The sequence below is a fragment of the Lissotriton helveticus genome, chromosome 1_1 (genome assembly GCF_964261635.1).
Source record: "Lissotriton helveticus chromosome 1_1, aLisHel1.1, whole genome shotgun sequence".
In the NCBI taxonomy this organism is placed as follows: Eukaryota; Metazoa; Chordata; class Amphibia; order Caudata; family Salamandridae; genus Lissotriton; species Lissotriton helveticus.
The window spans coordinates 100807240-100878780 of NC_136057.1; the positions used below are offsets into that span (position 1 = coordinate 100807240).

At 48.5% G+C, this 71541-nt stretch overlaps 2 protein-coding genes across 2 annotated transcripts in view; one reads left to right on the forward strand and one right to left on the reverse strand.

Annotated features, from left to right (window-relative positions):
- The window catches only part of LOC144759052 (uncharacterized), a 4556-nt gene extending 4160 nt beyond the window's left edge, over nucleotides 1-396 (reverse strand). Inside the window, exon 1 of the mRNA XM_078646466.1 lies at nucleotides 1-396. This exon is cut by the window's left edge and continues 970 nt beyond it. Coding sequence (XP_078502592.1) covers nucleotides 1-396 — 396 coding nt within the window.
- A 1456-nt stretch (nucleotides 397-1852) lies between these two features.
- On the forward strand, nucleotides 1853-60039 carry LOC144758377 (uncharacterized). The gene is made up of 2 exons (XM_078646426.1): nucleotides 1853-1944; nucleotides 55230-60039. The coding sequence occupies exon 2, from the start codon at nucleotides 55657-55659 to the stop codon at nucleotides 58258-58260; it is 2604 nt and encodes an 867-aa protein (XP_078502552.1). The 5' UTR covers nucleotides 1853-1944; nucleotides 55230-55656; the 3' UTR covers nucleotides 58261-60039.
- Nucleotides 60040-71541: the final 11502 nt, after the last annotated feature.

Consider the following 71541-nt stretch of genomic DNA (forward strand, 5'->3'; position numbering starts at 1 on the left):
GGTGGAAGTACCACCAGTGTTCCCGGGTGAGTCGTCCCCCCGGAAGGGTGCGCTTCTTAGCGTGCGCGCACTCTTATGGAAGACTCCAGTAAGTCTACTGAAGCCTTCCAGGTGCCCCGCGTCACGCTTTTTGGCCGTGCGTGAAGGTACAGAAGACACTCCACTGGGCCCAGCCCCACTGTCCCCAAACACACCTGAGCCAGATTTAAAAACATGGGCAGACAGTTTATTGACACTGTCCTGTAGAGGTGCCAGAGCCTGGGCGATAGCCGAAGACAGGAGTCTGTCCACATCTACAGGAGGGCGCAACAAAGGCTGAGGAGGCTGCTCAGAATCCACAGGCATGCCATCAATATCTTGACGAGTCTGCATTTGTGCAGATGAATGGGCACCCATACAACGAAATACGCCCCAAACTATATAAAAAGGGGGGGTTCCCCACACAGGTACCCACAAACAATACCAAAATAAATGGCACGATCAAAATGCCAAAGAAGTGACTGAAACAAAAAATGACAATTTTTTAATAAATATTCAGGAATAATCAGTCACTTTGAAATCCTGCCGCTACACGCAGCGTCAGTGTGGGGAACGAGGCAATCTGACAGAAAATGAAGCGCTTTGCCTCAGCGCGTGTATTCTACAAGCGCAGGGAAGCGCTGAAGAAAAAAAGCCGGTCAGCGTCTGAGGAGACGACGCTAGGACCGCGCACGCGCACCACAAAGACGCTCGGGCCAAAATGCCTACCGCGTCTGACAGGCTAGAACAATAGTCTACAATAAGGCAAATATCAGAAATCGGCAGATACGCTGTCACAATAACAAATATCACTGCCACGCCACAAGAATAAGGTGAAGAGAAATAACGACTTATCTTTGACGCGGCAGCAATGAAGAAAGAGGAAGGACTTCCGGCGTGGGATTCCTTTATTATGGTGTTATGGACTCTGATTGGTTAATATATCTCCATGACTACCGCTGCCATGTTGGTTAGGGTAGTTCATGGTTAATGTTTTTTCTGTTTTAACTTCTAACTTGCTGTCCAATAAAATGAAGAAGGGACTAGCAATATCTTCGCCTCCGCTTCCTGACATAGAATTGTGTGTTTTTAGGTTTCAGGGAAATGGCGAGTATGGATTAGAAATGATTTCTGGAGCCGCGCTGGAGCAGAATAGCGTGCGTAAACAAGTGAGTGATAAATAAATACAAACTTTTGTCCTCCTCTATCCTTCTGCTATCATTCCAAATCCAAATAACTGACTAACTGATCCACCACTTGAAATGTAATTGCATGTTTCACTATACTAATTCAACACTAATCCTCTATGGGTCCCGGAGTAGCGTGCTACCTGCCAAATAAGCCCTTACTACCCGTCAGGGGTAGTAAGCGCTATATAAATGCAATTACAATACAATACAATACTTCTATGCAGACACTTGATGCCCACGCACATGTCGCCTGAGCCCCTCCCCACTCCATCCCCCTCCCCCTTATACTGACGTCATCAACCACCTCCAGGCGCTCCCCTCTCGCTCTCAGCACCCAAAGTGCCTGCAGGCCATCCACTAATAACTGCTTTATTTGATACAACTCTTAATATCCACCTGTGCGTGTGTCCTCGGCAGCTCTGCAGCGCCTGCCCGCGTTTGAACAGCCTTCGAAGCGCTCTGCAGCCGGGGAGTGGCACCCATTCCTCTGCGCATGCGCAGCTCGGAAGCCAGAAGGAATTATGACTGAGCATGCGCAGCTCAGAGTTCACGAAGAACTCAATGACTGCCCTTGAATCAGACCGGAAGTTAGAAGCCGCGCATGAGCAGTTCTTAGTGTGCTCGAGACGTTAGCTCAGGGCTATGCGCATGCGCAGTGGGTGATCCTGCTTTCTGGTCAGCTTCCGCCTGACCTTAGGGTGTTGCTGCTGCAGTGAAGAGCAGGATCCCTGCAGGGGTGAGTGAGGCGTCATCACTGGTTGTTTTATATGAAGATTATTGTCATAATATTCCTCTCTCCCAGTCGTTTGGCTGCCGCTTTCATCTCCTCTCACACAGAGTCTCCTCCTCGGGTCTGGTGGTTGTTGTCGGTCTGTCCGGCGCTGCTGGACTCAGGGTCATTATAGGTTGGATCAAGTCTGCCGAAGGAGAGACCCCGGGGCGCAGGGTTTGGGTTCAAGTCACAGACTGTCAGGGATGCCTGGGGGGGGGAGGTGTTCCTCCTGAGGGGGGGCCATGGTGAAGGAGGCTGCAGGGTGTTTACAGCCGCCTATAGCACCGTGAGGAGAGCCTCCTGGAGGAGTGACCTCCACCCACCCCTCTCCATTGAAGGGTCACTCGGGGAGCCTCCTGGAGGAGTGACCTCCACCCACCCCTCTCCACTGAGGGGCCACTTGGGGAGCCTCCTGGAGGAGTGACCTTCACCCACCCCTCTCCACTGAGGGGCCACTTGGGGAGCCTCCTGGAGGAGTGACATCCACCCACCCCTCTCCACTGAGGGGCCACTTGGGGAGCCTCCTGGAGGAGTGACCTTCACCCACCCCTCTCCACTGAGGGGCCACTTGGGGAGCCTCCTGGAGGAGTGACCTTCACCCACCCCTCTCCACTGAGGGGCCACTTGGGGAGCCTCCTGGAGGAGTGACATCCACCCACCCCTCTCCACTGAGGGGCCACTTGGGGAGTCTAACAGAGTCTAGGAGCGGAGTTATCATGAACTTTGCATTTCATGCAGAGGGGGTCAATTGCAGTTCTCTGTGTATTGCATTGTAATCTATAGCGCTTCCTACCCCTCTGCTTGGCGCTGAAGCACTTGCCTCCATGCTAACAGGCTCCCCCGTGCAGGGTGTGTTGGTTGAAGGATGTTGTCCTTGTTCTGATCATCTGTGGTAAGTGTTTCCAGTCCATGTTCAGCTTGGCAGGCAGCAGTCGGCTTCCTTCGGGGTCGGGTGCTGTCCTCGCCTCTCCTTCACCTCACCTGATGCGGCCGGGGTGGGCTCCCGATGCCGCTGCAGGCGCTATCACGTGGACTAGGGTGGGCTCCTCCATCCGCTCTCCTCGTGATTTGGGGGGCTCCTGATTTCATGTCTTCTTTTGGGGGGCACGGACCAGGGTGGACTCCTGGCTCCGCTTTCTTCGCGATTGGGGGGGCTCCTGATATCACGTCTTCTTATTTTGGGGGTGCACGGACCGGGGTAGGCTCCTGGCTCCGCTTTCCTCGCGATTGGGGGGGCTCCTGGTTTCACGTCTTCTTTTGGGGGTGCACGGCCCGGGGTAGGCTCCTGGTTTCGTCTTCTTGGAGCCAGATGAGCTCCCAACGGCGCAGTTTTCGTTTCGATGGTTGGTGAACCAGGGTGGGCTCCTGGTTCCGTTTGGATGTCGTCGAGGGGCCGCACGCTTCTGATATCGATTCCTGATCCCACCTGATCGTCGCCAGTTGTCATATCTTTGGAATGACCCACGCAGAGACAGGTAGGTCAAGTCAAGTCAAGTCAGAATTTATATAGCGCACTACATACCCATAGGGTCTCAAGGCGCTTGAGCAGGGGGGGGAGGTTTACTTATCGAATATCCATGTTTTAAGTTGTTTTCTGAAGGCTAGGTGGTTTTGAGTAAGGCGGAGGTGGATGGGAAGGGAATTCCAGGTCTTGGCCGCTAAGTAGGAGAAGGATCTTCCTCCCATGGTGGCTTTGTGGATGCGCGGAACAGCGGCGAGGGCTTGGTTGAACGAGCGCAGCTGGCGGGTGGGGGTGTAAAAGGAAAGGCGCGTGTTGAGACAATCAGGTCCAAGTTTGTATAGGGCTTTGTGTGCGTGGGTGAGGAGACGGAATGTTATTCTCTTGTTGACGGGGAGCCAGTGAAGGTCTTTCAGGTGAGCGGAGATGTGTTCTGTGCGGGGGATGTCTAGTATGAGTCTGGCTGAAGCATTTTGGATGCGTTGGAGTTTTTTCTGTAGTTTCGCGGTGGAACCGGCGTAAAGGGTGTTTCCATAGTCCAGACGGCTTGTAACCAGTGCGTGGGTGACCGTTTTTCTTGTTTCGGTGGGGATCCAGTGAAATGTTTTTTTGAGCATGCGTAGGATGTTGAAGCATGAAGACGAGACGGCGTTGACTTGTCTGGTCATCGAGAGTGAGGAGTCCAGGATGATGCCCAGGTTCCGTGCATGGTCCGTCGGTATGGGGGCTTTTCCTAGGGCCGTTGGCCACCAAGAGTCGTCCCAGGCGGAATGGGATGAGCCTAAGATGAGGACTTCCGTTTTGTCCGAGTTCAGTTTCAGACGGCTGTGCTTCATCCACTCGGCTACTTCTTTCATCCCTTCGTGTAGGTTGGTTTTGGCGGTGGTTGGGTCTTTGGTGAGTGAGAGGATCAGCTGAGTGTCATCAGCGTAGGAGATGATGTTGAGGTTGTGTTGACGTGCAATGGTTGCGAGGGGGCTCATGTAGACGTTGAAGAGGGTGGGGCTGAGAGATGATCCTTGCGGGACGCCGCAGATGACTTCGGTGGCCTCTGACTTAAAAGGGGGGAGGCGGACTCTCTGAGTTCTTCCAGCGAGGAACGAAATGATCCAGTCCAATGCTTTTCCTTGAATTCCGATTTTTTCTGAGGCGTTGTATCAGGGTGCTATGGCAGACTGTGTCGAAGGCTGCGGAGAGGTCAAGGAGGATAAGGGCGACTGTGTCTCCGTTGTCCAGTAGTGTTCGAATGTCGTCTGTTGCTGCGATGAGGGCGGTGTCGGTGCTGTGTTTGGCTCGGAAGCCAGACTGTGAGGAGTCGAGTGATTTGTTGGTTTCGAGGAAGGTGGCGAGCTGATTGTTAATGGCTTTCTCAATGACTTTGGCAGGGAATGGGAGGAGCGAGATGGGACGGTAGTTTTTGAGTTCGGTGGGGTCAGCTGTGGGTTTCTTCAGAAGGGCGCCTAGTTCGGCGTGTTTCCAGCTTTCTGGGAATGTGGTGGAGTTAAGGGAGTGGTTGATGACATCTTGGAGATAGGGTGCGATAATGGAGTCTGCTTTGTTAAAGATGTGATGGGGACATGGGTCTGTAGGGGCTCCTGAGTGGATGGAGTTCATCAGGCGAATGGTCTCTTCTGTGGTGATTGGGTTCCATTCGAAAAGGATATTCGGAGGAGGTAACGGTTCGGAGGTGAGTGGGGTGGACTGGTTTACAGGTTGGTTGTCAAAGCTGTTATGGATGTCGGCGATTTTGTCATGAAAGAATGAGGCAAGGGAGTCGCAGAGGACTTGAGAGGGGGTGATGTCGTTAGAGCTGGCGATGGGGTTGTGGAATTCTTTGATGTTGAAAAGTTCCTTGCTGTTGTGGGCGTTGTTGTCGAGTCGGTCTTTGAGTGCTGATTTCTTGGCTGTCCGGATTAGTTGGTGGTGTTTGCGGGTGGCGTTTTTGAAGGCGGCTTGGGTGATAGTGTTTGGGTCTGTTTTCCAAGTTTTCTCAAGGGAACGACAGAGCTTCTTGGATTTCTTAAGGTCATCGTTGAACCAGGGGGCGTTCTTGCTTCCTTGCTTGATTTGATGTTTTTTCAAGGGTGCTAATTTGTCGGCGGTTTGGGTTAACCATTGTGTGTGGTTGATGGTGGCTTGGTTAGGGTTCGTTGAATAGGCAGGGGGTTTTTGAAGAAGCGATGTTGAGATCTGGTCGATGGTGATTTTGTTCCAATTTCTTCGCAGAGTTGGTTGAGGGTGGTTATGGATCGAGGTCTTATTGTAAATGAAGTGGATGCAACTGTGGTCCGTCCAGTGGAGGGGTGTGGTATGAGTGAAGGAGATATGCTTGCTGGAAGTGAAGATCGGGTCAAGTGTGTGTCCTGCATAGTGTGTGGGGGTGTTAACAAGTTGTTTGAGTCCGAGATTGGCGAGGTTGTCCAGAAGGGTGGTGGTGTTACTGTCGTTGCTCTTTTCTAGATGGAAATTGAGGTCTCCAAGTAGAATGTATTCTTCCGAAGGGAGGGCGTGTGGGGTGATAAAGTCAGTGATGTCTTCGCTGAATTTTGTACGGGGTCCTGGTGGCCTGTAGAGGAGGGTGCCCCTAAGTGTTGTCTTGGGGTCGGTGTGGATCTGGAAGTGAAGGTGTTCGGCGATAGCGAGGTTTTCATCTGAGCTGGTTGAGACGCGGATGGTGTTCTTGTGGACGATGGCGATGCCTCCTCCTGTTTGGATGGGGCGGTCCTTACGGATGATCTTGTAGCCGTCCGGGATGGCTATGGTGATGTCTGGAGCTGAAGAGGCATTCATCCAGGTTTCTGTTAGGAAGGCGATGTCAGGAGAAATGGTGTCGAGTAGATTCCAAAGGTCGATGGCGTGTTTGTGAACCGAGCGGGTGTTGATAAGGATGCATTTGAGGTTGTTGGTGTTGGCTCTCTGTTTGGTGTTTGTGGATTTGGTTTGGGACTTGACGCAGGTGAATTTGCAGGAGTGGCAGGTGAAGGGTCCATGGGTGTGTCCTGGTGCTGCTTGGGCGCAGTTAGGGATTTGGCCGGGGTTGAGTGCAAGGAGGGAGGAGGCGTCGTATGTAATGCGGGGAGGATGGGTGAAGCGGGGACCAGGGGGTCTGGCGCTGGGCGCGGTCCAGGCGGGGACGGGCGTAGACGGGTTTACCTTTGGCGCACCTTCGGCGCGGCCGCAGCGCGTGGACGTGCGCGTGCAGCCATCTGATCTATATGGAGAGGGGGGGCGGAGTGTAGGAGGGGCAGCTGGGAGGCGGGAGCGAGGTGGAGGGAGGGCTCGGCTCAACAAACAAGATGGCAGTAACAACAACAAACGCTGCAGGCAGGGCGAGATTGGGGCACAGCCAGTTAAATACAGTCAGAGCGCTATTACAAGTTATACTCGGAAATGCCCAGATAAATACAGTCAGAGCGCTTTTAAAATAAATACAGTCAGAGCGCTTTTAAAATAAATACAGTCAGAGCGCTTTTAAAGTTCTACTTCAGTAATGCACAGTAAAATACAGTCAAAGCGCTGTTACAAGTTATATTCAGTAATGCACAGCCAGATATAGTGCCTAGAGGTGCGCGCTAGCGGAACGACTTGCAAATCAGAGATAATTGCTGGGAAACCGGGAGTGTCAGGAGAGGAGGATGCGAGGGGAGCGACCTCTCGAGTGAAAGGCAAGATGGTCACGTCACTCTTTATTGGTTTCTCTGCGGTGCCCACATGTACGTCCTTTCTCCTTGCCCTCGTGTCCAGTAATGATCACTCCCCACTCCCTGACCGGAAGTCGTGTCCGGTTTCTGTCCCCTCCCCATGGTCAGGTGCAAGGTCTCAGTGCCCCTTGACCCTGCTCACTACATTATTTGAGGGCTACCTACCCAAAACTAGTCCTCTATGTCACACAGCCATCTTCCTTATCACGACAGGCCTCCTCTCCTATCAGAAATGGCTCCTAGCTGCCACCAGAGTCTTGCTGCGTTTTTATGCAAGCCATCAACTCGTCAAAATATTGGAATTAGAGGGCAGAGCCCTCATACAACGGTCTTGAGAAACTTCTTTATTTTGTGTCAAGTCGACCTTGTCATATCTCCTCCCTCCCTCCAGCTGTCCCCACCTCCTAGAATCTGCTGAGAACCACACCCCAATAATCCATTACATCATTCACTCCCAGCATTCCAGACATTAGCCTAGACATCCAGGGAACAGTGACACATAGGAACCATCACAAGCTTTATCCACAGTGTTCTGCGACGGGCAAGCTGTACAGCACGGCTAACAACCATCGGCAGAGACAGTAGGTCGTACAGGTGAGACCTTTTGGCTTTGAACCTTGTTGTTTAGGTTTGAAGGTTTCTTTTGACTTTTGTAGGGATTACTCTGAATGTATATGAAACACTAGAAACACCTAAAGCAGGGCTATAGTGCCCCCTACTGGCTAACAAATGCAACATTGCAGATAAGAGGAAAGCAGACAGAAAAAGTAAATTGAAAACCATTTCAAACATGAATGCCAATACAAGGTGAAAAATCTTTAGTGTAAATTTGACATTATTGACATTGCCATAGGTAATAATAAGTGCTCCTGGTTTAATGGTATTTTTTATTGTTTCCATCTATATTTATCCATATTTATTTATTACCATTTTTTTTAGCTATTTACCCATATCTATTTTGTGTTTTGAGAATAGTCATATAATGGCACATTTCAACATTTATTTAACTGATAAACGTGCACTTATACTTTGATGCCTGTTGTGTTTTAGCAAATGGAGCAGCCAAATATAACAACATTCTACACCCACAACTAAATATTAGCATTATACTACAAACATATCTTAACATAGGCCTGTATTTAAGGAAATCCTGTCCTGTTTTTCAACTCCCCATGCAGTCTATCTGTTGGTTTGGAATTCTTGGAAAACAGCACGTAGAGTCCCTCACAGGAAACATAATTTTCAGTATTCTTCCTCCTTTAAAAATAAATACAGACAGATTATATCTGCAACAGTCAGTAAAACTGGAAAACACAGAGCCTTAGTTATAATGAAAATCACAAAATGACCTGCACAGTTTCAACGCAACATTAAAATACGCAATATTTTACCTTTGTCTCTATTACATACATTCCATTTTACACTATTCATTGGCCTAAGCGATTTTAAAGATTGGGGCCACCTTGCCTCTACTATAGGTGAAATCTCCACCTCGAACTAGGTAACATTTTTGCAGAGATTTGTGCTCTTGCAGTTACCGTTTGTTTGTTATCTGCAGCTCCGACGTGACATTCTACTATATTTACCTAGCATCAAAGAGGTTCCCACCTTTAGTCTACTGGTGAGGCGGAATATCTGCAACATATAAGATCCTCATCGTATATATTCCAAACATGGTCAATAAGCCTGGGGGGGGGGGGGCATGTGAGATGATCTGGGGCCCCTGGAAGATGAAGAAAGTACTTTAGTGCTGATGGTGCTTAGAGAAGTGGAGACTTCTACCGAGTATCTTTTAATAATTTTAATTAAAATACTTCTTTTCATAGGGCTTGTTTATCCCCACTACAACTGTGGTGATGCAGCATTGTCCTGGCCCAAACTGCCTCAGATGTCAAATAGAGGAAGGAAGTTTACTCCACACGATCTGGCACTGTAGAATTATCCAGCCTTTCTGGGAGGGAATAGTAATCCTGTGCAGAACAGATTCAGGCAGCCTGATCTATCAAAGTCCTCAAATGGCACTGCTAAGTATCCTAGAAGAGGAAGGGGGCACAGAGGCGAGAAGGTCCTGTAGAGATCGGGGTTGGTCCTGGGTAAGAGGGAGAGTCCGGAGACACACTACTAAATCTGGGACAAAATGAATAGAGCACAAAGAAGGGAATGAATACAAGTTATACAAATATATAGTACTTGAAGGCTGGAGACTGTTCTACGAGAGGTCAAAGTCCACTTTACACCACAAAGAGAGGATGGCAGTCATGGCAGTTTCAATTTGGAGCATTGCAGCCACCAGTGCTCATTGTTTGGTATCTGTGTGTTTTTTCATTAACTGTACACAAGATAACAATAAGAAACTTGCAAAAAGAAAACCATAAGGGCACACACACCCAATACAGCATTTAATGCTTAATGAGGAATTCTCTGGTGAGTAAACACAAAGACATCTTCCTACTGTTTTACCGTTCCTTGCCATTAATTTAATTAACCTAGTATTTTTTATATTTTTAGTTTATTTCTACTAAGTAAAAAGCACTTTTGTAAGTTATAATTTGTCATAAGGATCTCAAAGTTGCATCATTTGACGGTACTGGCCGTAATGAAGAAAACATGTAATATGGCTAGCAGCTCCCTTTAGAGGTTTTTTTTTTAGGTCGCTCCTGAGCCAGCACACAAGCGCTGCTCTGGCGAAATGTTAGTAAAATACGGAGGAGAAGCCCCGCCCATATTTTTCATTGGCTTAGGTCTTTGTCCTTCGCACATGCTGGTGTTTGATTCTTTAACCACTTGGCTGCTAAGGGGTGTGCGAGGGGTTCCATTGACTTTCCATTGAAATCAATGGAAAGTCCATGACGAGTTACCCTTGTCATTAGCGCTGAAGGGGTTAATAGGCTTGTTAGTCCCTTCTAGTACGGCTATGTCGTCATTTGTCTCCTCCAGTGGCTACCGGCCCCTTTACTTGGTTGTTACACTGTAGTTTTTTTTTTTTTTTAGTGTGCATGTTTTAATATTTGCTGTCGTGTAGAAGTGCCGGCGATAGATTTGCCATAAACGCCCAAAGACCGCTCATTTGCAGAAGAAACTGTTCCGGATGGGCAGAAGTGTGCCAGGCATGGCGCAACACAGAAACTATACTTCTGTGTTTGGAAACCAAATTAGCCCTGACAGCAGGCGACCATGGGGGACAGTATTTGAGTTTGTTTTCAAACTCGTTCCTGTTTCAGCAGCTGAATGGGTCCAAATCTATTTATTTCTCCTTTTACTGTTTTTTGTTATTCCTGTCCCCATGCGGAAATAGCCAGATCAGACGTCCCAAGTATGCTCTGTAAATAGACCTTTGCTTTTTTTGTTGTTGTTAGTGATTGCACAATTAAAGGCTTGATTGGTGAGGATAGAGCAGTGGCAGGGTCGAGGGAGGGCAGATCGGTAACAGTTGAAGGTAGGAACACAGTTCCTCAGGGCTGTGAGGTAAGGGGGTGCTTCTGCTCTGGGGTGGAGGAGGAGTACTGAGGTTTGAGAGGTGGGGGAGAGGAGAACAGTGGCTGTCCGCCCTCTCGGCACGTAGCAGTGGTTTGTGTTATGTTAAGTGTGTGATGGTTGTGGTAGTTTGAACTGGTAACAGCCACTCCAAGCAGACCCCTAGAATACAACGGCATGGATTAGCAAATTTAGCGGCACAAAAATGGAAATTTTGCGGCACAAATATGGAAATTTTGCGGCAATTTTGCATCATTTTATTTGACCATTTTTCCTACAACAAACGCATATCTTTGTTTTTTAGTTATTTAACAACATGAAGCTATGTATATTTGGTTTATTTACAATGTAGACACTTTGGCTTCAAGGCTACATATAGGACATAAACATGTTAAAGAATAAATGCCTCAAAAGCAATGCCCCCCGGGGCCCACCACACACTGGGTACGCAGCGAGCCACCAAGAAACATTAATAGACAAAATAGTTTGTCAGCGTGGTATTTACGCGCAGGAACCCGGCATCCTTCACCGAGGAGGCCCACACTTTGTACATGAAAGTCAGCTCCCGTGGGCACTGAGCATGCTCCAGGTCCTTTATGAAAGGAATAATGCACCCGTTGGACACCGGCGCCAGGGCCAGAGCCTGCTGCATCTGATACCCGCACCAGCAATCCTCCAGGAACCATGGGGTGATCAGGAGCACCCAGCAGGGGCAGTTGGACAGCGCATCACAGAGATCTCTCTCCTTCCCTCTCTGTCTCCCTCACTCTGTCGCCCTCCTCACTCTATCGCCCTCCCTCCTCCCTCCCTCTGTCTGTCACCCTCCTCCCTCCCTCCCTCTATCTGTCACCATCCTCCCTCCTCCCTCTCTCTGTCTGTCACCCTCCTCCCTCTGTCTGTCACCCTCCCTCCTCCTTCCCTCCTCCCTCCGTCTGTCACCTTATTCCCTCCGTCTGTCACCCTCCTCCCTCCCTCCGTCTGTCACCCTCCTCCCTCCCTCCGTCTGTCACCCTGAGTCTCTCTCCCTTTCTTTGTCTCCCTCCCTCTTTTTGTCTCCCTCTCCCTCTCTTTGTCTCCCCCTGCCTGTCTCCCTCTGTTTTCCTCCCTCTCCCTCTCTTTGTCTCCCTCTGTCTGTCTCCCTCCCTCTCTGTCTCCCTCTGTCTTCCTCCCTTTCCCTCCCTCGCTCTCCGTCTGTCTGCCTCCCTTTCCCTCCCTCCTTTCCTTCCCCCCTCGCTCTCCCTAAGTCTGCCTCCCTTTCCCTCGCTCGCCCTCCCTTAGCCTCCCTCCCTCGCTCTCCCTCTCTCTGCCTCCCTTTCCCTCCCTCCCTCTGTCTCCCTCCCTTTCCCTCCCTCCCTCTGTCACCCCCTTCATCTCACCCTGCCTGTGTGTGCCCGGGCTGAGACAGCTTCCTGGAGAACACACACACACACAGCCGCACCCGAGCACTTCACAGGTCTTTAAAAGACCATTTGTATTTTAATGAGGCTTTTGTATTTCACCTCTTAGTGCCCCTGCAGCTGCACTCTGACTATCACTGGAATGCCCAGGCCCCCACAGAGCAGCCGAGTCTCTCAGAGTCGCGGTGCGCAGTGTTTGCTGACACTCTTAATTGTTTTTTTTTAAAAACGTGGTAAATTGTCTGCAAGGTCCGCCGGCTGCCAGGGAAGGCTTGCTGGGCCGCTGGCGGTCCGCGGGCCGTACTATGAATACCCCTGCTTTAGATTGATAGAGCAGTGACTGCTGAGGTGTGGGTGCTATAGAGTTGTGATTGCTGGGATGGTAGTGTCAGACTGGAAACCAAAACCGGCCCTGGCAAAGTACTCGCCTGGCCTCCTGGGGGGGTTGGGGGTGTAGCCGAGCTGTTTGCCAGGGCCGGTTTCGGCTAATTTTGTTACAGGGGCCGGTATTGAAGCTATGTTGCAAAAACGGCCCTGTAACAAAAACGGCCCACAGGGGCCCATAACCGGTTCCCACCATGGCAAACCACCGGGGAAATGCCCAGTGCCCGCTACTATATTTGCTTTTCCACAGCTAAAAACAGTTCATAATGCTTTGAATTAACCATTGCACTTTCTTACAGATTGTTACCCTTCATATGGTTTGTTTTGTGTATTGTGAAAACTCTGTTTTTTTAAATCTTCGTCTAAAGCTAAACTCGTAGTAAAGTAGTTATTTCCGGCACAATCCAGTGTACATATTTTCCCTACAATCAGAGTAGAATTTAGGATTATTTTTAAAAACTTGCGAAGTTAAGTGTACCGGTCCCTTAAAGAAAGCACCCAACCCATCATGCAGTTGCCATTAAACCACATGCGAACTCAATTCCCAAAGCAGGCTAAAGAGCTAGATACATTTTGCCAGGAGTGGCATGCACACACTAAGACACATGCTTTCCCCTAGCCAGAGGGGGAACCTTCAACACCAACATAATAAAGCACACGAGAACACGCTTTCAGACCAAAAATGTAGGACAGACGAAGGTTAGGAGAGAAGCACTGTAAGAACTGTGGACCATCTTCAAGGTGGCACCGACCTACAATCCTATCCCAGAACCTGCAAGCAAGGTGCCCGCACCTCCCCCACCATAAACCGGTATGGAGGTGCTCTCTTTGATGCCTGCCATCCCAGCCATTTATGCACTGGGTTACACCAATCCGCTGGTCGAGGGGGCGAATGGCCCCCCACCGGGCAGAAAGCCTCTAGACCAAAGGTCTTCAAACTGTGGGGTGCGCCCCCCTGGGGGGCCGTGGAAGTGTTCCCGGGGGGCGCGAATGGGTCTGCAATTACATGTAAATGAAGACAGCTTGAAAGCACAAAAGGTGCCTTCCTAGGTTGTCTTTATTTACATGCAGAGGTTAAAGGCCATAAAAACGAGACAGAAACATTATTCCGATTGACATGGAGCAGGGTCAGTGGGTATAAATACACAGTCCAAGAGAGGCGTGCAACACCCTCCCCGCCCCCCACCCACCTCACATTCTGTGGCCTGGGCTGTCAGGGCTGAGGCTACTGGCTTGACCTTCAGTTACATCCAAAGTGTTCCCTACATTGATGGTTTAGAGCCCAGACAAGCCACTAGGTGATTGTATTACTTTAAAAATCGCTGCTTCCTTCCTGTCTCATATTATATGCATGATTATCTCAAAACTTTAACAAAAAAACAATGACCTACCATATTTAATGTGGCTTGGTGGAAATCGGCAGGGGTCAAAATGCCATTATCACACCCATCAACAATTAGAAATTCTTTATTTTATTTATTTTATGCATTTTTATATAGCGCAGACTTTACCCGAAGGTGTCAGAGCGCTTCACAATAGGAACAGTAATGATACATGAGGAGAAAATTACAAGTGAGCATGTTACAAAAGCAAACGTTACGTTCCATGAGGCAAAAGTGAAAATTGTGCATGTATCCAGAGCAAACAAAATAGCAGAAGTATCCAGCAACACTTCCACTTCAATATGCGAGATACAATAAATACCCATCACATGGCGGTTAAAAGTTTGTGCTTTGCCAAAAGAAATTTGCTTTCCACAGAAAAGTCCATACATTTAGACCAATGTTTTGAATTATAACGTACATCTTTATGGAGTTTCATTTATTTCTTAGTGCTGTTAAGCCAGTGATATTGTGCGGCACTATTACAAGTAAAATGCACAAAAGAAAGACTATGTTTTGACTTCAAATACAAAAATAAACCTTCCATATATAAACCTGCTTGCTGCTCAATATACACAGCTGGGTGTATGTAGGTAGGTATATATGCCATTTATGTGCCATCTACAGATATCTATAAGCAACCTGAACAGGATTTGGATTCTAGCAGGGCTGTCCAACCTTTCACCTTTCACAGGTGATTAAGTGGATATCACTGAGTTAAGGTTAGAACATGTTAATCACAGTGATGCAAATATTGGAGCATGGCTGGTTCCTGTCAGAGATGGGATGGCGAGCAAAAAAATGATAGATGGGAATGCAGCCTCAAACTGTTACCAGTGGTAGAGAGTAATTCAAGCTTTTCACCCATTCCTTTTGCGCTTTCTTCAGCGCCATGCTGTAAGAGCCTAGACTTGGGCCCTGTGCTCACTCCATCATAGGACTCAATCACCCGACTGACCAGGGAAAATAAGCCAAAACAGGGTTAGAGCTGTTTGTGCTCTTGTTCTGAGGGCCCTGGCTCTCAATTTTAGCAGGACTATTCCTATTGAAGCAGGGCCAAGGCTCATTTGCCCGTTTCTGTCTGGCGTGATCCTCATGGCATAACTGTGCTCCTCTCACCAGCCTTCAGACAATTCTGGTGTCAGCCGGGGCCCTAGGTTCCTCTTTCTGCTGCCCATGCTCTATCTGTACTCTCTTTGAGGTAAACGTCTATTGTTTATGCCAATGATGTCTATGTTTTGTGAGTGAGAAAAACATGCATAAATGGTACTTATACTCTGGCTGTTTAGTGTGTCTTTTGGAAGATGCAATGCTGCGACTGCCATTGAAGTAACATTTCATGTTTGGAAGGTAGAGTGGGGCAATGTACCACATACTATTGTGGCTGTACTACTAACTTTATTATAGACCCAACTGCTGGCAGGGAGGATGGTGGTCATCTGGCAACATGCTTCCACTCAAGTTGGCCTCTCCAAAATTCGACCTTTGTGAGACGTCTGTTCTATTCCATGGAGCTCACCTGGGAGAAACCTTCTCCTAGGGTTTTTTGTCGAAGGCCCACTAGGCCAAAGTGGTGAGGTCTGAGGGAGAATATGATGAGGAGAGCAAAATAATTTTGCAATGGTGAAGTGAGGGGGAGAAAAGTAAGAGGGGAGATGAGTACAAGGGACTGTGGTGGAGGTAGGAAAAGTGAAGAAGTTGCTAAGGATGTTGATAGTGAGGGGATGAGAAGAGTCGGAGGAGGAAAGACTCTTTGGTGGAGCTAAAGAAAGAAGGCAGAACAGGCCTATGGATAAGTCGGGATTAAAAAGGGAGAGGAAGTGCTTTGTGGTTGCAGGATGATGAGTAGAGGAGGAACTCAGAAGGAAGAGGTGTGAAAGAGAACAAGAGAATGAGAACGAGAGAGAGAGAGAGACCGGAAATGTTTCTAGAAAGAGCTATCCAGGAGGGCATCAAAAATCTAGAGGAAATGCAAGACCACAAGAAAGTTACAAAGAGGGGAAGAGAAAGAGAGAGAAAACACTCAAGTTCAAGTTCAAAAGACCTTTATTCGAATTCCTTAAAATTCATAAAAGTACCGAACACAATTCATCAACACATCATGAATAAATATACATACAGTAATAAAATAAAATAGACATACATATGACATTTATATTCCATACAGTGACAATACAATACATTTCTAAACAATATGCTAAATTACCATAGTAACACCAATAAACAGCAGATATACAATACTCAGGGGTTTTCCATCATCTTACGAGCTCGTATAGCCAGTCTTAAAAAGGAGCTAACCCGGAATGTTAATTCATCACTATCCAGAACAATCAACATGTTATATGAATCTTGGAGCGTCAGTGGTCTGGATTTTTTAAAATACGGTGTTAAAAACCATTTAATATACACAAGATAAAATTTACAGAAAAATAAAAAGTGCAAATCATCCTGGATACTCACGCCATCACAGGGACATAAAATAGAATCAATACTGTGACAATGGCCTAGTGGAAAACACTCGGTTGAAACTCAACAGACTTCAGGCTGTAGAATTTCATGTTCTTGCACTGTTACTATTTTTAGAAATCACTATTTAATACTCCCCTTCTACTAATGTACATATATGCGATGCATGCTTGGGTGTTGGTCCCGTGATGTCATGGACGTCAAACAATTAAAGAACCAAAATGAACCAGATATTTCATGCCCTTTAACCATGAATGGCAATACATGGCTGATCATCTGATACACCTTAGGCTCTCAGACCTCCTTTTGATTGATCCGTGCAGGACTTTCAGAGCTATTTTATTGTTTTTCGTTATCCTTTGGGTAAAACCATGCCCACACCTCAAATACAAAATAAATGCAAGTTAAACTAATCAAGGGGAAAATGCAATTTTTCCTTATGAAACCTCAGTTGGCTATTGTGATCACTGCAGATGGCTTTGTGTGTGACCAGGCAGAGAGTCACAGAATTACATCCTGATTGGTGCAATGAGGAATGGTGACTTGTTTATAGTGCTGTGAGGCCCCAGTCTGTGACAGAAAGCACTATGAAGGCCATCATTTAAAAATTGTATTACCCTGTATAAAACAGGCTGCTGCATAAAACTGTTTATAGAAAAACAAGTGCTTTAAAAGACACATTTTAGTGATAAGCATTTAAACAATATTTCAAAAGTAAATCTATTTTTATTTGTCCATTACAAAATGTGTGCTCCTTTTAATGGACACATATATTACCTCTCATATACATGTTTGTACCATGTAGCTGATTGACTCCTTTAATCAAAAGCTACAGTGACTCCAAAGCAGCCTTTATATTTGGTGAATAACCACTGAACACATTTCCATTTCTTTCAAGTCCCAGGCACCTTGGTGGGAAGGCATGCTTCTTCTTTAGTTCTCTCCTATCTGTTTCACAGGACCACCTCTCCCAACCACTGTGAGGGAACCCAGTTATGACAGTCTTACTATTAAAAAACACTGGTGCATTTTGCTTACTAGCATTAGGGCTCAAGCCACTATTGTTGAGCACAGAACAGGGTCCAAGCAACAGGGGAGGTGGGAGGAGTCAATGTGCTTTTTTGTTGTTGCTGTTTTTACACAAAGCGGCAGAAAACCTGTTTGGGCGTCTGGCCTAGAAGTAATGGCCCTGTTGAGTGGGCACAGTGGACAGCCTGAAGCTGTAGGTATTATTGGTGTAGCCGTTACATTAGAGAGCCAGGGCATTATTGCTGTGCCAGTGCTTCTTTGAAGCCTTGGAGCAATGAACCTAAGGGAGAGGAAACATTAGTGGAGAGGGGACACCTTGATTTGGACATCAAAGAGATGAGAGGGATGCAGAGAGATAGGAGGAAGAGGGATGGTGTGAGATGGGAGCCTATGTTGTTAACTGTACCTATCATTAGTGAAACAGGTGCAGTGACACTTTTTGCCCATGTGTCCACTGCATCACACATTTGAATGTTTTACAATAAAAAGGGTGCACGGGGGCTCGTTTTCTTTGTTAGCATTAGGACAGATGGTGCCCTTGGAGCAAAAAAGGTGGGCAGCATGCAGTAGGTCATTTTCTTTCAGAAAGAGACCAGGCTTGTTTCGAGATTGAAGTGACAGTCAGACTTGGTGTGGAAGGAGTGAAAGAAGAGGAGATTGCCTGCTTCTCAGGGCTACAACCCTCATTAGTGTGGCATATGGAGTGCATTGAGGCCCACAGAACCCCAATTATGGGCAGTAGTGTTTTGTGTCAATTTCATTCCTGTTTGATGCTGTTGCATTTTTACAAGTCGCACATTTAGTGTGGATTACGAGCTACAGAAAAGCAATCCTGAAATGAACACATAATCCCGCCCCCTATGTTCATCACTCCCCCTCTTTGCCATATAGTTTGGGGGGGGGGGGCAACTTCAAAACATTTTGGTTAGGGGGGCTCAGAGCAAAAAAGTTTGAAGACCTCTGCTCTAGTCCTAGGGCTGGGAGGTTGCCAGATCAGCTAACCCAGGCAATTCAACCTCGTCAGTGCAGGTCGCTCAACCCGCCACGTGGCTCCTTCCGAGGTCACCCGGTCCCCCTACCACCACCGCCTGCTCGTTGCAGCCTTGCCTCCGCTGTGCCCCGGACTGCGTTTGCATCTCTGCGTTACTTGTACTTCTGCTGTGCTCGTTGCCGCCTTGCCTCCGCTGTGCCCCTGACTGCGCTTGTAATTCTGCGTTGACGTGTCCTTCTGCTGTGCTGTGTGTTTTCTGCTCGCTGTCCCCCTGATTCCATTCTTGTGCTGTGCCCCTGTTTAGCCCCCTGCTTTTGTTTGTGTTTGAGCCCCCTAGCGCTTCACCCGCTGCTCCACCCCGCTCCCTGCCGCTGCTCCCCCGCGGCCCCGCCCCCTCTCCTTTGGTTTCCCTCTACCCTCTCCCTTTCGCCACCCCGCTCCCACCTCCCAGCTGCTCCTCCCTCCCACTGGGCACTTAAGGACTCGGCCGTGCGACGGGGAGCTGTGACCAGCCTGACCTCGTCAGTGCAGGTCGCTCAACCCGCCGCGTGGCTCCTCCCGAGGTCACCCGGTCCCCCTACCGCCACCGCCTGCTCGTTGCCGCCTTGCCTCCGCTGTGCCCCGGACTGCGTTTGCATCTCTGCGTTACTTGTACTTCTGCTGTGCTCGTTGCTGCCTTGCCTCCGCTGTGCACCTGACTGCGCTTGTATCTCTGCGTTTACTTGTCCTTCTGCTGTGCTGTGTGTTTTCTGCCCGCTGTCCCCCTGATTCCATTCTTGGGCTGTGCCCCTGTTTAGCCCCCGCCTTTGTTTGTGTTTGAGCCCCCTAGCTCTTCACCCGCTGCTCCACCCCGCTCCCTGCTGCTGCTCCCCCGCGGCCCCGCCCCCTCTCCTTCGGTTTCCCTCTACCCTCTCCCATTCGCCACCCCGCTCCCACCTCCCAGCTGCTCCTCCCTCGCTCCGCCCCCCTCACCCTCTACTTATGGCAGAGTCCACAAGTACGCGCAGCGTTGACGCGCAGCGGGCGCGCCGAGTGTGCGCCAAAGGCAAGCCCGTCTGCGCCCGTCCGCGCCTGGCCCGCGCCCAGTGCCAGGACCCCTGGCCCCCGCCGATGCAAGACGACCCGACAGACCTACGACGCCGCCGCCCTCAACGCACTCAATGCCGGCCGGAATCCCGCCTGCTGCCGGGCCACCCCGAAACGCATCCACGGACCCTTCACCTGCCAAGCCTGCAAGATCACCTGCCTCCGAACCTGCACCGCACCCACCAAGCCAAACACCAGCAGCAACCACCTCAAGTGCATCCTGCTCAACACCCGCTCCGTCCACAGACACGCCGTGGAACTCTGGAACCTCCTCGACACAACATCACCAGACATCGCCTTCCTCACGGAAACCTGGATGAACGTCTCCTCAGCCCTCGACATCGCCATCGCCATCCCGGGCGGGTACAAGATCATCAGGAGGGACCGCATCAACCAGACCGGAGGAGGCATCGCCATCGTCCACAAGAACACCATCCGCATCACGACCGACTCCAACGACACCTTCGCCGCCGCGGAGCACCTCCACTTCCAGATACACACCGACCCAAAGACGACCCTCAGAGGCACCCTCGTCTACAGATCCCCGGGACCACGCACACAATTCAGCGAAGACATCACTGACTTCATCAGCCCGCACGCCCTCCCCTCCGCCAACTACATCCTCCTAGGGGACCTCAACTTCCACCTGGAGAACAACAAGGACCGCAACACCGCCGCCCTGCTGGAAAACCTCGCCAACCTCGGACTCAAGCAACTGGTCAACACCCCCACCCACTACGCCGGCCACACGCTTGATCCCGTCTTCTCTTCCAGCAAGCACATCACCCTGAGCCACGCCACCGGACTCCACTGGACCGACCACAGCTGCGTCCACTTCAGCTTCAGAAGAACCACGACCCACCACCACCCGCAACAGGTTCCTCACAGGAGCTGAAGCAAGATCACCGCCGACCAGCTCACCACCTCCCTCAGCCAGAGCCCACCCGCCAGCACAACGGACCCCAATGAAGCAGCCCGCAACTTCACACAGTGGCTGACCGCCTGCGCCGACGACCTCGCACCACTGAAGAACCCTCCCAGCAGACCGAGAAGCAAGAAGGCCTCCTGGTTCACCGACGAACTCAAGGACTCCAAGAAGAACTGCCGCACCCTCGAGAAAGCCTGGCTCCTCGACCAGACCACAGACAACATGACCGCCCTCAAAATAGCCACCCGCAAGCACCACCAGCTTATCCGCACCACCAAGAAGAAATCACTGAAGGAACGACTGGACAACAATGCCCACGACAGCAAGGAACTCTTCAGCATCGTCAAGGAGTTCTCCAACCCCAGCACCGACAACAACGACATCACTCCTTCACAAGATCTCTGCGACTCTCTCGCCACGTTCTTCCACCACAAGATCGCCGACATCCACAACAACTTCGGCGCACCATCCACGCACCCAACCGTCGAACCAACGCCCCCCACCACCACCCTCCGCACCTGGACCACGGTGACCACCGAAGACACAGCCCGCACGATGAACACCATCCACTCCGGATCTCCGACCGACCCCTGCCCCCACCACGTCTTCAACAAGGCCGACTCCACCATCGCACCCCAACTCCGGAACGTCATCAACACCTCCTTCAACACCGCCACCTTCCCGGAGAGCTGGAAGCATGCCGAGCTCAAGGCCCTACTGAAGAAACAAACAGCGAACCCCACCTCAAGAACTTCCGCCCCATCTCGCTCCTCCCTTTTCCTGCTAAAGTCATCGAGAAGATCGTCAACAGACAGCTGGCCGCCTTCCTTGAGACGAACGGATCCCTCGACCCCTCGCAGTCTGGTTTCAGAGCAAACCACAGCACCGAGACCGCCCTGATCGCAGCCACCGATGACATCCGAGCCCTGCTCGACAACGGGGAAACAGCGGCACTCATCCTCCTGGACCTCTCTGCAGCGTTCGACACGGTCTGCCACCGCACCCTAGTTCAACGCCTCAGCAACATCGGCATCCAAGAGAAGGCACTGGAGTGGATCATCTCGTTCCTCGCCGGAAGAACACAGAGAGTTCGCCTCCCCCCGTTTCGATCCAAGGCCACCGAAGTCATCTGCGGCGTACCACAAGGTTCATCACTCAGCCCCACCCTCTTCAACGTCTACATGAGACCTCTTGCAGCCATCGCACGCCAACACAACCTCAACATCATCTCCTACGCTGACGACACCCAGCTGATCCTCTCCCTCACCAGGGACCCTGACACCGCCAGAACCAGCCTACACGAAGGGATGAAAGACGTCGCCGAGTGGATGAAGAACAGCCGCCTGAAACTGAACTCAGACAAGACGGAAGTCCTCATCCTGGGACCATCGCCCTCCGCCTGGGACGCCTCCTGGTGGCCCCCCGCCCTGGGCACCACTCCCAAGCCAACAGACCACGCACGCAACCTGTGCTTCATCCTGGACTCCTCCCTCTCGATGACCAGACAAGTCAACGCCGTCTCCTCATCTTGCTTTCACAGCCTACGCATGCTCCGCAAGATCTTCCGATGGATCCCGACCGAAACCAGGAAGACGGTCACCCAGGCACTCGTCACCAGCCGACTAGACTACGGAAACACCCTCTACGCCGGAACCACAGCCAAGCTACAGAGGAGACTCCAACGCATCCAGAACGCCTCCGCCCGACTCATCCTGGACATCCCCCGACGAAACCACATCTCCAGCCACCTAAGGGACCTGCACTGGCTCCCCGTCAACAAGAGGATCACGTTCAGGCTCCTCACCCACGCACACAAGTCTCTCCACGACCTGGGCCCCAAGTACCTCAACGACCACCTGACCTTCTACACGCCCACCCGCCAGCTACGATCTACTAGCCTCGCCCTCGCCGCCGTACCACGAATCCGAAGAGCCACCGCCAGAGGCAGATCCTTCTCCTACCTGGCGGCCAAGACATGGAACTCCCTCCCCATCCACCTTCGACTGACCCAGGACCATCTCGCCTTCAGGAGACAACTCAAGACCTGGCTGTTCGAGCAGTAGCGGACCCCTTCCCCCAAGCGCCTTGAGACCCTCCCAGGTGAGTAGCGCGCTATACAAGTGTTATGATTGATTGATTGAAGCCTTATCCCAGTTCGGTGCTAGAATTCCCCGAAGTTCATCCCCCATCCATGGTACACAACCCCACATGCCCCACCCGCTCGGATATCATAAACTTCAAACCATCCAGTAGAGCTCTTGAAGGTAACTGGGAAGCTCAAAGCAGTTCTGGATAGCGACACCACCGCTAGGGGGGGTCCCAGCCTTCCTGAGTCTGACGTGAGCCACAGGGTAAACTGCCTCAGGGTATGCTCAGGCAGCAGAAGAAATGACAGGAAACGAGCTTGAGGACAAGCCCCTACCAAGTAGAACCATGCACGGCACCAAGCGAAAGAGGCAGTCAAGGTTAGGAGATGCGTGGACTGAGAATGGAGAAGAGCTCTTGCCTGGGAGGCTCAATGGGTGAAAAGAACTGCAGACCCTCCCCTGGAGGAGAGCGGACCTTGGTCCTGCACTCGCAGAGAGGAGGCTGAAGTAGCACCAGAAGCATAAGAAAGAGGCCGACCAAGAAATAGACCAGGGTAGCCTAGCTCAAACTCACCTAAAACATAGGAGAAGGAAAATTACACAGCAGTGATGAGGACATTTTCCTCTCCCTCCGAAAGCGCCGGTCTATCAAGTTGATCCCTAGAGAGAAAGTGTCTAGAGAAGAAGGCAAGGTCCTTTTGGAACCATTTTGCCACCTGCTAGCCTGCTGGACCTAAGGGGAGGGCAGTATGATAGACCCTGGCCGGTGGAGGGATCCTTTGAACCAGATGACATGGCCATCGCTGAAGACTTTATACGGAACGCTGGGGAGATCCCAAGTCTATCTTCCACTACATGCAGGAATGCCTGAGACGATGGGAGCCCTGTGTTCGGGAAAAGCCAACAGAGTGATTCCAAGCCAAATATGGCTGTTAACTCCACTGGTGCTTGTCTAAAATACGCCTTCCCCGGTGTACCTAACCTAAGTCTAGTACGAGGGAAGAAGTAAGTGTTGTGTAGTAAAGATTTAGTATTTTCTGCCAGTAATCTGTTCAAGATTTCTCTTAGGGCTTCTGATCAGCTCCGTACCTTGGTTTTAGAATGAAGAGGTCTGGTATCTCTTTCTCAGGACTCGATTTCCCAAATACCCGCAAGGGTAGCTTGGAAACACTGGAGCTAGATTTCTCTGCAAGAGAAGACAGCGTCTTTCTCAGTGCGTCTGCTGGAGGGTCGGCCTCCTTCGGCACTTGCTGTGGCAAGCTGCTTCGGGCAAGTAGATAGTCGAACTGCTCCCGACCACCGTGTGTTTGCTATGTCAAGTGTGTGCATATTTATACCTTGAAGGTGCCGTGTTTGACGTAAGGTTGGACATAATAACATCAATAAGAACTCGCAGTTCTTTGAAAACTCCATGAGTTCTTGGAGAAATTAATATTCAAGCAAGAAATCGTTGTGGATTTTCGGAACTAGTGGAAGTAGCCATGCCGTATATGGACTGCATAGGCTATGTCTAAATATGGTTAGGATTTCTATGCATATGTATAAGGATATGATGATTTATACCTATATAAGGGCATGAATCAGGAAAATTACACTCTTTGTGTAATGACACCATGCAACAGATTCCGCTATATTTCTGTGGCCATTCCATTCACTGTCAGGTATCCCTTGTCAATGATGTATATGATGCTTTGTGTGTGTGTGTATTGATGTGTTATGTGTCTGCATCTCACCACTTGTCCTGTACTCCACACACCTTTACAGCCCGCCGAGGGAGCACCCCTGGGACAATGCATCCCCAGAGAGTGAGTGGAGATGTACAGTTAAGATGGCCGAGAGTGTGAACGTGTGTGAGAGGGCCAGAGCCCTCGTGTGACTTGTGGCCAATTCGTACATCAGGCCCATGTGTCAGCCATCCTGCCGGTACATTTACTTTTAACGTCATGGACTGACTAGTCCCAAGAGTGCTATTTGTTCTGGATAAGAAGGTATGTGTAGAGCAGGCCTTGATAGTAGTTGAAGTAATTAAGGAACCTCCTCCTCCCCCACAGTCCGGATAAGGCCCCATGATCCATGCTTCCCTTATAGGGAGTCAAAGTTTGCATTCAATATGTCTGACAGTGGGGTTGTTGAATAAGCAGATTTTCCCTAGTTATCATCGATCACTGCTTGGCGTTAGTCGCCTCTAATTCACTCGGTTAACTATCAAATAAAGAGGCGGGCGCTGGCAACTGGAAAGCAAGGAACGGGTTTATTTCTCCAGAGGAGAACACGTCATATCGGACAAGCAGAATGTCTTCTCGAGGTGCTCTAACTGCATCTCTGTGGCCTGGCCTTTTATACACATTTGCAACTCTTTATTGCAGAGTAACACATTCCTGACATTACTTTAATGCATTGTAAAACATCTTTGGAATCTCCGCTTCAGGCCCGTTCCTACACATACCCAACAGCAAATGTCCCCCACCCCAATCTCTGCAGGTGATTGCTATCGCGCAGCTGGGCATTCCGGCAGGAGCTGAAATATCCGCAATCAGTCGGATCTCATGGGGTCGAGGCATTGATTAATTCCGGCTCCCTTGATGGGAGGCGAGATCTTACTGAATGGGGGCAATAAACTGTATCCGCAGGGGTTGGTTATGGCCTGGGATCGGATCTAAGAGCCAGGTGCAGGGGAGGAGGTTATCGAAGTGGCCTGTTCGTGCGCAGGGGATGAACGGGCACAAAGGTTTGGCACGGGAAGTGGCTCCAGGGCAGGGTCGCGCTGAGGATGCTTGATGGCTCTAGCATGTGTGCTTGGGTGTTGCCAGCGCGCTGGGGATGATAGCGGGGTCAGGGAGATGCGTAGGTGATCGGCAATATGCGAAATGGCCACGGTGTCTAAAATGGCTGCCGCTTACGTGCTTGCAGAGGCTTAAGGTTGGACAAGATGGAGCCGGTAATGTTCACATCGAAATCTAATTTTCAACAGTGTACCCGTTGAACATATCCTAGCCAGCTTGTCAATTTATGTCTATCTCCATAATATTCTGTATCTCTCTGTCATACAGTGCTTTCATATTTTCAAATTGAGTGTCCAAAGTCTTAGGGCAAATAGAGTTCATACAAAGAGAACATAAGGGCGGTATGCATTATCCCCAGGCAGCAACCACATATTACGAAAACTGGTACCAATATTATCATCAATGGTTTCCAGCCCCAGTCTTTCAAAATGTTCCAAAACCAGCTTCCAAGTGTCCAACCTTCTTGTTCTTGATGGATGTCTGATGCCAGCCTGTGAAGGTGTTCGATTGCCTTGTAGACGGAAGGTGATTTATCAGGGACAAAGGTGCAACAGCTGGCACCGATGATGCGGCATGCTCCTCCACGGTCTGCTAGTACCACGTCTAAAACAAGACGGTTCTGTAAAGCCACCAGGCGGACCGCCTGCAGCTCAGCTGTGTTGTTGGTGAGGATGCCGGCTGTGATGTTTAAAGCTGTTTCTATTGCTTGGGTCAGATGTCGATGGCTCGACTGTTTGCCATCGGACCCCACAGAGGGATGTGTGCTTTTGCTGCATCGAGGAACTGTGATGCGGTGAAGTCTGCTTGCTCTGTGTCTTTGGAGCGCCTTTCTCTGTGATGGCCTGACGGTGCTATGTACGTTGGAGGAAGAACAAAGGCGATGTAGCATGTGCCCCCCCAGCCTTTTGGGAGCCAGGTGTAGGCTTTTGTACCGCAGACAAAGTACATGTTAGGTGATGCAACAAATGATGATGGATCGGTGGAGTTCAGAGTCCTTTTTATAGAGCAGGAGTTGTGGCCCACGATTTTCATCCCATGGCCCTCGATGCATACAAGGCCTGAGGCGTTTACCACAGATAGGGCCGCAGTCAGAGTTGCGGCAGTTCGTTTTCGCAGATATGAGAAGGTGGGTCTGGCTGGGTTGTTGAACCCTTGCATTTCAATTCGTTCTTTTTCCGGAATGTTCATTTGAAAGGTTGCATTTGAGGTCAGAGAGAAAAAGGGAGCAAACGTTCTTCCAGTTTTGTTCAGCCAGAACTCGTTGTAGAACTGTTTGATCGTTCCATCAGATGTAGTATTGTCTTTGTAGCTCTCTTGCAGGAGCATTAACCAGGCAAGGCAGGACCCATGAACAGAGAAGGGTGAATGGATGAAGGGAATGGAATGTTCAGTTGCATGTGGTAGCAGCCCACAGGCCCAACAGTTCGTGGTATTGGCGGCAAGATTGTGCTGGTGCAGTAATTGTACAAAATAGTGGTTCCAGAATTCCTTGCGTCGTTCTCGGAGATGTGGCGACAGTGATACCAGATAATGTTCTTTCTTGGTGGTGGGCTGCATAGTGGGTGACATTGTTCTGAGAGTGGGAGCACTCTCTTCGATGATCCAAACTGTGACCATTAGCAAGAGGCAGATGAGGGATGCAGCGAAAAGTGCAATTGTCTTTAAACTGTGTAGTCTGGCAGTCTTGGAGTCTTTGCCGTGGGTCTTCGGTCGTCCGGGATCTTCCATCACCTTCAAGGTGCCTGTTCGTGCGCGTGGGATGAAAGGGCACGAAGGTTTGGCATGGGAAGTGGCTCTGGGAGAAGGGTCGCGCTGATGATGCTTTATGACTCTAGCATGTGTGCTTGGTGGTTGCCAGCGCGCTGGGGATGATAGCGGGGTCAGGGAGACGCGTAGGTGATCGGCAATATGCAAAACGGCCACAGTGTCTAAAATGGCTGCCGCTTACGTGCTTGCAGAGGCTTAAGATTGGACAAGATGGCGCCGGTAGTGTTCACATCGAAATCTAATTTTCAACAGGGTCCTTGTGTTTGTGTGACCACAACTCCCAACATGGCCTTGTCCTCCCCACACCAGAGCCCAGTGTCAGCCATCTTGGCAGCACTTTTCCTCTCCCTGTGAGCTGAGCATAGGTCAAAGTGGGCTTGATGGGCCATGTGGGAGGAGGACTGTTGTCTGTGACTAATACACCCATCATGCTTTTGTCTACACCTACCTTCACAGCACTCCTAACCTCCCTTCTTGTGACTCTGCTTTCCTGGGGGTGAATGTGTGCAAACAAGATGGCTGCTGTATGTGTAGGCTGTGGGGTTTTAGGTTTAAACCTATAATAACTGATAAAACCCCACTGAAAGAAAAATAGCCCTCACCGGTGAAAACATATAAACACTGAAAAAACACCTGCACAACCACAAACTAAATGCCATTCAAAGAAAGGAAAAAGAAAGTGAAAGAGTCATTTTGTTCTTACTGAAGAGGTCAATAAAATGTAACTTTGTTATACAAGCTAGCAGTAAGAAAGACTGGCTAATATTATTCTGCTTGAGTTTTGTTCTATAGGGATGCCACTAAAATATTGTTTCTTCTTCCTTTTACTTTTTTTAGTTTTATGGTCTTTGGTCTAAAGATGCAGGGTTTAGTTTCACATTTTAGGTTTAGTGTAATTATTTTATAAACTGTAGAGAATCAGGACATATCAAACTCACATTTGATATTTTGGCTGCATTTGATTCTTTCACTGATAGGTAAAATGGCTAGTTTCATAAAAATCTTTCCTAATATGTGTCATCACGTTTACCCACAGAGAATGTGTAAAAACCCTTAATACATCAGGCCATGGTTTCTAGTGGATCAGTATTGATAGTAGGTGAATTGCCATCACCTCAGGCTTTAAACATTAAATGCAAGGTATAGTGACAAGTATATATATCACCAAGCATCTGGGATAGTGGTGAAAACGTGACACCAGACTTTTGGAAAACATGGAACGCAGTGTCACTTGTTATGCTCTGCAAAAAAGGTTCTTTCCAAATTCAACAAAGAATGGAGTGGTATTGTTTGTATTTGTAGTGATTCAGCTACGTATATATAAAAACTTTGTGTGATGACCTGTCAAAATTGATACCAGAGCTGAAGTGATTCCCTGTAGGAGATCCTTGCCACTTGTTAGATGGTATGCTAAAAGCATCTTTACAATCTTCAGAGTTAATGAGGGATGCTATTGACTTTTTAGTCCATTCTGGTGCACTGTTTTCTTATGCCCAGGAACTAAAAGGCAAATATTTATCATTTCGTGCTTTATGTGGCATCAAAGAAAGAGTCATCCCAATTGTGTCCCTTAGCTGACGGTTCTCAGCCCAAGGGGCTAAGAATGCTGAGAGGGCCTTTTCACAGAAGTTTACATGGGAAGGAAAGCACGAGCGCACATGACCAAAAACTCACTGAAGAAGTATTGTAATGTGTACTACAATAAGATTAATTTGCAAAAATCTCTTTGGACCTCATATACACTATACGTACACTGTCTATATACCATGTTCTTTCAGTGCAGAAAGCAAGCAATGATAAAAGCAAAATGTTCCATAAACACCGGAAAAACACTTTTTCTGTTGTTTTTAGTGGCGTGAAAATGTGTAACCACTGATAACAACTGTTTTTTAAGATATTGAAGACACTGAAAAAACCCCACCAGAATTTACCAAAAATAGAAACTGAAAACAGGACAGCCTATGTATGTGACTGGTGTTTGGATCACATTGTACTGCTGTGAGTTAGTGCTAAGTTCTTAATTATTTTTACATTGTGTGCTTTGCTGTTACATTGTATGTGTTGTTGCTTGCAATCTAAATGTGATCAGATATCCCATCATGGACTGGTGCAACTCACACCAGGGCCCAATGCCCGGCATCTTGGGAGTAGATTTGCCATGAGTCTCAGGTTATGCATAGTCACCGGTGTGGGGTTTGGAGTTGGTGAGAGGGGTGTGTGTGTTGGAGAGGGGCTGCTGGTAGATATAGCACTCCTCCTCTCTCACAGCCCAGATAGGCCCCCATTAACCATGCTTCCATGACAGTGAGTCAAACTTTATGTTCAAGATATCTGACAATGGTGTCCTGGTGTTAGTTTGAGCACAACTCCCAACAGGGCCTTCTGCTCCCCACACCAGTCGCCAAGGTCAGCCATCTTGGCAGTACTTTTCCACTCCCTGTGAGCTGAGCATGGTTCACGATGTGATTGTTGGGCAATGTGGGAAGAGGACTGTTGGCTGTGACTATGGCTCCCATCATGCTTTTGGCTACATCCACCTTCCCAGCAATCCAAACCTTCCTTCCTGTGACTCAGCTTCCCTGTGAGTACATGTAATAGTGCTGGCAAGATGACTTCTAGTGGTGGTTGGTGTTTTGAGGCTATATCCTTGCTGTGTTTGTTAGTAAGTTTTTACATATTATGACACATTTACATATTACTCGGAGATTTCTGGTATCGTGTTTTTGTGAGTGACATAGACATCACAGGATCATTTGCTTAATGTTGATATGGCTTTGCCAACAGTGATTGGTATCACTGTCCCCTTGACAGTGATGTCTGTGGGTATGTATTGGATCACAATATTAGCTTGTTGGGTATGTACTCACCAGGCTCAGGTTCTCCTGATAATCCATGGTGCCCTCCAGTGGAAGGATGGACCGCACCTTCTCCTCCCTGGAAGTGAAGTTTATAGGTTTTTTGCAAGTGGGCCACCACTTGTCCGCTGGCTCAGGGCACGTTCTCTGCCAATCAGCTTCTAGACCCTCCTTCGCACATCATAGTACTTGTTCCTGATGCTTGTGCCTTCACCTTATTGACAATCCTCTCCCACATCTTGGTTTTCTGGGACAAGTGGGTCTGTTGGACCAATGTACCAACTAACTTTCAACTCATTGTCTGTGAACTTTTGATTCTTCTTTGGGGGCATGGTGATGGGTGGTGGTGGAGACGGATGTGTGGGTGGGTGTGAAAGTGAGGGTGAGTGACTATGAGAAAAGGTGTGTGTTTGTAAGTGTGGTATTTGACAGATGCTAGTGGTGTCCAGATTGTGTGGTGGTTGGGTTGTAAGTGTATGTCGCAGTGTAGTGGTGGTATCTGCTGGCAGGTCTGTTGAATTTGCAACGGATCATGTTAAGGATTTTGGCTCTATATAGGTGGAGTCGTGGGTGTGTCATACATAGTTGATTTATTTTTTTTGCCTTTGACAATGCTTGTATGAGCTTTTTCTCTCTGTTTCTGTTGTGTTTAGTTGAGCATGACGGAGACGTTCAGTTGACCACAACGGATGCTTTTGTCAGCATTTGGGGGGGTAGTTCCGAGCCTGTCCCATTCACGTTAAGCTATGTTGCAACGTACGAGTCGTTCGTGTAGGGCTCTTTTCCGACCAATTCACTCAGACAGCTTGATTCCTGTATGTGTTGGTCATCCGTATTGTGCTCTGGTCGTACAATGCGTGTTCGTGTCGGTAGAAATACATTCCCGGTCCGTGTCTGTCGGAACGGTTTCCAAGCTGGATCGGAATCGGGCCCTTTTTGGAGAAGTCTCCAAACACATTGATTAAAATGATAATAGCAACCCTGAATTGCTGTGTGAGGGTAGGTTTTTAGTATTGCTTGTATCATTGACTGTTCAAAGTCAATGATTATTTTTGGGGGAAAATAATTATTGGTTTCTTGTTTAATTTTTGTTAATGGTACATTATCGGTGAAGTTTTCCTTAAGAGGTAATAAAGCATATAGAAAAGTGATGTTTGTATGTGATAAAGTGCATGTATAGTATATAACTGATAAAATGGTTTAGGACATATTTTATAAGTCCCGTCCATCATCCAAGTCTCACAGGTTTGGAGTATTTGTAAATTAGTAGCAGTATTCTTTTGTCAGTTGATTTGTTATCATGAAGAAGAAATTGTTCTTCATTATGTGTAATTGTAAGTTCTGTGGGAATTTCTACTTCTGCAAATGTTTTTGGGACAGGTGTGGTGGTGGTAGTAGCTTTTTTAGTTCTTTTTAGGGACAAAATAGATGGCATTTGGCCAGTTGCATGTCATGGGATTCTGGGGAGTATTTCTCGAAGTACTTCTGTTGTAGACTTTTCTGATTTAATGCTAGCTTCTTTTATATCTTCTAAAGCATTTCTAACTTTCATTTCAGCAACGTTAGGGGGTGGTTTTGCTCCCTGACATAGTACACACATTTTCTTTGTTGCAGCACTCCCATAATAGTATTTACTACATTTCCAGTTGACTTTGTCTCCCGTTTGCTTTTCTTTGGTGTACACATACCCCATATAACATACTAAAAATTTTACTTTTCGTCAAGTTATGAATTGGGCGCCTTCAGTCATTGTGATGTTTCAAATGCTAAGAAAAATGTATATAAAAATGACAAATAATATTCCTGTACTGTTTTATTTTCTGAAATCTATACATTGTCAATTTTATACTTACAACATTGAATATGAATTAGTTTTAAATGCTGATGGGTGTTCTTTACTGTTTGCCTTTAGTTTTCTTGCTGAGATTCCTGTTGGTAAAAAAAGTAATTTTAATAATTTTGTTTAACTGTATATTAAGGGGGAGGATTTGGGATTAACTTGGACTTCTGTTGGGTACTTTACCAAATTGTTTTAATTTATTTCAGTTTGATACTTTATATGCAAGTCGATTTTTCACAGTTTTCTGTACGCGTTTGAATGTCTTCCAATTTATCTGTAGAAGAGATATACATTAAAAAAAAATTAATTATTTTATTTCTGGAACTAGTGCTTTTAGAAGATTGGCAGTAGTATTAGTTTCTAAGTGTTATTTTACTTAGTTTGTGGAGCAGGAAACAGAGTTTTCTCTAATCTAGTCCTGTGTTCTGGTAACAATCCGGCCGAGTTTCTCCTTCTTTCTGTTTTGTTTGAAGTGTAAAATAATGCTTACTTTTTGTGTGTTTAAATAGTGTTTAATTAATTGGTGTTTTAATTTCATTTGTTTATTTAAATAGTGTGTATATTTCAATGTTTGATATTTATTTTAATTGATTTGGTGGTTGCTTTCCATATTTGGAAAACACTAATTAAGATTAAGTTATTGCATGTATTTATTTTAAAGAAGTGTAGTATATTATATGTGAACTATATATTTTTTTGATTATAAATATGCTTTTTATTTAGGTATAATACTTTAAATAGTAAATAATTGTGTGTATTTAATATATTTTATGATAATATTTTTAAATGTCTTTAAAATGTGTTTTAATTGATTTCTTTTGTATGTTGTGTGTGTTTATTAATATATATTATTTGGGGTAAGTTTTGTATGTTTATAAATGTTTTTAACATGTCTATATAATTTTTCTAACGATATTATTGGTGTCTATATTGTGCTAATCAATATTATTGACGCCTTGTATCTTTTTAAAACATGTGCAATATTATGTCAGTTATCCCAAAAAGCCGGATCCCAATTAAATGGATGAACGCACACCCACCCGATTATGCAGAGTGGGTGCGAGATAGGTGTGAGTGGGCAGTGGTTGAAGAAGTCAGGATGAATCATGTGGGATGGAATGAAAGATTACTTGGTGGCGTGGAGATGGATGCTGTTAGACCTACGAAATGAAGGGGTTGAGCCAACATTGAGAAGGTATAACACAAAAAGGAGCAAAAAAAGGCTTACTAACAAACCTGGACACGGAGCTACTATGCTTAGCACAAACATAAGGACACTCGGTCACAATGTGGCACTGAAAGGAAGGAAACAAGAACACTTAACCTAGTACTACATCTGTGCAGCACCGAAGAGTGCTGCGTCATCGCCACATTACTAGGGTGGCTCCTCCGCTAAAGCGCAGATGGTTACCCATAGCTCCTGGAGCAATGCAAAAAGGGAAAATAAAATGATAATAACTGTGCTATTATCACTTTCTTTTTTTGTAGCTACGGAGCTCGGTTAGAGCAGGGCGGGGCTGCGGTCACAAGGGAAGGAGTTTTTAGTTTGCACTTCTGTTTGGCCGGCCATCTTGGGCCTGCCAAACAGTCATGCACACTTTGCATGATCCCGACAAAGCTGTAATGCACAGCCTGGTGGGTAACATGCACAGGCTCCAAGTCCCCATCTGAGCGCTCTACCACGCCGCTCAGAGCAATAACAACACTTATTTTTTGGGCCTTCTCCCATACCCCTATTCTCTGCCAGCCACCACTTCCATATCTCTATATAAAACATTTAACTGCAACAAAACATGAGCAACTAGGAGGGTGGGGGGTGTTAGAAAATGTTTAATTAAACCACCTGGGCAATAATCCTGTCACTCAATGTAAGTTTTATCATGATAATAATGATTATAAAATACAATTAATTGAGAAACCAATAAAATAATATATTAAAAGATGTCTGTGAGAACCCAAAAAAAGCACTACCTCCCTTGCGTGGGTGCACCAAGTGACCGCAACAGGAAAGAGTCCAAAATTTATTGTGGCGGCATCAAAATGATCTATCACAGATCAACCTGTTTTTTCAAAAGGGGCACCTGCGTTTTTGGGTCCGGGCTCAACAGCCGTCTAGGGAAACTTGCCAAGCTCAGACTTTTCAGAAAATTAGACACCAGGTGATGTCCAAGCAAGTCTGGTTTGCTTGGATCCCTCAACGTTTCTTACTCTGAATCCCCTGCAAATCTCAAATTTAGCAAATAAATCAAATTTCTGAGTGGGAGAGTTGTGGGATTACTGGCCCAGACAAACTTCCTACCACCCAGCATTCCCTCAGGTCTCCTGACAAAAATGATATTCACTTGTGTGGGTGGACCAAGTGCCCGCGAAAGGGAAGGGCCCAAAACTTGTTTATCTAACACTTTTGCTTATTGCCTTTTTAATAAATACAACAGTGCAGTACAGAATACATTTTAAGTCAGATTCCTGGGTTTACAGCTATTAGTAATGCAGCTCAGAACAAGTTCTAGTTCAGTTTTCTAGATCTACAATTATATGTCCACAATCTGGAGACATCAAAATTACCTTTCACAGAATGACCTGGTTTTGCAAGGGGGCACCTTTGTTTTTAGGTCTCGCCTGAGCTAGCGCATGCATTGGTCTGGCAAGACATTTAGTAAGTGGGCTTTAAAAATCCAACCACACGCTTTTGCTTGTGGCCTAAAGCTTGCGGTTAAGCGCAGAGACGCCATCTGGCTTTCTTCCTCTCGCTTGTCATGGCTCGTTAAGCTTCCTTTTAGCGTGCACACAACTCCTGGGCTTGCTCCTCTCTCTTGTCTTGGCTCATTAAGCTTTCTTTTAGCGCCCTCGCATGCACGGGCACACAACTCCCGGGCTTGTTCGAGAAGCTTTTTATTTTGGTCGTTTCACAGGCTTCGTCCTGCCCTGCTTTTAGGCCCAACCACCAGTCGCAGGGCTGTGCTTTGAGTGCCGTGAGTTTTTATTTCCCTCACTTCACTTTATAAATCAGCACGCACCCGCTTCTTGAACACCACTTCATATTAACAATGCTTCTTTATTTTGTAGCAGTTTGTCGAATCGCTACACCTCCATCAGAGTGCGCACCACCCCTTCAGCAGTAGTCCATCTCACTCCTTTGTTCCCCGCTTCGGCGCTTCATGTTTTGGACAGCAGGATTCGAACAATGCATATTTATTTTAGCAAACCGCACTAAAATAAGCAAGCATTGATAGCGCTGTGCTGTCTAAAACATGAAGTGTGGTATACTCCAACACAGCGCTTCATGTTTTATTCCCTGACACCCGCTTCATGTTTTGGACAGCAGGATGCTAGCAATGCATATTTATTTTAGCAAACCGAACTAAAATAAGCAAGCATTGATAGCGTTGTGCTGTCTAAAACATTGAAGCGCGGTAAACTCCAAAACCGTGCTTCATAATTTGGACAGCACAGTGCTAACAATGTTTGTTTATTTTAGCTAACCCGCACTAAAATAAACAAGCGTTGATAGCGATGTGCTGTCTAAAACATGAAGCGCGGTAAACTCCAAAACCGTGCTTCATAATTTGGACAGCACAGTGCTAACAATGCTTGTTTTTTTAGCAGACCTGCTGTCAGCTTCATGGTGTTTTTTGAATTTTTCCTTTCTATATTGGGCCAACCCCCACCCTCCCTTACTCCGTCTCCGCCTCCACAGCACACACAGCGCTGCCTCTATCCGGTTGTAGTCAGTGCTCCTGCAGCTGCTCAACACCTGCCTTTTACGCCTTCAGGCTCGCAGCCCGGACATGAACGAAGGGGAGGAGGAAGAGCAAGGATCTGTGAACATCCCTGAATCATGGGTCAGAAGCAGGTCAAACTAAAAATTACACACATGGAAGTCTTGCGTGCATTTCAGTTATTTCTTATTTATATTTAATAAATTAACATTTTGGATAAAAAATATTTGATGATTTGAGGCCATTTCATATGGTAAATGTTAGATTTGGGGGTCTCTAGTTGGCACAGGTAGGTACTTGTGACAAATAGGGACCCTCTCCTCCAGTCAGGGAAAGGGGGATTACACTCTTAAAATAACCCCTGCTCACCCTCAAGGTAGCGTGGCGAGAGCAGCCAAGGTTTTATTTCAGAGGCGTTGTAAGTTAAGCAGTTGTGACCAGATACAGCAACCCTGTGACAACACTACAAATGGACACCACACAAATATAAAAAATAAGTAGACTTTATATAGAGTTGCCACAAGACCATAAACGAAAAAAATACACTCTATGATTACTTTTCAGTTCAGTTCTTAGATGCGACACACTTCGCCAATGTACCTTAAGTTGCGTTGCGCTTCCACGACAAGCAATGTCGCAGCGATGGGAAATGCGCCAAAGTTCAGTTACAAAGAAATAAAGACATGAAGATCTTCCACATGCAGCACGCTTCTCGGGGATGCGAGAAGAGTCTCGGTTCGATGCGTGGACTACATCGGCGACATCCAAGATGCGGCAGCTCCAGCGGTGACGCTCTTCTCCCACGATACGTGAAGCTTCAGCTCGATGAGACAACTACCGCGGCGACATTCAAGATGTGACGGCAGCAGCTCCGACGGCGGAATGCTTCTCGGAGATGCGAGGTGCTCTTGGTTGATGCGGTGCAATGCGACAGTTCCAGCGGCGACACCCTCCTTCTCCGGATGTGCGCCAGCAGGCACATCAACGGCGACACGCTCCGACCTCGTTGCGAGACAACCACAGCGGTGACACCCTCCTTCTTCGGAGTTGCGACGGCAGCAGCAGCGACGGCGACCCGCTTCCTCTTCGTTGCGGCACGCTTCTCTCCGATGCGGTGCAGAGCGACCGTTCCAGCAGCGACACCCTCCTTCTCTGGATGTGCGACGGCAGGCACAGCTCCTTGCGACACGCTTCTTCTCGTTGAGTCGTGCTTCCAGCTCCTTGCGACACGCAGTTCCTCAGAAGGCCCAAAACAGCAGCAGGCACTTCCACAAGAACTCTGGGGAGCTGGGAGTTGAAGTCTGATGTCCCTGAGACTTCAGCAGGAGGCAAGCTCTTTTTCCAAGCCCTTGGAGATCCTTCACAAGTTGAAAGCAAAGTACACAAAGTTCCTTTCTCCTTCCTTTGGCAGTAAGGCAACCGCTGCAGGCCAATCCCCCAAGCAGCACTTCAGCTTGGGAATAGTCTCTCCTCAGTGTCTTCAGGTTCCTCTCCCCAGTAAAGGTTTCTTCTTGTAGTCCAAAAGTGATCTAAGTTCTTGGGAGCTGGGTCCCAATATTTATACCCCAAAATCCTTTGTCCTCTGAGGGCAGAGGGGCCTTTGCCCACTCCAAACCAGTTCTGGAACACTCTGTTGACATGACTCCTCCTTTCCTTTCTCAGTGCAGGGCAGAAACATCAGACGCCCCACAGGAGGTGGAGCCAGCATTGTGGAGGGAATGCACAGCCCTGGAGCACTTTGTTGACATGATTCCTTCTCTCCGTTCACAGTGCAGGGCAGAGACATCAGACGCACCACAGGAGGTGGAGCCAGCACTGTGGGGGGCAGGCACAGTCCTATTCAGGTCCCAGGTGCAACTCCTCCCTCCCATCTAGATGCAGATCTCTCTATTCACCACTGGGCGGACTCATTCTGTCTCCTGGAATCCCCCAGCCCTGTCACTCAAACTCCAGACAAGGAATACACAACCTAGCAGAGGCAGGCTTGAAAGGTTAGGCAAGCAAATACCTACTTCCTAAAAGTGGTATTTGCAAACACAGAATGTTAAAACCAACTTCACTAAAAGATGTATTTTATCATTCTGAGTTCAGGCATACTAAACTCGAATTTCCACCATGTTCTCCAAGTCAGTTAGGATTATAAAATGTAATAATTCTAACAGCCCATTCTGGCCTATGGAGAACAGGTAGCCTTGCAATAGTGAAAAACGAAAATGGCTGTAATTCACTATTAGGACATGCCACACACATCACGTTCTTTGTTTCATTCTCGTGTGTTTGTGTGGCTCATTTGCACATACCTCCTCACGCTCGCACTTTACCACCGCAGCCGACTAGGTGCTGTCAGGTGGGTAGCCGCCATCTTAGGTGAGGAGTGGGTCGGCGGACTAGTTGCTCGCCACTCCTGACACCATCCACTTAAATGGCCACACCTCACAGGACGCGCTGCGGACATGCGCAGCGGGAGTGCCGATGGCGCGCCGGAGGCAAGCTGTTTGTGCCTGTCCATGGCCGACTGTGGCCAGGGGCCATAAACCCTGCATCTTCTGCTCCAGTTCTCACATCATTCAGCTCCGGGAAGCTCCTCGACCTTAGGACCAACATCCAAAAACCCTGTGATCCCTCCTGGGACCCAGCCTCCCCCCAGTCCACTTGCCCTGGGTGCGGTTTTTACTTTCTGGGATTGCCTCCTAACAAAACCCTTCCAATAACGTACAAGATGTACCTTCTAAACTGTAGATCCATGGTAAAACATTCTTTAGAAATCAATCTTATCATTCAGGACCATGACCAGGATACCATTTTTCTGACCGAAACATGGCTCACCAATGATTCCGAACCGAAACTGGTCAGGCCATCCCTCCTGGGTACCAGATAATTCACCTTGACTGTAAAACCGGGAAGGGAGGGGGATTAGCCATTATCTTACGGGACACATTTCAGTGCCGTAGCTCTCATCACCCTATTCCGGATTGTGAAAGCATCTAATTTGTTAGAGTTTTCCCCTACTAACACGTTCTCAGGAATCCTCTTATATCGCCCTCCTGGACTCCTGGGTGACTTCACCTCCAACCTTCCGTCAACTCTAGCTTGTCTAGCAACCACTGCCAGCTAACTTCACTCTCCTGGGTGACCTTAATATCGATTTTGAAGATCCTACCAACCCTACTGTTCTTCACTTGCTGGCCAGTTTAGCTGCCCTGCAGTTGACCCAGTTAGTAACTAATCCAACTAATTTGAAAGGCCATCTCCTCGATCCCATCTTTAGTAATTGTCCGGAACTGGTCGTCCATACTCCCTCCCCATTTCCATGGTCAGATCATTATTTGATCCCCATCACTTGGACGGTCTCCAAACTTCCTCCGTTCTCACAAGCTCACAGCGCTATGCGTAGGAATTGGTCCAAACTGCTGTTGGATGACTGGCGGTCGACCCTGGTGAATACCAGACCCCCTGACAACTCTGACCCCACCTCAGCTAATGAGGACTTCAACCGCTGGATCTCCAACTCTCTAGACTTGGTACTCCCCCTAAGTTGCATGGATCCTAAGCGGAGCTCCAAGATGGCCCCCTGGTACTCCCCCGCACTTCGGGAACTAAAAAACAAATGCAAACGAGTCGAAAGGAAATTGAGACTAGACTTCTCCCCTGTCAATAAAAGCAACTACAGACTCATGCTCAGAGCATATAAAAAGGAGATCAAAACGGCCCAATCGATTTTTTTCGCAGAACAAAATCAATACAGCGGCATCCAAACCAAAAGAAATTTAGAGGATCGCAAAAACCCGCCTGAAGCGCCCAGAGCAGCCCTTAGATCCAGGCAATGCACAAGTCCGCTGTAACAATTTAGCAGAGTTCTTCTCGAACAAAATTCAAATCATCTATTCCGCTTTTCCTCCCCCCCACCGTCCGATCTCCAACCACCCCTATCTCTGACACCTACCCCACGGCCACCCTACAATCCTTTCCGCCACTCAGCCCCATTCTATTAAACTCCATAATACCTCAGGTCAAATCAGGCTCTCCTAATGACCCAGGCCCCCCCCCACGCTCTATGAATATGGTCAACGACACCATTCTCCCCACAGTACTTAACCTACTGAATTCCTCCCTAGGCTCAGGTGTTGTTCCATTACCCAAGAAACGCGCGATGGTTAGGGCCCTCTTAAAAAAACCTACTCTCGACCAGTCCGAGTTAAAAAACTACAGACCCATCTCTCTGCTCTCTTGGATGAGCAAAGTACTGGAAAAATTTGCCAATGCCACTCTGGTAGATTTCATCGAATCTAACCATCTACTCGATGACTCCCAAACCGGCTTTCGTCCCAGGCATGGAACAGAAACTGCGCTGCTGGCAGTGACAGAGGAGGCACAAAAGATATTGGACCAGGGAGGATCAGCGGCCATAATCCTCCTGGACCTAGGTGCCGCTTTCAAGACTGTCAACCACAGCACACTTCTCTCACAGCTTACTAACATCGGGATCTCGGGCACTGCCATTTCTTGGCTTGAATCGTTCCTCACCAACCGTTCCTTTCAGGTATTTGAGGGTTCTTCCATCTCCCCAAGCAAGTCTCTTCCTTGCGGTGTCCCTCAGGGGTCGTCCTTGAGCCCTACATTGTTTAATGTCTACATGGGGCCACTAGCTGAGGAGGTCCGTCCATTCGGTATTAAAATCATCACTTACGCGGACGACACCCAGCTGGTGGTCTCCCTCAACCAACTCAACACAAACCCAGACAACCTTAGGTACTGCTTGGAAGAAGTTTCAAACTGGATGACCCAGTCATACCTGAAATTGAACGGTGATAAAACCGAGCTAATGTTTTTAGGCAATCCCTCCCCACTAGCTCTCAAATCACTCTGGCCTCCCTCATTAGGCCCGCCTCCTTCACCTAAGGAAAAAATCAAGATCCTTGGTATATGGCTCGATAAAACCCTCAGCTTTAATGCCCAAGCCACCAAACTCTCGGCAACCTGCTTCGGCCTTCTCAGGCTAATTCGGAAGATCCTCCCCTTAGTACCCTTCGAAGCGAGGAAAATAATGGTTCAGGGCCTAGTCCTATCCAGACTGGACTTCGGAAACGCCCTGTACCTAGGTGCCCCCCAGCTCACTCTTAACATTCTTCAGGTGGTGCAGAATTCTGCGGCTCGGACTCTCCTTCAAATCCCCCAGCATCTTCCAATAAAGGCCGGTCTGAGGACCCTACACTGGCTAACAGTGAGGCGTAGAATCGAGTTCAAGACTCTCTGTATTTCCCACCAAGCCTACTGGAAAACTGGTCCATCCATAAATCATTCTCTGATCACCCCACACAAACCTGTAAGACATCTTAGATCAGCATCCTCCTCACTGGTAACAGTCCCCAGGATTAAAAAATCCAGAAGTGGAGGCCGTTCTTTTTCTTATAATGCCTCAAAACTCTGGAACTCCCTTTCCCTCAACATGCGCTCGGAATCCAATCTGCTTTGTTTCCGCAAACAGTTAAAAACTCTACTGTTCTCTCACCCGGATTAACTTTCTTCTTTCATCAGCTCGCATCTGTCTGTAGCGCTGGGACACCTCAGGGTAACCATCGCGCTTTATACATTTTCCCTTTCATTTCATTTCTTTAATGTTAGCATATAGGTTTAAAGAGTGGGTCTAAAAAGGAAGCAGTTTTGAAAAGAGAATTTCGTGACACTTTTTACAAACAAAACTGTTACATCGCAAACGGAATATTAACTTTTGTACAATATTTGTTTCTGTGTACGGCAATTGCCAGCCTGTAGTTTTAAACAGCCCCCATATGTGCAAGTTGATCAAAGCCACATTTACATCCCATTTACAAACTATTGGAACGCTTCATACCACTCCAGACTTGTTGGCGGCTTCAGTTGGTCGTCTTTTAGAAGCAAGGTGTTAATGCATTTCAAACACATGTGGGGGCGTGCTATACAACCTGCCCACACACATCTTGATTTTTTTTTTTTTTTGCAATGTAGAGGTACCCTAAATGCAAAAAAACGGAGCTTCACTGGTAACCTACGTGTACATACCTAGGAAGGTGCAGTTTACTAATGTCCACAGTTACTAAAAAGTTACCATAACTTGTGCTGCAAAGTGATGCTGCAGAGTGGTGCTGCAGAGTGGTGCTGCAGAGTGGTGCTGCAGAGTGGTGCTGCAGAGTGGTGCTGCAGAGTGGTGCTGCAGAGTGGTGCTGCAGAGTGGTGCTGCAGAGTGGTGCTGCAGAGTGGTGCTGCAGAGTGGTGCTGCAGAGTGGTGCTGCAGAGTGGTGCTGTAAAGGGATGCTGCAGAGTGGTGCTTTAGAATGATGCTGTAAAGGGGTACTGTAGAGTAGTGCTGTAGAGTGGTGCTGTAGAGCAACTGTAGAGTGGTGCTATAGAGCTCAACATAGCTTAAAAACATTGCAAAAGCCAATCGCTTTGGCCAAAAACGTACAAAGGTCCCAAAGGCGAGACCTATTGGCTATGCCAATGCTTGTTGATCTAGGGCTCTGCGACCATCTAGGGAAACCTACCAATCCCAGACATTTCTGAAAACTAGACACGCAGGGGATTCGAGGGAGGTGTGACTTGCATGGATCCCCAACGTTTTCTTTCCCAGAATCCACTGCAAACTTCAAATTTAGCTAAAGGAATCACATTTTCCTTACATTTCTGTGTGGGATCATTGCGTTGACATTTCCTACCACTCAGCGTTCCCCTCAGCTTCCCGATAAATTATACCTTTCTTGTGTGGGTACCCAATGTAGAGTTAGCCTAAAAAGTATTTTTTAAAACTGTCCTTTTGGTTCCCCACCAAACTCTACACGTTTTTGTCCCTTCCCTGGTGCAGGCGCTTGGCCCCCCCTATAAGTGAGGTATAATTTTTTATTTGGAGACCAAGTAGGAAGCTGGGTGGTAAGAAATGTGTGCAGGCATGGAGAACCCACACAGAAACGTGAGGAAAATATCATTCTTAGCTAATTTTTTAGGTTTGCAGAGGATTCTAGATAAGAAAACTTTGGGGGGATTTACACAAGCCACACCTGCCTGGGCTCCCCTGGGTGTCTAGTTTTCAGACGGGTTTGGAAGGTTTCCCTAAATGGGCACCGAGCCGGGGACCAAAGCCGCAGATGCATCCCTTGTAAAACCAGGTTGTTTTGTGATAGATACTTTTGATGTCTCTACAATACGTTTTGGACCCTTCCCTGTCCCAGGCACTAGGCCCACCTCAACAAGTGAGGTGCCATTTTTATCAGGAGATGTTAGTGAATGGTAGTTGGAAGGCAGTTGGTAACTCTCTGCAGATTCAAGAATATTCCAATACAGAAATGTGAGGAAAATGGTTTTTGAGTCTAATTTTGAGGATTGCAAGGGATTCTGGGTAACCGAACTGGGTGAGAGCCACACAAATCACCCATCCTGGATTCCCATAGGTGCTTAGTTTTCAAAAATGTCCAGGTTTGCTAGGTTTCCCTAGTTTCTGGCTGAGCTATGGCCCAAAATTCCCAGCTAGGTACATTGTAAAAAAAGGGTCAGTTTTCATTGGAAAAAAGTGATGTTTTCACGCTGCATTTTTGGTCCGTTTCTTGTTGCAGGCACTAGGCTTACCCAGACATGTGAGGTAGAATTTTGATCTAAAGCCTTGGGGGAATGCTGGGTGGAAGGAAGTGTGTGGATCCCCTCAGATTTTAGAGTTTGCAAGGGATTCTGGGTAACAGAACCTGGTGAGAGCCACACAAGTCACCTAGTCCGGGATTCCCCTAGGTGTCTAGTTTAAAAAAATGTACAGGTTGGCTAGGTTTCTCTAGGTGCCAGCTGAGGTAGGGCCCAATATTCACAGCTAGGCATTTTGCAAAAAAGGGTCAGTTTTCAATGGAAAAAATGTATTTTTATCAGGAGACTTACGGGAATACGAATTAGTATTAACAATTGTCTACCTCGGCATTTGTGCATTTCAAATGTCAGACTGTTGTAAGAAAGAAGTAATTTTAAGAAATGCCCTCTAATTCACATAATAGTATGTGTAGCCATCATTTCAGGGATGTGCAAATACAAACTGCTCCTAAACTCCATATCTTATGCCCATTTCGGAAATACATAGTTTTCCTTTCTACCTATTTTGCACTCTTTATATTTTACCAGATGATTTGCTATATTTACCTGGTACATAATAAAAACAAGCATTGGAAATGCAATAGGTCTCGCATTAGAAAAGTTGTAGTTATTGGTCTTGTAAATGACATTTTTTATTTATTTGTTTGTTTTTAAAATTGCTAAATTGATGGCTTTGTCATTTACAATGCCAATAGTTATAACTTTCGCGAATGTGACACCTATAGCATTTGGAATGCAACATATTTTGTATTTACGTCACTTAGATGGCAGCTCTGGTCGTTAGGCCACATCTATAGAGAGCAGGAGAGTGCAGCAGGGAGAGAAGCACAGCAATGCAATAGGTCTCGCATTAGGAAAGTTTGAGCTATTGGTATTGTAAAGGACCCATTTTTTATTTATGTGCTTGTTTTGAAAATAGCGAAATTAATAGCTTTGTTATTTACAATGCCAATAGTTTTATCTTTCGCAAATGTGACACCTATTGCAACACAATATGTGTTGTGAGGGTGAGTGAGGGTGAGGTGTTGAGTGAGGGTGAGGGTGAGTGAGGGTGAGGGGTTGAGGGTGAGGGGTTGAGGGTGAGTGAGGGTGAGGGTGAGTGAGGGTGAGGGGGTGAGGGTGAGGGGTTGAGGGTGAGTTAGGGTGAGGTGTTGAGGGTGAGGGTGGGTGAGGGTGGGTGAGGGTGAGTGAGGGTGAGGGTGAGTGAGGGTGAGGGTGAGTGAGGGTGAGGGTGAGTGAGGGGTTGAGGGTGAGTGAGGGGTTGAGGGTGAGGGGTTGAGGGTGAGGGGTTGAGGGTGAGGGGTTGAGGGTGAGGGGTTGAGGGTGAGTGAGGGTGAGTGAGGGTGAGGGTGAGGGGTTGAGGGTGAGTGAGGGTGAGGGTGAGTGAGGGTGAGGGTGAGTGAGGGTGAGGGTGAGTGAGGGTGAGTGAGGGTGAGGGGTTGAGGGTGAGTGAGGGTGAGGGTGAGTGAGGGTGAGTGAGGGGTTGAGGGTGAGTGAGGGTGAGGGGTTGAGGGTGAGTGAGGGTGAGGGTGAGTGAGGGTGAGGGTGGGTGAGTGAGGGTGAGGGGTTGAGGGTGAGGGGTTGAGGGTGAGGGGGTGAGGGGTTGAGGGTGAGTGAGGGTGAGGGTGAGTGAGGGTGAGGGGTTGAGGGTGAGTGAGGGTGAGGGGTTGAGGGTGAGTGAGGGTGAGGGGTTGAGGGTGAGTGAGGGTGAGGGGTTGAGGGTGAGTGAGGGTGAGGGAGTGAGGGTGAGTGAGGGGTTGAGGGTGAGTGTGGGTGAGTGAGGGTGAGGGGTTGAGGGTGAGTGAGGGTGAGGGTGGGTGAGGGTGAGTGAGGGTGGGTGAGGGTGAGTGAGGGTGGTTGAGGGTGAGTGAGGGTGAGGGGTTGAGGGTGAGTGAGGGTGAGGGTGAGTGAGGGTGAGGGGTTGCGGGTGAGTGAGGGTGAGGGTGAGTGAGGGTGAGTGAGGGTGAGTGAGGGGTTGGGGGTGAGGGGTTGAGGGTGAGTGAGGGAGGGTGAGGGTGAGGGGTTGAGGGTGAGTGAGGGTGAGGGGTTGAGGGTGAGTGAGGGTGAGTGAGGGTGAGGGTGAGTGAGGGTGAGTGAGGGTGAGGGTGAGTGAGGGTGAGGGTGAGTGAGGGTGAGGGTGAGTGAGGGTGAGGGTTGAGGGTGAGGGGTTGAGGGTGAGTGAGGGTGAGGGGTTGAGGGTGAGGGAGGGTGAGGGAGGGTGAGGGGGTGAGGGGTTGAGGGTGAGGGGTTGAGGGTGAGTGAGGGTGAGTGAGGGTGAGTGAGGGTGAGGGTGAGTGAGGGTGAGGGTGAGGGGTTGAGGGTGAGTGAGGGTGAGGAGTTGAGGATGAGTGAGGGTGAGGGTGGGTGAGGGGTTGAGGGTGAGTGAGGGTGAGGGTGAGGGAGGGTGAGGGTGAGTGAGTGTGAGGGTGTGTGAGGGTGTGTGAGGGTGAGTGAGGGTGAGGGTGAGTGAGGGGTTGAGGGTGAGTGAGGGTGAGTGAGGGTGAGGGGTTGGGGGTGAGTGAGGGTGAGGGGTTGGGGGTGAGTGAGGGTGAGGGGTTGAGGGTGAGTGAGGGTGAGGGGTTGAGGGTGAGTGAGGGTGAGTGAGGGTGAGGGGTTGAGGGTGAGTGAGATTGAGGGTGAGTGAGGGGTTGAGGGTGAGGGGTTGAGGGTGAGTGAGGGTGAGGGGTTGAGGGTGAGTGAGGGTGAGGGGTTGAGGGTGAGTGAGGGGTTGAGGGTGAGGGTGGGTGAGGGTGGGTGAGGGTGAGTGAGGGTGAGAGTGGGTGAGGGTGAGTGAGGGTGGGTGAGGGTGAGTGAGGGTGAGTGAGGGTGAGGGGTTGAGGGTGAGTGAGGGTGAGGGTGAGTGAGGGTGAGGGGTTGCGGGTGAGTGAGGGTGAGGGTGAGTGAGGGGTTGAGGGTGAGGGGTTGAGGGGTTGAGGGTGAGTGAGGGTGAGGGGTTGAGGGTGAGTGAGGGTGAGGGGTTGAGGGTGAGTGAGGGTGAGGGGTTGAGGGTGAGTGAGGGGTTGAGGGTGAGTGAGGGTGAGTGAGGGTGAGGGGTTGAGGGTGAGGGGTTGAGGGTGAGTGAGGGGTTGAGGGTGAGGGTTGAGGGTGAGGGTTGAGGGTGAGTGAGGGTGAGGGGTTGAGGGTGAGTGAGGGTGAGGGGTTGAGGGTGAGGGTGAGTGAGGGTGAGGGTGAGTGAGGGTGAGTGAGGGGTTGAGGTTGAGGGTGAGTGAGGGTGAGGGTGGGTGAGGGTGAGTGAGGGTGAGTGAGGGTGAGGGTGGGTGAGGGTGAGTGAGGGTGAGTGAGGGTGGGTGAGGGTGAGTGAGGGTGAGGGGTTGAGGGTGAGGGGTTGCGGGTGAGTGAGGGTGAGGGTGAGTGAGGGGTTGAGGGTGAGGGGTTGAGGGTGAGGGGTTGAGGGTGAGTGAGGGTGAGGGGTTGAGGGTGAGGGGTTGAGGGTGAGTGAGGGTGAGGGGTTGAGGGTGAGTGAGGGTGAGTGAGGGTGAGAGGTTGAGGGTGAGTGAGGGTGAGTGAGGGTGAGGGGTTGAGGGTGAGTGAGGGTGGGTGAGGGTGAGTGAGGGTGAGTGAGGGTGAGTGAGGGTGGGTGAGGGTGAGTGAGGGTGAGTGAGGGTGAGTGAGGGTGAGGGGTTGAGGGTGAGTGAGGGTGAGGGGTTGAGGGTGAGTGAGGGTGAGGGGTTGAGGGTGAGTGAGGGTGAGTGAGGGTGAGGGTGAGTGAGGGTGAGGGGTTGAGAGTGAGTGTGAGTGAGGGGTTGAGGGTGAGGGGTTGAGGGTGAGGTTGAGGGTGAGTGAGGGTGAGGGTGAGTGAGCGTGAGGGTGAGTGAGGGTGGGGGTGAGTGAGGGTGAGTGAGGGTGAGTGAGGGTGAGGGTGAGTGAGGGTTGAGGGTGAGTGAGGGTGAGGGGTTGAGGGTGAGTGAGAGTGAGGGTTAGGGGTTGAGGGTGAGTGAGGGTGAGGGGGGTTGAGGGTGAGTGAGGGTGAGGGGTTGAGGGTGAGTGAGGGTGAGTGAGGGTGAGGGGTTGAGGGTGAGTGAGAGTGAGGGTGAGTGAGGGGTTGAGGGTGGGTGAGGGTGAGGGTGAGTGAGGGTGAGGGTGAGTGAGGGTGAGGGTGAGTGAGGGTGAGGGTGAGGGGTTGAGGGTGAGTGAGGGTGAGGAGTTGAGGGTGAGTGAGGGTGAGTGAGGGTGAGTGAGGGTGAGGGTGAGTGAGGGTGATGAGTGAGGGTGAGTGAGGGTGAGGGGGTGAGTGAGGGTGAGGGGTTGAGGGTGAGTGAGGGTGAGGGTGAGTGGGGGTGAGGGGTTGAGGGTGAGGGGTTGAGGGTGAGTGAGGGTGAGTGAGGGTGAGGGTGAGTGAGGGTGAGGGGTTGAGGGTGAGAGGGGTTGAGGGTGAGTGAGGGTGAGGGTGAGTGAGGGTGAGGGGTTGAGGGTGAGTGAGGGTGAGTGAGGGGTTGAGGGTGAGTGAGGGGTTGAGGGTGAGTGAGGGTGAGTGAGAGTGAGGGTGAGTGAGGGGTTGAGGGTGAGTGAGGGGTTGAGGGTGAGTGAGGGTGAGGGTGGGTGAAGGTGAGTGAGGGTGAGGGGTTGAGGGTGAGTGAGGGTGAGTGAGGGTGAGGGGTTGAGGGTGAGTGAGGGTGAGGGTGAGTGAGGGTGAGGGTGAGTGAGGGTGAGGGTGAGTGAGGGTGAGGGGTTGAGGGTGAGTGAGGGGTTGAGGGTGAGTGAGGGTGAGGGGTTGAGGGTGAGTGAGGGTGAGGGGTTGAGGGTGAGGGTGAGTGAGGGTGAGGGGTTGAGGGTGAGGGTGAGTGAGGGTGAGGGGTTGAGGGTGAGTGAGGGTGAGAGTGAGGGTGAGTGAGAGTGAGGGTGAGTGAGGGGTTGAGGGTGAGGTGTTGAGGGTGAGGGGTTGAGGGTGAGTGAGGGGTTGAGGGTGAGAGGGGTTGAGGGTGAGTGAGGGTGAGGGTGGGTGAAGGTGAGTGAGGGTGAGGGGTTGAGGGTGAGTGAGGGTGAGGGTGAGTGAGGGTGAGTGAGGGTGAGTGAGGGTGATGGGTTGAGGGTGAGTGAGGGGTTGAGGGTGAGTGAGGGTGAGGGGTTGAGGGTGAGTGAGGGTGAGGGGTTGAGGGTGAGTGAGGGTGAGGGTGAGTGAGGGTGAGGGGTTGAGTGTGAGTGAGGGTGAGTGAGAGTGAGGGTGAGTGAGGGGTTGAGGGTGAGGGGTTGAGGGTGAGTGAGGGTGAGGGGTTGAGGGTGAGTGAGGGTGAGGGGTTGAGGGTGAGTGAGGGTGAGGGGTTGAGGGTGGGTGAGTGAGGGTGAGTGAGGGTGAGGTTGAGTGAGGGTGAGTGAGGGTGAGTGAAGGTGAGTGAGGGTGAGTGAGGGTTGGTGAGGGTGAGGGAGGGTGAGGGTGAGTGAGGGTGAGGGGTTGAGGGTGAGTGAGGGTGAGTGAGGGTGAGGGGTTGAGGGTGAGTGAGGGTGAGTGAGTGAGGGTGAGGGGTTTAGGGTGAGGGGTTGAGGGAGAGTGAGGGTGAGTCAGGGGTTGAGGGTGAGGGGTTAAGGGTGAGTGAGGGTGAGGGGTTGAGGGTGAGTGAGGGTGAGGGTGAGGGGTTGAGGGTGGGTGAGGGGTTGAGGGTGAGTGAGGGTGAGTGAGGGTGAGGGTGAGTGAGGGTGAGGGGTTGAGGGTGAGTGAGGGTGAGTGAGGGTGAGTGAGGGTGAGGGTGAGTGAGGGTGAGTGAGGGTGAGGGTGAGTGAGGGTGAGTGAGGGTGAGTGAGGGGTTGAGGGTGAGTGAGGGTGAGGGGTTGAGGGTGAGTGAGGGTGAGGGTGAGTTAGGGTGAGGGTGAGGTATTGAGGGTGAGTGAGGGAGAGGGGTTGAGGGTGGGTGAGGGGTTGAGGGTGAGTGAGGGTGAGGGGTTGAGGGTGAGGGTGAGTGAGGGAGAGGGGTTGAGGGTGAGTGAGGGTGAGGGTGAGTGAGGGTGAGTGAGGGTGAGTGAGGGTGAGTGAGGGGTTGAGGGTGAGTGAGGGTGAGGGGTTGAGGGTGAGTGAGGGTGAGGGTGAGTGAGGGTGAGTGAGGGTGAGTGAGGGTGAGTGAGGGTGAGGGTGGGTGAGGGTGAGTGAGGGTGGGTGAGGGTGAGGGGTTGAGGGTGAGTGAGGGTGAGGGTGGGTGAGGGGTTGCGGGTGAGGGTGAGTGAGGGTGAGTGAGGGTGAGTGAGGGTGAGTGAGGGGTTGAGAGTGAGGGGTTGAGGGTGAGGGGTGCAGGGTGAGTGAGGGTGAGGGGTTGAGGGTGAGTGAGGGTGAGGGGTTGAGGGTGAGTGAGGGTGAGTGAGGGGTTGAGGGTGAGGGTGAGGGTGAGTGAGGGTGAGGGTGGGTGAGGGTGAGTGAGGGTGAGTGAGGGTGAGGGTGAGTGAGGGTGAGGGTGAGTGAGGGTGAGGTGTTGAGGGTGAGTGAGGGGTTGAGGGTGAGTAAGGGGTTGAGGGTGAGTGAGGGTGAGGGGTTGAGGGTGAGTGAGGGTGAGGGTGAGTGAGGGTGAGGGTGAGTGAGGGTGAGGGGTTGAGGGTGAGTGAGGGGTTGAGGGTGAGGAGTTGAGGGTGGGTGAGGGGGTGAGGGTGAGTGAGGGTGAGTGAGGGTGAGTGAGGGTGAGGGTAAGTGAGGGTGAGGGTGAGTGAGGGTGAGTGAGGGTGAGTGAGGGTGAGTGAGGGTGAGGGTTGAGGGTGAGGGTTGAGGGTGAGGGTTGAGGGTGAGTGAGGGTGAGTGAGGGTGGGTGAGGGGTTGAGGGTGAGTGAGGGTGGGTGAGGGTGAGGGGTTGAGGGTGAGTGAGGGTGAGTGAGAGTGAGGGTGAGTGAGGGGTTGAGGGTGAGGGGTTGAGGGTGGGTGAGGGTGAGGGTGAGTGAGGGTGAGGGTGAGTGAGGGTGATGAGTGAGGGTGAGTGAGGGGTTGAGGGTGAGTGAGGGTGAGGGTGAGTGAGGGTGAGGGGTTGAGGGTGAGTGAGGGTGAGGGTGAGTGAGGGGTTGAGGGTGAGTGAGGGGTTGAGGGTGAGTGAGGGGTTGAGGGTGGGTGAGGGTGAGTGAGGGTGAGGGGTTGAGGGTGAGTGAGGGTGAGTGAGTGAGGGTGAGGGTGAGGGGTTGAGGGTGAGGGGTTGAGGGTGAGGGGTTGAGGGTGAGGGGTTGAGGGTGAGTGAGAGTGAGGGTGAGTCAGGGGTTGAGGGTGAGGGGTTGAGGGTGAGTGAGGGTGAGGGTGAGGGGTTGAGGGTGAGTGAGGGTGAGGGTGAGGGGTTGAGGGTGGGTGAGGGGTTGAGGGTGAGTGAGGTTGAGGGTGAGTGAGGGTGAGGGTGAGGGTGAGGTGGTGAGGTGAGGGTGAGGGTGAGGGTGAGTGAGGGTGAGGGTGAGTGAGGGTGAGGGGTTGAGGGTGAGTGAGGGTGAGGGGTTGAGGGTGAGGGGTTGAGGGTGAGGGGTTGAGGGTGAGTGAGGGTGAGGGTGAGAGATGAGACGGTCTTTGAGGCGCCTCTGCTGTATTTGCATTTGGTAAAACAGCCTTAATGATGTGTTGAGAGGCGCCCCCCTGCCATTGTTGCAGGCCGCCGTGTGGGGGCCTGCTAAGTGTACGGGGAGGGGGCAGCAAGCACAATTTATGGTGTCTAAAGCGACCCTTTCCTGAGAGACAGCCCTGGAGACAGAGGATGTTTATTTCAAGGAAGTCCAGCGGCCTTTGCGTCTGGGCAGCATTTAGTAAAAAAACTTTAAAAAAAAGTACAAATATTTAGAAGCATTTACATATGCATTTAATCCATCGTGCAAGTCTGTCATTGCACGCGGGTGGAATGTTTGTCTACTTGCTGTTTATTTTTGACATCAACCGATGCAGGGAGGGTGACGCTCTGTGAAGGAGTGCAGCGTGGGACCCGTGGTGTACGTGGCTAGTGAACGTGAATAGTGCGCATATAGTAGTTACTGCAACAAAACCTACAAAACCGCATAAAACCTAATTAAAAAAAAAGAAAAAAGAGACAGGCTGTTATAAACAATGGAATTTACACACGTGCTTGTTGGTGATGTATTCGCCTACATCACTTATAAAACAAGACGGATTGAAGGCAGAGAAGGGGGGGGGAGGAGAAATGCGACATGGCGGGCAGGGGAGGGACGCGGAGTGGGGAGAGGGTGTTAAGCAGCAGGGGCCTTTGAAGTTTTAATATTTATTTATAAAGCGCTGCGTTTACCCATGGGCGTCTTCACTTCAAAGGTGTGGGAGGAGTGCGGCTGAGGGAACAGACGGCGATTTGGTGATGTGCACGAGTGAGGGTGAGGGGTTGAGGGTGAGTGAGGGTGAGGGTGAGGGGTTGAGGGTGAGGGGTTGAGGGTGAGGGGTTGAGGGTGAGGGGTTGAGGGTGAGTGAGGGTGAGGGTGAGTGAGGGTGAGGGGTTGAGGGTGAGTGAGGGTGAGGGGTTGAGGGTGAGGGTGAGTGAGGGTGAGGGTGGGTGAGGGTGAGGGGTTGAGGGTGAGTGAGGGTGAGGGTGAGTGAGGGTGAGGGTGAGTGAGGGGTTGAGGGTGAGTGAGGGTGAGTGAGAGTGAGGGTGAGTGAGGGGTTGAGGGTGAGTGAGGGGTTGAGGGGGAGTGAGGGTGAGGGGTTGAGGGTGAGTGAGGGTGAGGGGTTGAGGGTGAGTGAGGGTGAGGGTGGGTGAAGGTGAGTGAGGGTGAGGGGTTGAGGGTGAGGGGTTGAGGGTGAGTGAGGGTGAGGGGTTGAGGGTGAGTGAGGGTGAGTGAGGGTGAGTGAGGGTGAGTGAGGGTGAGGGTGAGTGAGGGTGAGTGAGGGTGATGGGTTGAGGGTGAGTGAGGGTGAGGGTGAGGGGTTGAGGGTGAGAGTGAGGGTGAGGGGTTGAGGGTGAGGGTGAGGGGTTGAGGGTGAGTGAGAGTGAGGGTGAGTGAGGGGTTGAGGGTGAGGGGTTGAGGGTGAGTGAGGGTGAGGGGTTGAGGGTGAGTGAGGGTGAGGGGTTGAGGGTGAGTGAGGGTGAGGGGTTGAGGATGAGTGAGGGTGAGGGGTTGAGGGTGAGTGAGGGTGAGGGGTTGAGGGTGGGTGAGTGAGGGTGAGTGAGGGTGAGTGAGGGTGAGTGAGGGTGAGGGTGAGGGTGAGGGAGGGTGAGGGAGGGTGAGTGAGGGTGAGTGAGGGTGGGTGAGGGTGAGGGAGGGTGAAGGTGAGGGTGAGTGAGGGTGAGGGGTTGAGGGTGAGTGAGGGTGAGGGGTTGAGGGTGAGTGAGGGGTTGAGGGGTTGAGGGTGGGTGAGGGTGAGTGAGGGTGAGGGGTTGAGGGTGAGTGAGGGTGAGTGAGGGTGTGTGAGGGTGAGTGAGGGTGAGGGTGAGGGGTTGAGGGTTAGGGGTTGAGGGTGAGTGAGTGAGGGTGAGTCAGGGGTTGAGGGTGAGGGGTTGAGGGTGAGTGAGGGTGAGGGTGAGGGGTTGAGGGTGGGTGAGGGGTTGAGGGTGAGTGAGGGTGAGGGGTTGAGGGTGAGGGTGAGGGTGAGTGAGGGTGAGGGGTTGAGGGTGAGTGAGGGTGAGGGTGAGTGAGGGTGAGTGAGGGTGAGGGTGAGTGAGGGTGAAGGTGAGTGAGGGTGAGTGAGGGTGAGTGAGGGTGAGTGAGGGTGAGGGGTTGAGGGTGAGTGAGGGTGAGTGAGAGTGAGGGTGAGTGAGGGGTTGAGGGTGAGGGGTTGAGGGTGAGTGAGGGTGAGGGTGGATGTGGTGGTGGATGTGGTGGTGGATGCGGTGGTGGTGGATGCGGTGGTGGTGGATGTGGAGGTGGTGGTGGATGTGGTGGTGGATGTGGTGGATGTGGGGTGATTGCGGCTTGCAAGCTTATTCCGCTCACGTTATGCAGTTTCAAACATGATTGCCACTATTACTCTCAAATTCACTTGGCAGCAAACTGGTGAACTAATTAAAAGAAAGTCGTATTCAGCGTTATGGCCGGTACTTTATTCCAGCAAAGTGGCAAGCCAGTACACACCAATGAGCTAGTAAAGCTAAAAACACACCACATGGCACAATTGCTGGCTGAGCGAGCAGAAGTAAGCCAAACAGCTTTCCCGTAGCTAAGGAGAGCTGAGCTCTTTTTGTAGCAGCACGCATAAGAAAAGTCCCGTATTTTCACCAAAACACTCTCTGATAATGATCAGCCGAATTCAGAAGGCTTCCTGCCCTCATATATTCCCAAGAGAGCAGTAATCTTATAAGGAAATGCTGTCATCACACCTAAAGATACGGATGAGGAGAGCTTGCTGGAAGACATTCAATTAATGAAAAAAAAAAAAGAAAGAAAAGGAGACACGGCCGTGAACTGAAAGCACTGCCGGCCGGCCGTGAAAAAGCCTTTGATGCCGCAGGGGGTAATTAGGGGAGGAGAATGGCTGGGCTGGAGCAGAGCGCCAAGCCTTTGATGCAGCAGGGGGCGGAGCGGGAAGAGCTGCTGGCGGCACTAAGCTGACGATTTGATGCTGTGCACGCGCATTTTAACTAATTGCGCTTGCGCATTGAGTTAAAAGTGCACATGCACTTCATCAAATCGCCAGTGAATCGCCAGTGTAGGTAAGCTTTGTTTAAGCCCCCATAGTCTCGCTCTGCTCAATGCGCATGCGCATTGACAGGCGAGACCTAAAAACATTACACGGTGCAGCTCAGTTATTGGCTCTGAGTACCTCGGATTCTTGGTGAACCTACAAACTCTGTATATCCCTGCAACCAGAAGGGTCCAGTGAATGTAATAGAGTATTGCTTAAAAACATATCTGGCATAGTTGGAAGAAGTTACAGATGAAAATGAAATGTACAAATGGCAGTTTTTTTTTAAATCAATTTCAATATTTGTTTATTTCAACTGTTACATTCTATAGGAAAAACTTGAAGGATCTACGCAAGTGACCCCTTGCTGAATTCAGGAGTGTGACTACTTTACAAAAATCTATAGCTTTCTGGTATCCACCATGGATTTCACAAGCTTTTCTACCACTAACTGGAAGGAGGTTGAAATCACAAAAAATTGTTAAAATGGGCCATGTCCCAATAAAGTGCCAAATCAGTGTTGAAATCTCTGTTTTTATTCAATTTTGATTGTTGCTGGGAGGATGGTGACTCTAGCACCGCAAACCCTTCATTGGTTCCATTTACAGGGAAAAAAAACAGATGTTTTATTCTGCAGCACCTTTTCCTCATTTTTCCCCAAAAACCCAAAATGCAGCTGTAATTTGGCTAAATTCTCAGTCCCCTTCAGTGGAATTCATCAACACCTGATACCTTTAGAATCCGCAGGATGTTGGAAAAATAGAAGCAAATTTGGCGTGGATACCTTACAGGGACAAAAAGTTGAGGGTGTAAGTGCGAACTACCCCAAATAGCCAAAGAAAAAGGCTTTTCACTGGGCGTTGGGGAGGGGGGACTAGCAGAGAAGGGGGTAAGAACCTTTGATCTACAGAAATTACTCTTAGAATTGTCTACATTTCTCTATTGTCTGTATTTTTGTTTTTAGATGTTTCAGCAGAAATGTTGTATCATGTAGAATCCAAGGCTTAAAGCAAACAACTAAGAAAATCTCTGTGGATGTAGAACGCTAACCCAGTGCCAGACTGTAAAGACAGGCGTAGAACAAACCATAAGCACTATATGCTCAAAAGATTGTCAAGGGGTGTGTTGCACACTGGTTCTGGCAGGACTGCCATTGTCCTTCCCAATGCATGATGGTACATGTGCGCAAACACATCTTTTACTCACTGTAGCGTGGTTGCTTGTATGATAAAATGAAGCCCAGTGTGTAGTCACCCTTGATATATGTTTCATACTTTGTGTTTTCAGAAGGGCAGATCTTGATGAGGAGCTAGTCATGTTGTTATTCTGCAAGCATGTAATGGACTAGAGAGTGTATCTAGTGTTTTTTCCCTCTGGTCAAGGGAGCTCCTGGGCAAAAGTAATCCAAATGACTAGTATTGTTCCATGGAGTACCCACAGCACGGGGAACCTCATATACACTGTTTATCCTGCAACGTCCATGCACAAAGCAAACCGTAAAAAGCAAAAGTCTCTGAAAGCCCTAGATAGAAACTGTGAAAATGAATTTGCTCAGCTTAAACACATCTAAACACTGATATCCACTAATTTTTACACTAACTAATCCCCATCTGCAGTTCACATAAAATAGAAACTGAAAACAGGGAAGACTAATTGTATTTCACAGTTCCTTTAACTTTTTTTTTATAAATGTGCAGTATACGGCTTTCTGAAAAAGATTAGATCATAATTATAGTTTATTTAGTATTGATTTCCTTTTCTTTTTTTTTTTTTACAGATGAAAGAAATGCTTTAAGAATGGAAGATGGAAAGGATATAAGGCTATGTTTAAAGGCATAGTTGGGCATTGAAACCTATTCCACTTGCTCATAATCAATAAAATATCTTAATCTGCGCTCTCAAGCAACGTGAAAAAAAAATACTCTACTCAAAAAGACTAACCGGAGAGACACTAGGGAATAGAAAACTTTCTAAATGTACTAAAGCTCTCACAGCAATTTTTATAGTATTATATAAGGAGCACATGAAGTCAGCATAGAAGAAAGACAATATTTATTTAATGTGACTTTGGTTCACAGAATGGAATGACTATAAATATTCTCAATGTGATAAAACATTCAGGGCCACAGGCCGTCTAAAGTTGCACAAGGTTGCCCACACAAGACTGAGAACATATAAATGTAAGGAATGTGGTCAGACATTCAATGAAAAGAGTATTGACACCTGGAAGAAGTTATATGAATGTACTGAATGTCAGATTGCATGCAAAAGGACACCTGCTGATAGATCAGGCAAGTCCTGCTGAGGAAAACATATTCATAACAATGGAAAACTTGCAGTCACATCAGACTGTCCATACTGATGGGAACCCTTTTAAACTAACTGAATCTAATCCAGCATTCATTACAAAGGCAGAGCTAATACGACAACCAAACCTCCACATTGGGCAAAAATCATATGAATGTAGAGAATATGACAAGGTATTCATTGCAAAGGCAAACCTAATGCAACTTCTGAAAATCCACACTGGAGAGAAGCCATATAAATGTACTGAATGTGACAAGGCATTCATTAGCAAAGAGCTGTTGAAGCAACATCACAGATTCCACACTGGAGAGAAACCCTTTCATTGTAGTGAATGTGACAGGTCATTCATTGCAAAGACAAACCTAATGCAACATCTGAAAATCCACACTGGAGAGAAGCCATATAAGTGTACTGAATGTGACAAGGCATTCATAAGCAAACCGCTATTAAACCAACATCAGAGATTCCACACTGGAGAGAAGCCATATAAATGTACTGAATGTGACAAGGCATTCATTAGCAAAGAGCTGTTGAAGCAACATCACAGATTCCACACTGGAGAGAAACCCTTTCATTGTAGTGAATGTGACAGGTCATTCATTGCAAAGACAAACCTAATGCAACATCTGAAAATCCACACTGGAGAGAAGCCATATAAGTGTACTGAATGTGACAAGGCATTCATAAGCAAACCGCTATTAAACCAACATCAGAGATTCCACACTGGAGAGAAGCCATATAAATGTACTGAATGTGACAAGGCGTTCAGTTGCAAAAAGCAGTTAAAACAGCATCAGAGATTCCACACTGGAGAGAAACCCTTTTGTTGTAGTGAATGTGATAAGGCATTCGCTGCAAAGACAAATCTAAAGCAACATCTAAAAACCCACACGGGGGAGAAACCGTTTAAATGTACAGAATGTAACAAGACATTTGTTGGAAAGACCTCTCTAATGCGACACCTGAAAATGCATACTGAAGAGAAGCCATATAAATGTACTGAATGTGACAAGGCATTCATTGATAAGGAATCCCTAATGCGACATCTGAAAATCCACACTGGAGAGAAACCATATAAATGTACAGAATGTAACAAGCCATTCATTACAAAAAAAGAGTTAATGAAACATCATGCAGTCCACACAGGGGAGAAACCACATAAATGTACTGAATGTTACAAGGGATTCTTTACAAAAGGAGAGCTAAATCAACATTATGCAATCCACATTGGGGAGAAACCTTATTTATGTGCTGAATGTGACAAGGCATTTGTTACAAAAGCGCTGTTAAAGCACCATCAGAAAATCCACACTGGGGAGAAACCCTATGGTTGTAGTGAATGTGAGAAGGCATTCATTAATAACGGAGAACTAATACGACATCAGAGAGTCCACACTGGAGAGAAACCATATGAATGCACGGAATGTAACAAGGCGTTCAATACACGTGAATCCCTAATACGACATCAGAGATTGCACACTGGTGAGAAACCATATACATGCACTGAATGTGACATGGCATTCATTACTAAGGAAGCCCTTATTGTACATCATTATTACCATACTGGGGAGAAACCTTATAAATGCACTGAATGTGATGGAGCATTCTTCACAGAAAGATATCTCTTGCAACATCAGAAAATCCACACCGGGGAGAAACCATATATTTGTATTGAATGTGACAAGGCATTCATTGCAAAAAACTATCTCTTACAACATCAGAAAATCCACACCGGGGAGAAACCATATGGTTGTAGTGAATGTGAGAAAGCATTCTTTAGAAAAGGCCATCTCTTGCGACATCAGAAACTCCACTCTGGAGAGAAACCATATGGTTGTAGTGAATGTGAGAAGGCATTTGTTACAAAAGGGGAATTAAAGCAACACCAAAAAACTCACACTGGAGAGAAACCATATGATTGCGCTGACTGTCGAAAGGCATTCACTACAAAGCACACGCTTATACTACATCAGAAGAGACACACTGGAAATAAACCATATGGTTGTAGTGAATGTGAGAAGGCATTTATCACAAAACAGCGATTAATGGAGCATCAGGAAACCCACACCGGGAAGAAATATCAATGCAATGAATGTGACAAGGCATTTTTTGCAAAGGGAAGCCTAAGGCGACACCAGAAAATCCACTCTGGAGAGACACCATATAAATGTACTGAATGTGATAAGGCATACACTCTAAAGCACCAGCTTGAATATCATCAGGAAGTCCATACTGGGAAGAAACCCTATGGATGTAGTGAGTGTGACAAAGCATTCTTTAGAAAACAGCACTTAATGGTACATCAGAATACCCACACTGGAGAGAAACCATATGAATGCACTGAATGTGACAAGGCATACAGTAGAAAACACCACTTGTTGGAACATCAGAAAACCCACACAGGGGAGAGACCATATGAATGCACTGAATGTGGCAAGGCATTTAGGAGAAAGACACACCTAATGGGACATCTGAAAGTCCACATAGTAAAGACACCATAAGAATGTACTGAATGTGAAAAAGCATTCGCTCTAAAGCACATGCTAGTACAACATCAGAAAACCCACACTGGAGAGAAACCATATGAATGTGCTGAAAGTGATTCACTCTAAAGCACATGCTAATACAACATTGGAAAATCCACTCTAGAGAGAAACCATATGGTTTTAGCGATTTGTGAAAATGGGTTTCTTTCAAAGGACTGCCTAATGCTGCATCTGAAAGTCCACGCTGGGGAGAAACAATATGATTACACTTGATGTGACAAGACATTTGTTGCAAAGAACATCCTAATGCAGCATCATTAAGTCCACACTGGAGAATGACCCTATCAATATAATGAATATACTTTAGGACAAGCCATACACTTTAAAGCACCTATTAATACTAAATCAGACAATCCACACGGGAAGTAACTGTATGCTTGTAATTGGTTTGACACGGCATTCATTAGAAAAAAAACACTTATTGCAACATCGGAGAACCCACACAGGAGACAGACCATGTGAATACACAGTGGGGCAAATTATATCAATGTACTCAATCCAACACTGCATTTGTTGAAAAGTGATCAGAATGAGATAAAGCATTCATAACAAAGTGAGATCGAACGTTTTGTCGAAAGTAGAATGTGACAAGTCATTTATTCACAAAAAGGAAGACCATATTTCACATCTGAGATTTTCCACTGGGAGAAGCCACATCAGTGTACTGAATGTGACGAGGCATACAGTACAAAGACTGGACTACTATATCATTTGAAATATGACAATGGTGAGAACCCAGATTTACTCAATGTGAAAAGAAGTTTACCACAAAGTCATCACTAAATAAACATTTGAATCTGTATACGAGGAAGGAACCATATGAACGCACTGAATGTGACAAGGCAATTAGTAGAAAAGATAAGCTAATGCAATAGCAGCTATACCACACTGGAGAGATACCATATGAATGTTTCAAATGTGATAAATAATTAATTGCATTACAAAAAGAAACACACTGGTACACCAGAATGTCCAAATCAAAGAGAAACAATGTGAATGTTACTGAATGTGACGAGACTCCGAGAGTCCACACTGGTTAGAAAACATGAATTTACAGACTGTGAGAAGACCTTCATTAGGTAGGAATGTAAAATGTAACATAAAAGTTCACAACTGATAGAAACCACTAGAATGAACTGAATGTAAGAAAGTATTTACTACAAATTGCACTCTAGTGGGTTACCCCATATCACACAATGTATGAAGTGTAGGGTGACTAAATTACTGAAACCAAAAACTGAGACGGGGCACAAACATATGAGTAGACATAACAGTTTTGCAGTTACCAAAAAGCACAGACTGTCGTAATTGACAGCACTTGTCAACCTAGAAATAAAAAGAAATGAGGTTATATTGGGAATTAAATGCAGCCTTTATACTCCGTATTATATGTTATTCAAATTGCTATCTGTTTGAGCCTTCTAACTGATTCTGCATTGGGGCGGAGAAAAATGTATTCATTTAACCCCCTGAAACCAGAACATACTACATTTTCAAAATCTGTCAGGACAGATAGTTAAAGGACAGGACTTTTTCAGCAAACATGGAACATCTGGTCAGCCTGTGTGGAGTTACAAAAAGAGTAAGCTTTCTTATTGAGCATTTATTTGTTGTTCTGTACTTGACTGACTTGAATTTGAACTGCCCCATTAAATTGTGTTATTTATGTTTTTGTTCAGTACCAGGCACCACATAGACTAAAAAAAGGTGTGTTATGTGCTTGTAAAGAAAAAAGGATGATGTAAAACGGATCCCATAAATTAAGAACAGCACTACAATTCTTTTCCATTAATCCAGTGTTCCAATCATGGCACACACATGTTGCTGTCCATGTGCACAAGGTGTTATGGCGAGTGTGAAAGTAGTTGAAGCCACACATAATATAGGTCTTGAAACCCCAGTTTGAGATAAATTACATTCCCAAAGATCAGTGGATCAATAAGACACCACTGACCCATCTAATGGTCATGGGTAATTTTTCCATGATTGAAGATGAGTTTCACGAGGTTCCTCTTGAAAAACTAGTACAACAAAATGATTTTCCACTTTGTGTCTGAGTGTGATTAAGGCAGACGTTCTTATAGTGCCTCTCGGTTGTATGAATCCCTGTGGTGCATAATGTGCAAAGAGGTTCTCCCGCCCCCTGTCCATCAGGGTTCTATCCTCCACCTGTGCTCCAAGCACCTAACATTCACCTGTAGATAGTGATTTCAACCCTCAACTGTACACAAGGATTTCAGCTTCCACTCATGGTTTTATCCTCCACCTTTACCCAGGGGTTCCGGAGTTTCCACTATCCACCTGTGCTTGGGGTCTTAACCTGCACCTTTGCATGGGGTTGTAACCTCCAGCTCTGCCTAGTGGTTATAGCTGCCAACTATACACAGGAGGTCTAGCTTCCACCTGTTTATGTGGGCGCTACCTCTTTTTCTACATGGAAACCAACTTCCACCTGTGATCAGAGGCTCCACCCTTGACTGTATAGTCGCTTTATTTGCTCTCCTCATTTACTTTTTTGGTTAAAACACTTAATATTGGCAATTTTAAAGACATAGTACAGGAGTTGAGGTAACTGTGAAGTTGAGTGTGCAAGAAGGAGCCTGTGCAATCAACAATTAATATATCAGTATCCGTGTACATGCAATGATGCTCTCCTACAGGTGAGGCAGTTGTGATTACTGACACCGTAGGAATGTTCATCGGGCACTCTGAATGATCAGGCAAGAGGAAAGTGAACATCTAGCCCCTATCATTTTCCCAGATGTTGCAAGCCTTCTCAAATTCCATAGTACAGAGGATCCGATCTAGCAGTGCAGTGTGATCCATAACAAATTGAACTCCTAATGAAGGGAGATTACTTTGCAGGTGAGCTCCAGGGTACAGAACATCTGAGTGCCTAGAGGAGTGAAGAATTGGGATGCCTGGACAACCCAAGATTCACTCTTTCTACATGTACCTATGCTTAGGCGCTTCACTCTATCAGCTCACATTCTCTGTCAGCATACATGACTTTCAGTGTATAGTGCTCTGAAAACTTTGAACTGAAATTGCATTACTTTATGAAATTGATTCTTGGAAACTCTCAAGCCATTTGATTGCATTTTTATTAATTTGTATTTTCTTAGAAGATGATTATTTTTTTGTATTGAAGTTTATCAACCAATGCCTGTATCTTTCAGGGGTGACCGTGCCCTTAGAAGCAGAAATAAGCTAAATAACGAGGTACAGTAACTAGTCTACTTCCGCCTGGGCTGGTCTTAAATATAAGTGCCTTAATGTCAAAGTTCACAGAATAATTTCTGTTGAGTTGTCTGAGCAGACCTCAGCACAATATTGCTGGAATAACCAGAACAAAGCACACCAAATGCTGCACAGCACTGCATAGCTAGTCTAGTGATTCACTTAATAATCTAGTCTTTAAACGCAAAAAAAAATGTATTAATGCTTTTTTAACTATCTTTTTAAATGTTTTAAAAATATTAACTCTGAACTAGCTCCTTTTTATATTTAGAACTCTTCTTTCTCTAATGTTGCAATGCATGCGCACTTTACCTTTGCAAGAATCATGTGTGCAAATAATGCTGTAATACTTTTTTTATGTACGTTTATGGCCATAAAGGCCAAAATAAAGAATTTTTTAATTGAATTTGATTCACTTAATATTACAGGTAGTTTCTAAGGTCACAGAGGAAGTCAAATCCAGGAGGATAGGGTTATCATTAATAGGTAGAGAGAAACATCTTTACTGTCAATAGCTTTGTGTACATGTCTTCTAGTGGTAATTACTGGGACGAAGAAGGCAGTGGAAATAGCAATGATGCCGGAGGCTCTTGATACATTCTGTGCCCTGACTGTGCATTTCACAAGCATCATTGTTCCAGGTGTGTCTACCGACCATCTGCTGGATTCAAGCATGCTTCTCCTCTTTAGTAACCAGGAGGGCAGGAAAGAGGCGATGGATAAGACATTAACAGTCAGTCCCCTGATAGAAAGTCTAGTTGAAATAATGGATGGAACAGATTTACTTGTTGAAAGAATGAAGAAGAGAGGCCAGTTCTTGTTTCATAAGATTGTGCCATGGTCTTGTGTAGAAAATGGGTTCAGTCACGTCAGGATAAGAACGTAAAGCATGGGTAGTGCCGTTCTGATGCGAATCGATAAGGCAGGCGTACTGGCCGGAATCTGCAGTAACATGAAGGAGCTCAAGATGGATAAAGGAATTCTACCAAAGACAGATAGTGTATTAGGATATAATGCACTTGTAACAAGGATGGAATATCCACTGTCCAAAATCAATCGGGGGTTTTTTGAGCACGCTACTCACCCGTGAGGGTCTCAAGGCGCTGGGGGGTGGGGGGCTGGGACGGCATGGGGGTGTTCACAGCTCTAGTAGCCAAGAGCCAGGTCTTGAGGGCCTTCCTGAAAGTGTTGAGGGAGGGGGCGAGTCTGATGTCTGCCGGGAGTTTGTTCCAGGTTTTGGCCGCAATGTGAGAGAAGGATCTTCCACCTGCTCTGGCTCTGCGGATGCGTGAGGTTTTGGCCAGTGCGAGGATCGAAGATCGGGGTATTTAGGTCCAGTGTTGTGCAGTTATTTGTAGGCGTTTGTGAGGATTTTTTTTTTGACAATCTGGGGCTAGCCATGGTCAGCCTGGGGGCTGCGAGCAATGATCATAGTACATTACAACATGAGTGTTAGGTGAAAATTTTATTAGAATAATTATGCTTAATATAGACTTGGTTCGGTTACCATAACTTTTCCGAATTACTGAGAAATGCTTGCTTATAGGTTGTGCATGAGCAATGTTTTCATTCAATCTGTCAGAAATGGTTTTCTCGGCGGGTAGCGCGCTACTCCGGGACCCATAGAGGATTAGTGTTGAATTAGTACAGTGAAACATGCAAATACATTTTAAGTGGTGGATAGGTTAGTCAGTTATTTGGATTTGGAGTGATAGCAGAAGGATAGAGGAGGACAAAGGTTTGTATTTATTTATCACTTGTTGACGCACGCTATTCAGGAAGCCTATAAAGGACTAGTGGTGAATTAAAAAGGTGAAATATGAGGTAATTTCAGTGGTGGATATTAGTCTGTTACTTGGAGTGAGAAGGATAGCAGAGGGATAAAAGGGAAAGAAAGATTTGCATTCATACAGCACTTGTTACCCCTGAAGGGTGTTGAAGCGCTTTTCTGGCGAGTAGCACGCCACTCCGGAACCCATAAAGGATTACTGTTGAAAATTAGTATAGTATAAAATATGAAGTAATTTGAGTAGTGGATATGTTATTCAGTTACTTGGGTAGTAAATTAGTATAGTTTATTATGGAATTTGAGAAATGAACATGTTAGTCTGTTAATTTCGATTGAAAAGGATAGTGAAGGGATAAAAGAGTGAAAGATGATTATTATTATTATTATTTTTTTAGGTCTTAGCAATAGGAGGAGGCTTTTGGATGAGTTAAAAGGAGTTTTGGAGGGGAGGACTCAGAGGAAAGTGTTTAGAAAGGTATGTTTTAGTGGATCTGTATAGTAAAAGAGGTGTCAGATGATGCAAGGAGGAGTAGAGTAGGAGATAACAGGTTGTCTGTTAGGTGTAATTATAGCAGGAAGAGTGTGTCTGAATGGGATGTAGTTATGTATGGTGTTGATTGGCGTTGTGTTAGTGATGCGTGTATTGGTTAGTGGTATAGGATAGAGTTGTGTACTGTTTGTGGGTGATGGTGGATATGTGTGGTATTTGGGATAGTAGGGTGTGTAGATGTGGTTTGGTTGGGTTGGTGGTGCATGCTGGTACATTAATCTGTGAATAGTGTTGTGTGTGGTGTACATTTGGTGTGAGTGTGTTGCTCTGTGGATGTGGATGGTGTGAGCTGGGTATTGCTAAATGAGAAAAAGGGCAGCATTTTTGGCCCTGGTTCTGGTCCGTCTCGAACAGGCAACTACCCTTGTCCTCTCTGCCCTTAATAGGCTCAAACAGGCAACTACCCTTATCCTCTCCGCCCTTAGCTGAGACGCCCTAAGCCTGGCCTTTTATAGCCCTAGTAATCCAATGCCCCTTACAGCCAATGGGAACCCTAGCCCTAACATTATCCAATCACAACACTAGCCCTAAAATCTAGAACCAATAGGAGACCAGGACCTTACAGCCAATCTTAGCCCTAGTCCAACCCCCCACTCAGTTAAAAAACCCTGATCTCTACATCCAATAAAGGCCTTAGCCCTGCCAGTAGTCCCAACCCAAGTCCAAGCAGCCAATGGTACAGGTAGCCCTAGTCCCTACTTCCAATCGAAAGCCTAACCCTACTCTTAGTCTCACAACTAGTCCAACAGCCAATCACGCCAGAAGCCCTAAATAGCTATTTCCAATTAAAGGTCTAACCCTAGCCCTAGTCCCATCCTACTTCCAACAACCAATAACATAGGAAGCCCTAGTCCCTACTTCCAATAGAAATCCTAACCCTAGCCCTAGTCCCAACCCTGCAATGATTGAATCACAGACCCAGAAACCAATAAGAACCCTCAAATACCCAACCAATGAGGACATTAACCCTAACCCCATAGAAACACCAGAAGCAACCACCAGTCAGTGTACACATGTGCCAACCACTAGCAGACCATATAAGGTCCGGGTGACCTCAGACAAGGTTTGCTGGACAGGGAGGTAGAAGCGGCTTCTCCTGTTCAGAATCTTCTAGGAGACAGACAGGCTCAATCCACACTTTGGACTTCTGCAGGTAAAGGCTTCACTAACTCGAAATCTAACAATATTGTTTGAATAAAACTTTACTCCCCCTGCTGGCCAAAAACGAAGTGCACAGGCCCCAGTAAATACAGTTTAAACAACTCACAGAAGCACCCTCTGATGTAGAATATCCCTGTTGTTGCGGGGGGGGGCAGGGGGCTGGCCTCACTGGCTTGTGAACACAAAGTGGTGGCTGGGGGTGCACTGTTTTAACACACAGGTCTTGGCACAGAGCAAAGGAGAAATTTGGAGGGAAAACAGATTTGTCACGAAGGAATGAGAGGGACAAACTACTGAGGTTGGACTGCAAATCCCACAGTTCAACACGTTAAATGCAAGCGATCATGGGCAGGGAAAAACCACAAGTTTAAAACACAAAACAGGTGATAAAATATGCAATCACAGGCATGTCAAAACTGCAATTTTAAACTGTAACAACCACATGCAAAGACAGTAATCACAGAAAGGGAAAAGCGTTTTTTAAACAACTTTTGTTTTGGGAAGAGACAGCATTAGTCTGTCTCCTTACCACTTCCTGGACTCTGCTCACTGCAATCTGGGGCACAGGTAGGCTGCAATTCACAAGATGGAGGAGAATGATTTTGGGTGCACCCAGCAAGGCCTTAAGGGGCCTGGGCAGGTGTGAGAGGACGGCTCAGACTTGCCTGGTACACCATAGCCTGGCTCAAGAATCCATAGGCTATGAATAATGGACACTCTTTTACTTCCACCTACTAGAACTTGTGGGAGGTTCCCTAAATTTATATGTATTTGCATTTGTATGTAGGCATGTATGAATGAAGTAGCTCTACCAGAAATACGGTAGGCACCATCAGAAAAGCTCTCTGGGTTATAGGGAGCAGAATGGTTACATAGACTAGAGGTAAAAATGTTTTTAATGCAATGTAATTTAAAAGCTATATGCAGACGTATTGCACATTTTATAAAACAATCAATATAAATGGCTTGCACTTAATCAGGGTGCATTCCATTCCATTGTTAATAGCTCATATTTAGACATGGCGCAGGGTGCAGTCGAGTCAGATTTGTTGTTGAGTTTTATCATTCACACCTCAAAGAGGAGGCAACATTGAGATGGGCAGGCTGTTCACCCAGTACGACGCAGGAAGGTGACACTGTCAGTGTGAAGTATGTTAAGCACTAGTCCAATTCTCAGTGGTACAGGTAAAGTGCAGACAGAGAATGGACATGCTCAGTGATAGCAGAGTGTAGGGGATAGTAAGAATAAACAAGGTCAGTAATGACCATAAGAGTTGCTTACCTTCTGTACCGGCTTTTCTTGTAGAGTGTTCTTCTAATCCCATATTCCTCCCCTTGTGAATTTCCCTAGGTGCCAGACTGGATCTGGACAAGTTTGATAGCAATTCACACACCCATCGGTAGGTGGCACTGTGTAACTCCATGCTGGGTCCGTCCTGCCCTGAATGTGACTAGCAGGGCCAGTATATCCGTGCCACCTCCATGCACCAACGTCAGTTTTCTTCTCATCTCTGTCCACAACGTTGAGCACTGAGCCATAGACATCTGAAAATTCCATTCTAAAGATCTCTAGATTGGGATCGTATTAATGAACTGTGTGAGGCATGGCCTCGACTAGAGAGGAAGGGAGGTCTGTGAGGAATATGAGGTTAGATATAGTCCCTACCAGAACAGACGTTACCAGAACTGAACAGGAGAACGCTCCATCTCCTACCTTGCGGCTAAGGCCTGGAACGCCCTCCCTCTCCACCTCCGCCAGACACCAACCCTATCCAAGTTCCTGAAGGACCTGGCTTTTCAATGAATCACCATGAGCGCCCGGCCCGCACGTACCCGATAGGACAAGGAACCCCTCCGCCGCCCCCAATGCCTCCCCTGAGTACCGAGGAGCAGCGTGCACCGCCCCTCAGCGCCTTGAGATCCATTCGGATGAGTAGCTGCGCTTTACCAACCCTGATTGATTGAATGTTAAGTAGCATGTTCTTCTCATAGAGACTTCTGACTGTAGATTCCTCACCTTGTGAATCGATACCCAGGCATACATTTTCACAAGTGGTAGGTCTCAGGAATGGCTCAAACCAGCAAATCTTGCAGGACGTATCAGGCAACTTGGCTATCTGCCAGACGAGGCTGTCCAGGCACTAGTATTTCGTGAATTTGTGGAGGGATGCTCTTGTAGCAGTCTTGTAGTTGTCAGAGACTGGCACATCACACACCAGCACAGTGGCAGCAGCCTTCCCCGTGATTGAATGAGCATGCAAGCCTTCTAGGGGCTGCTGTCAGCCAGCCCATGTCAGATCTTGATGCATAATGCAACCCACAGGGGATGGATCTCTTTTGTTCTGTTTTGCACTTTATTGCACAAGTGAAGCCCATGAAAAGTTGTCTAGTTGGAGGTCTCTGATCAAAAACTGTTAGAAACTGACGACCCTCTTTGGATCAGATGCTGAAGTTGTTCCTCCTCCTTTGAGAGGTGAGGCAGAGCATAGGAAGGCGGTAAGGTGTTGGATTGCCCTATGTAGAAGGGTATATCTACCTTTGGCAGGAATGCCGCTTTTGTCTTGAAAAAATGAGGTGTATGGTTGTGGCACAGACTGAACCTGGAGTTCACTCACTCACCTTGCAGATGTCCTTATATTACGTTCATTGATATCTGATATCTTGTGTGTGTCGTTCTAGTTGAAAATTGATAGCCATTTAATTGAACCGGTTTCAGATTTACAGCACTAACCTGAACCAACTTTGATGGAATACTCCAGTAAATATTCAAGGACACATGTACCATGAACTGCATTACAAACAAGATGATGGACGGAATGTTGCACAATGGCAAAACATTCACACCCAGTCACAGATCTGGGTTGAATCCATCGTTATTTTGCTCACCAAGCCACCCCAGTTCAGACATGGCCATATGCAAATCAGTCTTGACCATGTGCCTCGTGGGAACAGTCCAGCTCGAAATGCCAAGCCATGTCTTCCCTGGACCGGAATCAAGCATCCTAGGACCGGTTTCTGGCTATCAGCCGTCTTCAGCCAGGATAGCTTGACTCCAGTGGCTTAGTGACCAAGGGACCCACGTCTCTGCATACCCTTCCCACATTGGGTGAACAGCAAAACACACAAGATGATGGACGGAATGTTGCACAATGGCTAAACATCCACCCCCAGTCACAGATCTGGGTTTAATCCATCGTTATTTTGCTCACCAAGCCACCCCAGTTCAGACATGGCCATATGCAAATCAGTCTTGACCCTGTGCCTCATGGAAACAGTCTAGACCAAACTGCCAAGCCATGTCTTTCCTGGACCAGAATCAAGCATCCTAGGACCGGTTTCTGGCTATCAGCCGTCTTCAGCCAGGATAGCTTGACTCCAGTGGCGTAGTGAGCACGGGACCCACGTCTGGGCATACCCTTCCCTCATAGGGTGAACAGCAAAACACACAAGATGATGGACGGAACTTTGCACAATGGCAAAACATTCACCCCCAGTCACAGATCTGGATTTAATCCATTGTTATTTTGCATACTGTGGGACAGGCCCCACGAAGGGCTCGCTCCCTCCCCGCATGACAGGGCCCAGACACCGGCTCTCCGGGGGCTACCCGCAGAAGCAACCCGCAACCCGTCCCCTCCGGGACGCCTGCTCCCGGATATCTCTGTGTCACGGGCCCGGGCCCCCGTCAGCCCCATTGCCCGGCCCAGCCGCCATCTTGGGCACTGCACCACGCGGCCGCGTGGCCTCAGCTCGACCCCAACCCTGGGCCCGGCCAGGCCCCGCCATCCCGGCACCACCATCCATCCAGGAGGTGAACGGACCACTTGGCAAGCTAATGGGAGAAAGAAGTGTCGATGGCTCTCCCCCGCCAGGTGCCGATCGCCCCCAGCCTCCCCGGGTGCTGGCTCCACCCCCCTGCTGGGTGTCTGGACTCCCTCATCCCGGACCTCCCGACCTCCCAGTGCGAGGGTCCGGACATCAAAGGGCGCCAGACCTATAACCGAGGCAGCCCCAGAGCAGGAAGGCAGTTGTATCCTGGAGTCGAGAGACACGGAGCAGACTCATCCTTGACGGACTGCTGGCGCTGCCGCAGCCCTGCCTTGTGAACTATCGTCCTGCCTGCTGGCGCTGCCGCGGCCTTCTGCAACCTTCATCCTCGTGGGACCTGCTGGCGCTGCCGCGGCCCGTTGTAACATCCATCCTCGTTGGGACCTGCTGGCGCTGCCGCGGGCCGTTGCCACCTACGATCTCTTCGGGACCTGCTGGCGCTGCCGCGGTCCGACCCGTCCGACCGCCGAGCTCGAGGATTGTGAGCTACCGCCGTTTCACCTCAGTACCCGTAGGTACCAAGACTGTCCCGCTAACTCCTTTCCCTACTAGAGACTAGAATTGAGAGGATCATCGTGTCCTGATCTCCTTGTATCGTACTACCTTACTTCAAGAACTGCCTATAAAAGGTGTTAATCTGATCTTCGTGTGGTGTCCATCTGTGGGGGGGAAGTTACTTGTCTGTACGATCGCTGGAGACGGCCCTCACCGGAGGCCTCTCCCCTTGTGCTCGGCCGACCCTCCAGGTCCCCGTCTAACATTGGTGGTAGCGGTGGGATCCGAACCAACGCGTAACCGTACAGAGAGTAACTCACCCTACGACTAATCCACAATGACGACCAGAGAGAGCGGATCTGCAGAGAAATTCCAGATGGAGAAACTGGAAGAGTACAACCACCGAGAGCTAAAACAATTTTGCATAGAACTAGGCATTGCCACCACCGGTCTGAGCACGAAAGAGGACTTCAAACACGCCCTAGAATCCTGGGCAGAGACAAATATCGCCGGACCCCGGGACCCCGAAGCCCCGGAGACAAACACCACTCTGACGGAAGAAAGGAGAACGGATCTCTCCCGGGAAGAGATCCGAGAACGAGAGAAAAATAGACTACACGAGTTAGAGTTGGCACGGCTCAAATTAGACGGAGAATTGAAACTGGCAGAACAAAAGATGAACTTAGAACACTTACGGCTCCAAGAAGAGCGAGAGGAAAAGCAGAGACAGAGAGAACTCGAAGAAAAAAGACTAGCATACGAACACGAGTGCAAGCTAGCGGAGATAGAAATGCGCAAACAGAACAAAGACCTAGGGGTGCCCGAGCAACCGCGCCCCCCAGGTACTACCGAACAGAAGGTCCACATCCCCAAGGATGTGGTCCGTGAATACTATCGGAACGACGACATACAGCAGTGGTTCAAGGCCTACGAGATCGCCATGACTGCCCACCAGATCGCTCGAAGTGACTGGGGAGCCGGTCTATGGGGGAGATTCGTCAATGAAGGCCGGGATGCCCTGCTGCAGCTTCCGGACCATCAAATGACGTCCTATGACCACATGAAGGCCGCCCTCCTCAGTCGATATGGGCTGACGCCCGAGATGTACCGCCAGAGATTCCGCAACTGCACCCGGATCCCGGGTACAACCTGGATAGAATATGTGAACTATTTCAGCCGAGCCTTCGAGGGATGGATCAAGGGTAGCAACGTAACAACCTACAAACAGCTCTTCAACCTCATTGTGTGGGAGCACCTCTCCAACAACTGCTTCGTCGAGCTCAGGCAGCACCTCCTCGACAGTAAATTGACTGACCCACGGCAGTTCGCCGCCGAGGCTGACCGATGGGAGAGCACCCGAGTGACCCGGAGTGGGCCAACCGAGCAGAACAGAACCAACCAAGGTCATCATCGTCCCCGAGGAGGAGGAGGAGGAGGACAGGGCCGGGGCAGAGACGCCGTCCCGGCCGCTCCCGCCAACAACACCCCGCCCCCGGCCGGCCGGGGCAACCCCCCGATGCGCCCGGGGTTCCGAGCCAACGTTACGTGTCATCGATGCCAGCGAGTCGGTCACTATGCCAGTGACCCGACCTGCCCAAAGAACCAGGCCCCCGGACCCCGCCAGGTGGCTGCCGCCGCCCTAGGAGAAGAGCAAGTCTCCGAAGATCCTGAAGAGTATGAGCAGGAGCAGCCCGAGTGGGAACCTGCCGCCATGACCCTGGCCTGCCTAGGGGGAAGAGACCTGATCCCGCGGGCTCCCCTACCAGCCAACACCAGGAAATACAGCCAGTGGGTGAACATAAATGGGCGTAAGGCCGAAGCCCTGCGTGACACAGGGGCCAGTGTGACGGCCGTCCGTTGTCACCTGGTGACCCCAGAACAAATTCTGCCAAACGTTCTTTGCCCCGTCCGATCGGCCGACAATTCGGAGAGCCTGTGTCGGATGGCCTGCATCCCCTTCGAATGGGGAGGAGTCTCCGGTACGTTAAAAGTGACTGTCCGCGACGATGCCCCCGTGGACTGCCTCCTGGGGAACGATCTCGAGAGTTCCCCGTGGGCAGCCGTTGAAAGAAGAGAGCACCTGGGGATGTTAGGCCTCCCGGGCTGGGCGTGCGTAACAACCCGGTCCATGGCCGCCGACACCATCCCTAGATCTGAGGAACCCGAATGGCCA

Coding starts and splice junctions, on each gene's coding strand:
- LOC144758377 (XM_078646426.1), top strand. CDS start 55,657: ATGAAAAGAGTATTGACACCTGGAAGAAGTTATATGAATGTACTGAAT.